Raw genomic sequence first — 72,089 nt, 5'->3', positions numbered from 1 at the left:
ATTTGGTTTGCCAAATTTTGTGACGGAAAGATCCGTCACAATTTCGTCACTAATTGATTGGTGTAGCAGAATATTCCCTCACAAAATCAAACTTTTTTAATTAAAATTTGTCTTGTTAAAAAAAAATTGTGACGGAATCACAAGTCTGTGACAAAATTGTAACAAAATCTTACTTTCGTCCTAAATTTGTGATAAAATTGTGGTTCTGTCACAAATTTGTAAGTGAATTGTGACAGATCATCATGGCCGTCACATATTCTGTTCACATTGATGAATTCTGTAATAAAGTTGTCACAAATCCGTCACGAAATTGTGATAAACTTGACCATCACAATTTTGTATTTTTCTTGTAGTGTTAAAAGTGTTTTGAGGATGAAATTTAAGTAGAAAACAATACTTTTTTAAACGTATGATCTTGAACTTACCATGAGATTTATTTGGCCATAAAATCATGTAATTAAGGTTAAAATAGGAAGTTTAGTCTTAAATTTATATAAAAAGATGCTATTCATTTTGAACAGACTAAAAAGAAAAGTGTTTCACATAAAATGGATGAGAGTTATATTTGTTTTGATAATTAGCAAATGAAATGTAGTTGTGAGGTAACCAGGTGTGCTGAGGTAACCAGGTGTGCTATGTGTTTCATTACCCTGGCAATTTTGGTAGTTTTTTATTGGCTTTGTGATATCCAGAAGAATTCTAGTTTTAATCAAACATGGACTGATGATTTTGTTTCCATCATGTGGAAGAATTTGATTTCTACTAGAATTAATATTGGAAAAATGGTCTGTTCGCTTTTAGTAATATGGAGTCGGTAGGTTCTCATTATTGAAAAAGACCTTTTGTGATTTATTTCCTTGTTGGCTTTGCACTAAAAATACTACTAATGTGACCTAACACAGATACAAATCATTTTCATTGAGACAGCCTATACATTTCCATTGGTTTTAATCTGACAGAAATATGTGAGAAGTCATTGTTGAGTGTTTCTGAGAGTAACGTGCAAACGAACAATTGTTCCTTGCTAAAGTTGTTAAGTTGTTCAAGTTTAGTTTACTTCCATTATTTTCGGAATTGATTAGTTGTAACCTTATTCTGCTTGTTCTGGAAGCACTTTTTAAGGAATCTTTTTGAAAAACAATTGGCTTCAAGCTAGAGTTAAATTGCAGGGGTTCGCAATAGTTGAGTAGTTGTTGAGGTGAGACGATTAGAGTTAATCTCTTACGATTACTGAATTGTAATTTAAATTTGGCTTGTTTTGTGTTAGTGGAGTTTAGTCGGGTGGTTTTCCATGTAAAAGCTTGTGTGCGCTATACTTTATACCGCATTGTTTTACTCATAGCGACTAGTTAGAAACGTATAAAGAACCAAATTTATCAACTACTCTATGTAAGTATAGACAAACTTTAAGAACTCCTGAAAATGAAAACGACCAATTCACCCCCTCTTATGTCTTATAGGTGCATAAAACACCAGATAAAATATCCTTGCACATGAAATTCTCATGTCAAAGGTGGTTATATTAGTATGTTGCCTTTAGATTGGACCCAAGGAGTATAGAGTATGTTGCACCGTAGTAGTCTTTATCGTACTAGCTATACAAATGTACAAAATGTCGATGCACATGGTGTAATCTTTATACAAAACATTGTTCTAAGAGTACTCTTTTGGTCTTATCAATGGTCATTTTGAAGCATGGGGTCATGGCTCCGTTTTGCTATTTGTTTCTATGCATGAACTTGTTATCATGTACTCTCTCTGTCTCAAAAAGATTGTTTTAGTTTGACCTATTACGAAAGTTTAAGAAATAAACGAAACTTTTTGAAATGTATGTCGTCAAAATAAGTCTTAGATATTTGTGTGGGCGTAAAGAATCATCTCAGTAGATTAAATTGTTTAAATATAAAAATGTATCAATCTTTTTGAGACAAACTAATAAAGAAAGTAAGATAATCTTTTTTGGGAGGAGGGAATACTTTTTATTGTAAAAAAAAAGTGAGATCATCTGAACTGATAAAGATTTGAATATAATCTAAAACATGGAATAATAGTAGTACTCCTTAAAGGTTCTTTTTAACTTATATACACTGACAATATGTATAAGTAAAATTCTTTTAGGTTACTAATTTCATTTATCACGGTTCATGGGCAATTACGACGTAGTTACTTTTTACATAACCTAAGTATTATATTCTATTAACACAGTCTCATGTATATAAGTTAAAGTCCAATAATTAAAAAGTTCAAAGTTTGCACAATATAATGTCAAAATGGTCTTAAAATGTACAAGGAGCCATCAACATGAGACTTGCCTTTGGATTCTTTAGACATTCGTAGTGTGGGTGTTCAACAGCAAAATCCAGTTTTAACTTTTAAATAGTACTTATCCTAAATTAGCAAAATTTCAAGCAATTAGTTAAATTCCAACTACTTAGGTGAGGTGAGGGGACCAAGACATAGTTGTTTTGTTGATGTTGCGAATCTCTGGTTTAGTCGCTGTTCACACAGACACACAACGTTGCTCTTCACGTTTCTAAAACGGCATATGGTTTGTCCAAAGTGCAAGATTCATCGCATTGATATGACTAATTCTTTAGCTTCCGTATGAACAAAAAAGAGTTGTGCTGAAGAATATTACCTCATATATTCTGATTGGACGATTTTACATGATAACAAAAGGCAGAATACATCGGTAGCTCCTTAAATTTGTCATTGAATTTCATTTAAACACTCGAACTACAGTTTGTTTCAATTGACCATCTGAATACATGATAAAGTCTTCCTATTTGACACTTATGGCTCAAATTTTAGATTTTTTTTTTTTTTTTGTGTGTGTGTGTGTGCGCGCGTGTTCTGAAGTGCACATTACACGTCAATAAGTGAACCACATAATATATGTCACCTCCTTTACTTATACGCATTAGGCTTAGTAAACTGTAAAACTTCAGACTTGTTCCAATTGAGACGGATGTGCAGAATTAAAGAAGATTGCGTATTTTATATGGTTAACTTATCTACGTAATAAACGTTTGAGAACAAACGCAGAAACTTTTCCCAAATTTGAGTCGAAAGTATTTAATAGGAAAACTTTATCATGTGTTCAAGTGTTCAAGTATTCAACTGGAATAGACTGTAATTCAAATGTATGAATCAAATTAACTAGCAAGTATAAGGGGTTGTCAATGAAAATGCCTAAACAGAACTACAAAACACTTGCAAGATTCTTAGTAGGGGAGGGGACCAATGATTCATTCAATTTAGCTTGCTAAAGTCACATCAGCTTTAAGCTTAATAATTAGTACGTACCCCATAAATATCGTTGCAATAATGATGAAGACAAAACTTTCAGCTCCTCAAGCCTCATGTTATTCCAAAAGCCTTGTTAAGTAACAGTCCAGCAATGAAAACGAAACTGAATTCATTACACTTCATGTGACTAGAAGTTAGAACGATATATGTTTCTAGTAAATGTAATGTTAATATCGTATGGTCATCCACTTTTTGTAATGGGAAGGCTTAATACATAGGAGTAATTTGCTTTCCCTTTGACACATCTTACTTCACGGGAAAAATCTTACACACCAAGTTTTTCTTCAATGATGTCTAATAAATTCACACCACTTTGATGCTTGATTACTTTTTCCAAACAAGTATATGTCACGCACCAATAAGGTGATTACACGTGTCATTAGTTTTGTTAGCGGAATGTAAAAGAAAGAACACAAGATTTAACGTGGTTCGGATCAAAATGATCCTACATTCACCAGAGAACAGTTGCCTTTATATTATTATGAAAGGAAGGGAGATTTACTCGATTACAATTTAAAAGCCTGCTCGCGGGGCGGCCGTTACGAGCCGACGCGCCTGAACCTACAAAGAAGGTGTGAAGGGGTGGGGTGGTGGGATTTATTGACAGTGGGGCTAAAATAACAACGTGGACAACCCTACCCGGCCCAAAAAGGTAGCTCGGGTGATGGCCCACTGGCACCCCTGCCAAATTGGGCCCTTCAAATTAAAAAAAAAAGAAAAAAAAAAGAGATAAGTACTACATTTATTACTAATAATAAATATTTTAAAAACATTGTATTCCAATAAATTAGGATTCTCTTTTTACGGAGCACTTTGGTTTTCTTTAAAATTGTATTTTAAAGCTAGACAATCTTGTTTTCTCAACAAATATACCTTTGATACATTTTCAGTATATAGTATATCTTAGATTATGGTAGTTTTATATAAAATTAAAATTCCATTAGCATGTCATAGATACTGTGGATACGTAGATTATATCAAATATAATACTCCCTCCATTTCAATTTACGTGAACCTATTTCTTTATTAGTCTGTGCTAAAAAGAATGACCCATTTCTATATTTGAAAACAATTTACCTTTATGAAATGATTTATAGCCACACAAAATATATGTGACTCATTTAACACAAGTTTGAAAGTCTTCTCTTCTTTCTTAAACTTCTTGTCCTGTCAAATAGACATATCAACATCTACATAAATAATTTAAAATAAAACTTAAATTGATAACATTGCAAATTCAAAACATACAAACTTGAATGGCGAAATATTGCAAATCAAAAGTTCAAAACATACAAATTAAACGGCTAACATCGATGGACAAATTTAAAGAAGATAAACTTCAAAGTTCAATTTCGTACCTTTTCACAAGTGCCTACGCACCACGCGACTCCCCCCTCCAATATAGGCTAATACCCGTGTAACACCTCGTATTTAACGTAAGCTTTAACCACGATCCTAGACTTAGAAAATCAGATAAAGAATGTAAACAAGAAATTATCATTCTAAAACTAGGGTTTTCAAGAACACCAAGGTAAGTCCATTCTAATTATTCCAACTCCATTCTAACATATATCCTTGTAATCTAAACAAGAAATTATCATTCTAAAACTAGGGTTTTCAAGAAAACGCATCTCAAGATGAAGAATTCAAGGTTTTGGAAATCTCTTCAAGCTCGAGTATTTAATTCAAGCTTTGGAGCAACTAAGGTATGTGAGTTACTATCTACGTGTGGAACATCATTGTTCTTCCCACGCCTCAAAATCCATAAAATTATGATTCTATAATAAAACTAGGGTTTACATACCATGCTCGCATGATAACCCTAGGTCCGTGTCCATGATTATATTATGTATGAATTGTTATAATTCCATCATTGTGTTCTTAATATTTCTTTATGATTATTGAGAATCCGTCCGTATCTATGAAAACCCATATCTTGTATTCCATGGGTTCTTGTATGCATGTTTTTTGACTAAGAATGATTGTTTCATGAATATCCTACATATCTACAAGTTTTCATGCAAATGTATTACATAATTACGTTCGTGCTATGATACGAGATACATACTCTATAAATACAAGTTATTTCGTGACACCACGTTTACAAGTTATTTCATGATATCCATGTACAAGCAAGTTATATTCATGAAAACCATGGGCAGCGAAGTGCCACTTATTTTACATGTTCATGTTTTTGGGAGTTGCATTAATTACCGAGAAGACTTCAAACGACAAAAACTACGCGGCCCACCGTAGGATGAGGATTGTTCCACCCATGCTTAGGACGATCTCTCATAATGATCGATCCTTTCATAATATTATTAAATCTCATGTCCCTGGCAAGGTATGAGTGTTCTGCTGGTAGGACGCAAGTACCCGGACCATGTTGTCGGTTATATTTTCGCTTTCTCCCTACTCACGATACTTTACACATGTTATATATGTATATGTACTCGTACTCGGATCGTGTTTCGGCTCGGTCTCGTTATGTTATTATCATGTCCCATGTTATATCTTTCGGTTGCTTTACATACCAAGTACATTCACGTGTCTTTGACGTCCCCTTTATGCCGGGGCTGCGTTTCACGATGCGAGTACGGATTTACGAGACGACGCCTGCCTTTCGGTAGGATGCACGTACCGGCTTATTGGTGAGCCCCGTCTCGTTCGGGGTTTAGACATTGTCATTCTTTAATTAGTTTTGCATCTAAAGGTATCTTTGGGGGGCCTTGTCCTTCAGTATGTTTTCCATCAAGATTCACGATTAGAGGTTTCATAGACTAGTCGATTAGTTATGTTAGATACGCGAGGTATTTAGCCATCTTTACAACTCAACTCGTTATTTCCGCATTCATGATTTAAACAAGTATTTCATTAAATTATTATGACATCTCATGTTTTATAAAATCTCATCACGTTCATGTATATTTCCGCCCCGTATGCCTCGTGATGATTCAAATAGGTTGTGGTTCGCTCGGTCACGTACGCATGGCACCGAGTGCCGTGTTTCGCCTGAGCCATGGTTCGGGCGTGACAAAACTTGGTATCGAGCCTAGGTTCAAGTATCTTTAGGAGTCGTGAAACCGTGTCCGGTGGGGTCGACTTTTATATGTGTGAAGGCCCCATACATATAAATAGTTGATCAACAAGACATTCGAGATTGTCTCACTTCTTTCATATTACTAGATCGTGCGGTTAGAGCAAGTACTTTTAGGATATCTTTCTAATTCGTGCGTGTACGTATTTTCGAAAATACTGCGAAAAGGAAGTACACCGGAAAGGCTACAGCTACCGGCCAAGGGGCTGCTAGCGGAAGCAACTCGCGAAGAGACCGTTCCGACTCGGACAACGATCCCAATGCTCTGCGACTACACCTCCTCTGTGCTTCGGACATGGACGTTAGAGGAGCCATCCGGTGCCCTCGGATTGTTGCCAACCAGGCGCGAGCGACAAGAATCGGCCCCTAGCTCGGAGTACGTGGCTGGCCAAGCTTGCTCGAGAACTCGGGAATTCCTCGCTACGATGAAACCTCCAACTTTCACGGGGACGAAGGTGAGGAGGATCGCGAACTATATTGATGGACTACGAAAAGTGTTTCGTATTATGCATGTCATCGCGAGACGAGACAGAGTTTGGTGCTTTTCGGCTCAGGATGTTGCTCATATTTGGTATGAGACATGGGAACAATCTCGAGGGGAGGATGCGTCATCGCTGCTTGGGACGAGTTCGTTGACGCTTTCCTTGGCCACTTCATGCCTATCGAGGTCGGGAAAGCGAAAGCTATGGAATTTGAGAGGTTGAGGCGGGGTAACTTGGCCGTTCAAGAGTACTACCTCAAATTTATTTCGTTATCCGGATATGCTCCTCACATGGTTCACGACATGAGGGCAACGGTTAGAAGATTTGTCTTGGGGTTGAAACCCGAATTGTATAGAGATGCCAAGGCTACACTCAAAATGATAAGATGACTATCTCTAAGATCTTGGCATTTGTGCAAGGTAATGAAGCTGAACGGAAGGAAGAGGAAGCTCTGCAGAAACAAAAGGACAAGGAATTCAACAAGAGGGCTAAATCTTGAGGTAACTTTAGTCAGGGAGGAGGTAGGCAGTTCTTTAAGAACGGTCGACGGGGACCCGCTCCATCTACGGCTAGTGCCCCGGTCCACAAGTTCCAAAATGACAGAAGCGAGAACTTGGACCATCGAGTTCTTATTCTCGGGCTAGTGTGGGTCGGTCGGCCTATACTATTCCGGCTTGCGACAAGTGTAGCAAGAGACACTTGGGTGAGTGTCGTATGGGTACGGATGCGTGCTATGGTTGCGGCCGGAAGGGCCACATTCGAAACATTGTCGTCAAATAGGCAGGTCTTGGGAGGTAACGTGGCACGATCCACAAATCGGCGGCTCCTCGTCACAATCAGGCCCAGCAGGGGCGTGGCACGACAAGGTCTGGCAATACAGGCGGTGGTCAGAACCGTTTGTATGCATTGACGGGTCGTCAGGATACAGAGGCTAGAGCCGATGTTGTCACAGGTACACTCACAGTTTTCACTTTCGAAGTTTATGCCCTTATTGACCCAGGATCCACCTTATCTTATGTAACCCCTTTTGTTGCTAAAAAGTTTGGTATTGAACCTGAAAAATTGTATGAACCCTTTGAGGTGTCCACCCCAGTTGGGGAATCGATCATAGCTAGACGTATTTATAGGGGTTGCCCGAGTTTAGTCTATCACGCGAGAACCATAGGCCGATTTAGCGGAATTAGAAATGGTAGACTTTGATGTGATCATGGGTATGGGTTTGGTTAGCTTCATATTATGCCACGGTATGTTGTAGAACTAAAGTTGTAAGATTCGAGTTTCCTAATGAGCCGGTCATAGAATGGGAGGGTAATTCGGTAGTACCCGAGTAGATTTGTTTCTTATCTAAAAGCCGGAAAAATGATTTCCAAGGGTTATATCTATCACCTAGTTCGAGTCAAGGATTCGGATGCCCCCGGACTCCCGGCTCTCCAATCTGTCCCAGTAAATGAATTTTCGGAGGTCTTTCCGAAGATCTTCCGGAGTCCCTCTGACGGGGAGATTGAATTTGGAATTGATCTACGCTTCCCGATACTCGGCCCGATATCTATTCCGCCATACGAATGGCTCCAGCGAGTTAAAAGAGTTAAAAGCCCGGTTGAAAGATCTTCGACAAGGGGTTTATTAGGCCCGATGTTTCGCCTTGGGGTGCGCCGGTTTTATTTGTCCGAAGGATGGTTCCTTACGTATGTGTATAGACTACCGTCAGTTGAACAAGGTCACCATTAAGAACAGGTACCCTCTTCCTAGAATAGATGACTTATTTGACCAACTTCAGGGCGCCCAATATTATTCCAAGATTGACCTCAGATCAGGCTATCATCAATTAAAGGTTAAGGAAGTTGATATTCCAAAGACCGCTTTCAGAACCCGTTATGGCCATTTTGAATTTCTTGTTATGTCATTTGGGTTGACAAATGCGCCAGCTGCTTTTATGGATCTTATGAACAGGGTCTTCAAGCCTTATCTCGACTTATTCGTCATTGTCTTCATTGATGATATTTTGGTGTATTCTCGTAATGAGGCTGATCATGCAGAACATCTCAGAATAGTGTTGCAGACTCTTAAAGATCGCGAACTTTTTGCAAAATTCTCAAAGTGTGAGTTTTGGCTTAAGTCAGTGGCATTCTTAGGCCATGTGATCTCAGGAGAAGGTGTTAAAGTTGATTCTCAGAAGATTGATGCGGTAAGGAGTTGGCCCAGACCCGACCGGTTTACGATATAAGGAGTTTCTTGGGTCTGCAAGTATTATAGACGTTTCGTTGAAGGATTTTCCTCTATTTCTGCTCCGTTGACTAAGTTGACCCAGAAGAAGGTTAAGTTCCAATGGTCAGATGCTTGTGAGCGAAGCTTTGAAGAGTTGAAGAAGAGATTGACTTCTGCTCCAGTTTTGACGCTACCAGAAGGAACAGAAGGGTTCGTGGTTTATTGTGATGCTTCGGGAGTTGGTCTCGGATGTGTCTTAATGCAGCATGGTAAGGTTGTAGCTTATGCATCTCGTCGACTCAAGGTTCACGAAAAGAATTATCCGACTCATGACCTAGAGTTGGCGAAATTTGTAGTTTTTGCACTTAAGATATGGCGTCATTATTTGTATGGAGTGCATGTTGATATTTTCACGAGATCATAAAAGCTGCGCAAAGATATCTTCAAGCAAAGGGAGTGAATCTTAGGCAAAGGAGATGGCTCGAATTGCTTAAGGATTACGATGTGGATATTCTTTATCATCCGGGAAAGCGAATGTTGTAGGCGATGCTCTTAGTCGGCGTTCCGTGGGAAGTTTAGCCCACGTGGACGTAGATAAGAGAGTTATGACAAAGGAAGTTCATCGTTTGGCCAATCTTAGAGTTCGACTTTTGGACTCGAGGATGGTGGTGTGGTTGTTCGAGAATAGAGCTCTTTCCTCTTTAGTCGTTGAAGTCAAGGAGAAACAGTTTAATGATCCCTACTTGTTGCAGCTGAAAGAGGGGATTCACAAGCACAAGACGACGGCTTTCGAACAAGAGGGAGATGATGGTACCTTGAGGTACCGAGGTAGATTGTGTGTTCCAGATGTAGATGGGCTCAGAGAGCGAATCATGTCAGAAGCTCACAATTCCAGGTATTCCATTCACCCAGGTTCTACTAAGATGTACCATGATCTTAAGGAGATTTATTGGTGGAATGATATGAAGAAGAATGTAGCAGACTTTGTAGCTAAGTGTCCGAATTGTCAGCAAGTGAAAGCTGAACACCAGAGGCCTGGTGGCTTGGCTCAAAATATCGATATTCCGGTCTGGAAATGGGAAATGATCAATATGGACTTTGTATCAGGTCTACCTCGTTCAGCTAGGAGGCATGACTCTATTTGGATAATCGTTGACTGAATCACTAAGTCGGCACAATTTTTTCCAATCAAGACCACAGATTCAGGAGAAGATTATGCCCAATTATATGTTAATAAAGTTGTCAGATTGCATGGGACATCAGTGTCCATTATTTCAGATCGTGGTGCTCAGTTCACAGTGAACTTCTGGAAATCCTTTCAGAAAGGATTGGGTACCAAGGTGAACCTTAGCACAGCTTTTCATCCGCAAACAGATGGACAGGCAGAGCGTACTATTCAGACTCTGGAAGACATGTTGAGAGCATGCGTCTTGGATTTCAAAGGTAATTGGGATGATCACTTGCCTCTCATCGAGTTTTCCTATAATAACAGCTATCATGCTAGTATTGGGATGGCACCGTTTGAAGCTCTGTATGGGCGAAGGTGTAGGTCACCAATTGGTTGGTTCGAAGTTGGTGAAGCAGAGTTGTTAGGACCAGGTTGGTTTTCCAAGCTATGGAGAAAGTCAAGTTAATACGGGAGCGTTTGAAAACGGCTCGGAGCGCGCCGAAGTCTTACACGGATGTGAGGCGAAGGGACTTAGAATTTTCGATTGATGATTGGGTGTTCCTTAAAAGTCTCACCCATGAAGGGTGTTATGAGATTTGGCAAGAAAGGCAAACTCGGTCCCGGATATATTGGACCTTATGAATTGCGAAAGGTCGGTCTAGTAGCCTATGAACTTGAGTTGCCGCAAGATTTGGCCGTACATCCCGTGTTTCATGTGTCCATGTTGAGGAAGTGTGTGGGGACCCGTCGTTGGTTGTTCTTGTTGATACCATATCGATTAAGGATGGTTTGACTTATGAGGAGATCCCCGTAGCCATTCTTGACCGTCGGAGTTCGCAAGTTGAGAACTAAGGAAGTGGCCTCGGTGAAAGTCTTGTGGAGGAGCCGAGAAAGTTGAGGAAGCTACATGGGAAGCCGAGGAGGATATGAAATCCAAGTACCCATTTTTGTTTGAAGAGCAAGCAGAGAACTCGCAAGGTAACTTCCCATAGCCCATGTCATGTCATGTCATGTCATGTTTCATGTTTCACGCTCATGTCATGTACCCAGCGCTTATGTTTCATGTCTCATGCTTCAGTATTCATGTTTCCATGTAATCACGTCCTTTCATATCTCATGTTTCGTGTTATGTTTTCTTCATTCATGTATTCAAGCCATGCTCAACCATATTCTTAACTATGACCCATCATTCGAGGACGAATGATCCTAAGAGAGGTATTGTAACACCTCGTACTTTAACCTAAGCTTTGACCATGATCTAGACTTAGAAAATCGGATAAAGAATGTGGAATTGAGATTTTTCCGGTTTACGGCTTGTGATATGGTGGTTTACACCCATGAACGATCAGGTCGTATTCCAATTTACGCCCATGAACACAAGTATTTCATATCCGTATTTCAAAGAAACCAAGAATTTCTGAACATTCTGGAATTTGACATTTTGAGGTCATATGGTTAAATACGGACCGTATTTCACTTTACGGCCCGTATTTCAAAACGTGTTGGGAATTTGAGAAAACTTCCTTGATGAAAGTTGTAGAGCATTGAAATACCTTTCCAACGGTATCTTACAAGGGTCAAACGACATCCAGGTGCAAAAAGTTATGGCCATTTTATGAAGAGAGGCAAGCAGTCCATAAATCAAAATACGGACCGTAAATCAATTTACGGCCCGTAAACCGAATTACGACCAGCATTTAACTAGGTCGTAATTTGCAATTTTTCACCGGACGATAATATATTCATCCATATCAGTTCAACTCATTATTTTTCACTCCTCAAGCCCTAGAACGACTTCCTACCTCTCCCTTCATCAAGAACACCAAGGTAAGCCATTCTAATTATTCCAACTCCATTCTAACATATATCCTTGTAATCTAAACAAGAAATTATCATTCTAAAACTAGGGTTTTCAAGAAAACCCATCTCAAGGATCAAGAATTCAAGGTTTTGGAAATCTCCTTCAAAGCTCAAGTATTTAATTCAAGTTTTGGAGCAACTAAGGTATGTAGAGTTACTATCTACGTGTGGGAACATCATTGTTCTTCCCCACGCCTCAAAATCCATAAAATTATGATTCTATAATAAAACTAGGGTTTCTATACCATGCTCATGATAACCCTAGGTCCATGTCCATGATTATATTATGTATGAATTGTTATAATTCCATCATTGTGTTCTTAATATTTCTTTATGATTATTGAGAATCCGTCCGTATCTATGAAAACCCATATCTTGTATTCCATGGGTTCTTGCATGCATGTTTTTGACTAAGAATGATTGTTTCATGAATATCCTACATATCTACAAGTTTTCATGCAAATGTATTACATAATTACGTTCATGCTATGATACAAGATACATACTCTATAAATACAAGTTATTTCATGAAACCACGTTTACAAGTTATTTCATGATATCCATGTACAAGCAAGTTATATTCATGAAAACCATGGGCAGCAAGTGCCACTTATTTTACATGTTCATGTTTTTGGGAGTTGCATTAATTACCGAAAGGCTTCAAACGACTCGAAACTACGTAGCCACCGTAGGATGAGGATTGTTCCACCCATGCTTAGGACGATCTCTCATAATGACCGGATCCTTTCATAATATTATTAAATCTCATGTCCCCGGCAAGGTATGAGTGTTCTGCCGTAGGACGCAAGTACCGTACCATGTTGTCGGTTATATTCTTGCTCTCCTACTCACGATACTTTACACATGTTATATATGTATATGTACTCATGCTCGTATCATGTTTCAGCTCGCCTACGTTATGTTATTATCATGTCCCATGTTATATCTTTCGATTGCTTTACATACCAGTACATTCAATGTGGCCGACGTCCCCTTTTATTGCCGGGGGCGCATTTCACGATGTACGGATTTACAGGACGACGCCTCGCTCGCAGATCCGCACGTACTGGGCCTATTGCGAGCCCCATCTCATTCGCCATTGTCATTCTTTAATTAGTTTCGTATCGGTATGTCAGTCTTGTCCAGCAAGTATATTTTCCAGTCAAGATTTACAATTAGAGGTTTCATATTGGTTATGTTAGCCCCATCTTTGGCTCAACTCGGGGTTATTTCCGCATTCATGATTTAAACAAGTATTTCATTAAATTATTATGACATCTCATGTTTTATAAAAGCATCTAAATGCTATATTTCCGTCCATGTGTGCCTCATAATGATTCAAGTATGGTTCGCTTCACGATCGAGACCGAGTGCCGTGTTTCGCCGACAATTGGCGGACAACTTTCATAGATATATGTCACCACAATGTTGACATTTAACATGTTCCTCATTTACTCGCTCAAAATGCATCCACACCGCACTTGAAGTTGATCTTCAAACTCGAGGAGAAGAATGAAGTTTGAAAAAATATGATCAAAGTGTAGTTATTCATAAATTTAGGGGTTCAAATAAAATTGGCAACGACTAGTTTTTTAAATTTACATGACATCTTTTGAATTTACAACGACTAAACTTTTTTTTAGTTTATTTTATCATTAGATGTAAATGTTAATTTTATTATTATTAGACATGTAAAATGTCTTTTTTGTATTAGAACTTAAAAAAAAAAAAAGGCCCGACCAGATTTTATCAAAGATTAAATGTTAATTTTATTATTACTTGTGGAGATATATGTCACCGATTTTGTTTAAAAAAAAAAGCCCATTAAATTATGCCCACACCGGCAAACTCGGGGCAAAGATGTAGTTATTCATAAATTTAGGGTTAAAATAAAATTGGCCGGACACCCTTTTCCCTCCCCAAGCCCGACCCCTTAACTACGGCCCGGCCCCCATGTGGCCCACGTTTAAATGGCCCGGCGTAGCCCGGCCCACTTGACAAGCTTAATCACACCTAAGAGAATTACTCTTTCAACTCTCTACTCACTACAATGTATTGTATGATATTTTAGAATGCTGAACAAAGAAGAATTGCCTCTCATTTTATAGGCATAAAATGACTTGGGCTCCAAGTGTGCTACATGAGCTCTTCAATTCTCCTCCACATCTTAGCATTCTTTGGCTCCAAGCAATGCATCTTTTGGCTACAAGTAATTGAGTATTCTTTGGCTCCAAGTAATTAAGAATCCTTTGGCTCCAAGTAATAGAAAATCATCCAACACATGAGTTTTTCTATCATATAACAAAAACCAACTCTTTCAATCTCCACCTTGGTTTGCCTTCCGAGCATGCGTATGAACAACTCTGGCTATTCTAAGCTTACTGGGCAACCCCGTTATAAGAAACAATAAGAATCAAACCATTGTTGAACATACCACCTCCACCTAACAACTATTCTCTCGGAGTTGCATCAGTTGATGCGTACTCCCGCTAAGTCCTTGTAGTGTGCAAACTTAGCGAGCGGGACTATCTTGGTCAACATGTCTGTGGCATTATCATCTGTGATAACCTTCACGACCTTGATAGTTCCCTCTTCAACAACATCTCGAATAAAATGAAATCTGATAACAATATGTTTAATGCGCTCATGAAATCTCTGATTTTTCATTAGATGAATAGCACTCTGACTATCACATCTAAGGGTTGATTCTTGCTGAACCAAACTCAATTCCACCACCAAACCTTTCAACCAGATAGCTTCTTTCACCGCCTCCATCACAACGCTGCCATGTATTCTACTTTTGTCGTAGACAAAGCGACAATCGACTGCACAGTTGATTTCCAACTAACGGCACTACCAACAAGAGTAAAGATATATCCAGCTGTGGACCTCCTTCTGTCAAGATCCCCGGCATAGTCAGAATCCACATAATCGAGAATTGAAATACCTCTACCACTTTTTTGAAAGGTCAGACCAACATCAGAAGCTCCCTTGAGATATCTCAATATCCACTTGACAACTTCCCAATGCCTCTTTCCTGGGTTAAACATGTATCTACTTACCACACTTACAGATTGAGCAATATCTGGACGTCTACGTACCATAGCATACATAATGCTACCAACTGCGCTGGCATAAGTAACATTCGACATATGCTCCACCTCATCTTCGGACTGAGGCATTTGTAACTCTGAAAGTTTAAAATGAGGAGCTAACGGTGTACTTACAGGCTTGCACATATGCATATTGAATCTCTCAAGAACCCTTTCAATGTACCTCTTCTGAGAAAGATGTACAACAGTTGATAATCATTGAGTTACCAGAAATCTTCTTGTGATACATACAGCTATCAAATGCGCTCCTTGAGAATTCATGTGTAGTCATGAATACATCAAACCTTTTGTACCACTGTCTAGGGGATTGTTTCAAACCATACAAAGACTTCTTCAGTTGGCATACATGATCTTCTTTTCCCTCAGCTAGGAAACCTTTAGGCTGATCCATATAGATTGTCTCTTCTAGATCACCATGTAAGAAAGCAGTTTTGACATCAAGCTATTGAAGCTCCAAGACAATTGTGCAACCAATGCTAGTAGCACGCGAATTGAGCTATGCTTCATGACTGGAGAGAAAATCTCTTTGTAGTCAATTCCCTCCATCTGACTGAAACCCTTTGCAACCAATCTCGCCTTGAACCAAGCCTTTTCCACTTCTGGAATTCCCTTTTTCTTTCTCAGAGACCCATCTGCATCCAACTGTCCTCTTCCCCTTTTGCTTTTTTACTAAGACCCATGTATGATTCTTGTAAAGAGACTCCACCTCTTCAATAATGGCTAGCCGCCATTGTGCAGCATCTTTGCAAGAAGTTGCTTAAACATAAGAGGAGGGCTACAGATCCTTAATCTCTTCTTCTGCAGCTACGAACGCATATGCAATCAGGTTTGCTTGATCTATAAGGCGTTTCGGTCTTCGTATCTGCCTCTTCTCCCTTCCCTTCGCAATTGCGTATGGTTCATTGATAGCAAGTTCTTTAACATCTACATATTTTGACTTATCTTTAACCTGAGTCTCTTGATCCTTTTCCTTGGTAAGCTCCACCGGAAGCTCGTTGTTCTAGTTTCCTGAAAACTCCACGGAAACTTTATGGGAATCAAGTATAGAGGATTCATCAAAGGTAACATATCTACTAACTATAAATTTGAGAAGAGACAAACACCAAAGTTTGTACCCTTTTACTCCATCCACATACCCTATGAATATAGCCTTCTTAGCCCTTAGTTCAAGCTTTCCTTTATTAACATGATAATAAATTGGACACCCCAATAGTCATAAGTATGCATAGTTATAGGGTTCACCTGACCATACCTCATTCGGAGTCTTAAAATCAATCGCTGATGTTGGAGATCGATTGACAATGCGAGCAGCAGTGTGAACTGCTTCAGCCCAAAATATTTTGGACATTTTGTCTTGTAGGAGCATACAACGAGCCTTTTCAAGAAGAGTTCTGTTCGTTCTCTCAGCAACTCCATTCTGCTGTGGGGTGTGCCTGACAGTCCTATGTCATGAGAATCCATGAACCTTGCAGAAATCATTAAACTCTTCACTGCAAAACTCCAAGCTATTGTCTGTGCGAAAATATTTGATTTTTCGCTCTATTTGATTCTCAACCAAAATCTTCCACTCTTTAAATGCTTCAAAAGCATCACTTTTTTCCTTCAAAAAATGCACCCAAACCTTTCGTGGGAAATCATCAATAAAAGTGAGAAGACACCTCTTCCGCCCTTCGATGGAAGTTTAGAGAGACCCCATAAGTCTGAATGGATGTAATCTAGCACCCCTCCCATCTTGTGCTTGCCGATCTTTGACCTTCACTTCACTACTGAACGCGGTGCTACGCAAAATTCAAGTGTCTTGATTTTCTCTACTTTCAAAAGGTTACGGTTGTTAATATCTTCGGTCCGTGCACTCACATGACCCACGTCTCATGTGACTTAATCTTGCCTTGTCATCATTAGATAAGCACTTGTAGATGCATTTGCGAGACAACGTATGCTTAGCTAATGTGTAAGACGATATACAGCTTGCGCACCCCAGCGTGACTAAAGAACCTTTAGTCACCTTCCGGAGTTCCTCCTTCACTCGTATGTACTTGTAGCCTTGTTCATCCGGAGTACCTAGGGAGATCAAATTCTTTTTCGGATCGAAACATGACGGATTTGTGTAATAGTCCTCACGGTTCCATCATGGCGGCGAACCCGGGGCGAACGATGCCGACGACTATTGCACAAGTTGCATTATTTCCCATTACTATGGTTCCTCCACTTTTCTCATGCCAAGTGCTAAGCTTCGGTCTGCGGAAAATGATGTGCGAGTACAAGCAAAGTCTAACAACCATTTGTTTCCATAACTTCCATTATTGATTGATGTTGTAAGTACATAATCATTATCGGAATCATGTACTTTCAATTGTGGATGCACTCGCTTTTTCCTTGGACTTTGACATTGGGCAATCTCATTCAAAGTGCCCTTCTTCTTAGTGACCCAAACAATCTACATTTTTCTTTCACATGAGACTTTGATACGTGCTTTGATTTGCTCCTTCCACTATTGGCTAGTCCGGCCTCTCCCACTTGCACGATCTCTGTCTTCTTGAAAATGCCTCCTCACATCACTAGAGTTAAGTGCTTGCCGCACTTGCTCAAGGTTGATAGGCTCCTTGCTATACATCATTAAATTCTCAATATCACGATATCCTTAAGTCAATGAAAATAGCAAAGCATGTGCAAGCGTCTCCTCGTCCTTTTTAATTCCTGCAATATATAAGTCTATGACAAGTTTATTGAACGTATCTAAATGATCTTGTAACGAAGTACCTGACCCCATCTTAAATATCTGAAGACGTCATTGTAACAACATCCTTGCTGTCACCGATCAGTCCTGGTAAACACTACTAAAAAATCCTAATTTACCTAGGGAATTTACCAAGGGACGTCCATCGATAACTAGGATTTACCGAGGGACACCATCGGTACTAGGCTTGTAGGTAATTTGACCCTTGGTAAATAATACCGAGGGACACTCTCGGCAAATACCGATGGAAACCCTCACTCATCCCTCGGTACTTCCCTTCCCTCATATTCAAGCAAAATTAAATATACCGAGGGACGACCCTCGATACTTAAAAAAATATATATAATATTGGTATATTATTCTTGAGGGACAGCAATCGGTATATTAATGTTAATCAAATTAAATTTTTAAATACACCAAGGGACAACCCTCGATAAATATAAATATTTAACAATTATATTTTTTCATTTTATCGAGGAATGTCCATCGGTAAAGCTAAATGAAAAGCACTTTGATATTTGAAAAATAACGAGGGACGCCACCGATGCTGAAAATGCGAGATTTACAATTACACATGTTACCGAGGGACTGTATCGGTAAGTCCCTCAATATTTCTGGTAATATTTTGGCGGGCTAGCAGAAAATCAAAGTTTCTCAGAAGCCTGGTCTAAAATTCCTGAAAAATTAGCTTTTTATGATTACATCGGCAATAATCCGGCAAAAGGAGGATTATTCAAGCATTGCCTATTTTTTAATGTACCACCTATTGTAAAAAAGATTTCAATAGCTGATTCAATAAGAAACAGAAACACAACCAATAATAGCCATCAAAACAATAATAAAAATACTTCGAAATAATTCAAACATTAAAATTAAGCCAACAAACAACGTACGAATCCAACCAACTTCAACGTTATCCAAACATATACCAAAAGCATCCCACTAGACTTCAAACAATCCAAAATAACATAAGTTAGAACAAAAATAACAACGGACACCTAATACTCCATTTCGACCTCTCCGTACTCCCCGATCTCCTCATCCCTCTACATCCTCACCATCATCATGATCGGGGCTCGGGGGCGTAGAGCGGGGCAACTTGATGAGGTTACACACACAAGGTTCTTGAGTTGTTTCACATCGACTCAAATTTATCCTACGTCGCTCCTCCTCGACCTTTTATACGTTCTCATAATTCCTATCAAGTTCTCGAAGTTCGTGCCGCGTCTCCTCAAGCTCGGCATTTTGACACGGTCGCGAGCTTTCTATACCTTGCAATCCCACCTGTGGAGGCGGTGAAAGTTCTTCTCGGAGCAAAGCCGTCTGCTTTTCCTTATTCACGCCGGCCGACCGTATCCAACCAACGGGAGATATAGTTTGCTCCTCCGATGGCATGATTGTATTGCCTTGATCATCGATCGACTGACTCTTAATGAGCTCCTCCATCGCTTGATTATACCGATTCTACATAAAAAGTAAACTTTAGTATATAAACAAACAGTACAAAAAAAATTCTGAAAAGGCAAAAAAATACAAGATAAGATTCACACCAATACCAACTGCCTGAATCTTCCTCGTTAATCAAATGGAAAATGCTCTTGCATAGTACATGTTAAGCTACCGAAGATAAAGTTTTACAACTCTTCTTGGCCAATAATAGGTAAGATTAACCTCTACTTTTCTCTGTTACAGCTCTAGCAACAACAAAAAACTACTGTATAACATTACAGCAGTAGACAGATATCAGTAAAAATACTCAAATTTCCTTGTATCTAACTGCTAATATATGAGACTTCTAAGGAAGTTCTGATTTTATAAGCCTGAATGCAATGATCTCCATTTTGTGTCCATAGAATAAACCAAAGTGGAAAACAAGTAAACTACTGCTACTAACTAATGAGACATAAAATGCTTACGACTATCTTTCTAAACTAAACTATACTTCCAACAAAAATAACTAATAGAAAGCTCTACCATATTTTACATTACTTATATATTTTAGTGTATTTGACAGAAGAGTAAGCTTTGTCGATGATATCAGGCATTAAATTCTTTTCTTAACTTACATACTGACATTGACAGAAGCCACAAATGTATTATTCTTAGTAAAATTTTCCTGTTAAGAAAAACTTGCATCACTAAAAATTAAAATGGATTCACACGTAGCTATTTCTTCTTTTTCTAATTGTTCTTCCTATAGCTCTATTCCATATTCTACATATCCACAAAGACAAGTAAAGAAAAACAAAACATTACCCTCATATCACTCCTCACTTCATGGAGTTTGAAGGCTCCCAGCAAAACCAATGACCAAACAACCAATTGCCCTAGTGCCACCAACACCTCCTAAAATTTATAAAGTCGAGCCTGTTAATTTTAAGGAAGTTGTCCAAATTCTCACTTCAGCTCCCAAGTTTCAATCCATATCCATTACCATATCCATTAATTCTATCTCTAGTGTTAGTGATAATCCATAGTGCAGTGATCTCCTTTTGTGTACTTATAATTTTCAAATTTGTTTTAGAACTTATACAGAGCATTTTTAAGTGTTATAGGATTTTGAAGAGCAGAACTTTTTCAATCTCAGTATCAATGCATCAGTTTGTATTCTGTAACATACTATACTATGTTGTATGAAAACAAAGAGTGCTTTCGACTGGGTTATTCCTTGATATGGCCCAACTGTCTACATTCTACTAGAATTATTTTGGAAAAAGTTAAATATAGCAATGACCCAATTCAGGAATACTATCAAATAAGTGTTCATTTATAGTGTCACACCAAGGGCCACATTAGACTTTCTTAAAAGCTAGATGTCTTTAGATCTCAAAGTAAAATGTCACACTGATATGCAAGTCTTGAACCAAATCAAACATTTTAAAGTGTAACAAAAACAGCTAAGATTTCATCCAATTAGTTCATGGCACATATATGAATTACTAACTTCAATTATGTTATGTTCTAAGCTAAATTCAAATAAATTTCTGCAGGTTATATCTGTCACGATCCGACTAGGGCCATGACGGGTACCCGGGGCTAACCTTCGAGCACCGCTCATTCTATTACTCATTCATACACATCGAGCATTCATTCATTAATCTTATATTCAAATCATAAGAAAACCATTTTTCACTTGAAACATATTTACCTTTATATACATAAGCCTTTCGGCTATCAAAATAATATATACATACGATGAGAAACTGTGAGACCATACTACCCACACATATGCGTCTACGAGCCTCTACTAGAGTGCTAGACATAGGGACGGGACAGGACCCCGTCGTGCCCAAAACATATATATATATATATATATATATACACACACACACACACAAAAGAATAATCAATGGCACCTCCGGAATAATGGAGTGCTCTCAAGTCAGCTAATAGCTCGTACGAGTCTGGATCACCTCCTGTCTACAATAGGCATGAACACAACGTCCAAAGAAAACGGACGTCGATGCGAACATTGTATTGAGTATGTAAGGCATGAATGAAATGAACATAATAGAGAAATCATAAGGCATAGGATGAAGATATAACCTGCGTACTTTTTAAGTGTGGATACATTTCGTACATATATCATACATAAGCATATCATATGTATTACCATAGCGTATACATCATCATATTATCTATACATCATCATCGTTAACCGCGTCGGGTAACCATCATATGCTTGCCATTTACTGGTGATCATGTCAGGCCTTCTAGGCGCGGTGGAATCATAAGTAGCCCGACTTAGCGGTGACATATCCGGCCATTTAGGCACGGTGGAATCACAAGCAGCCCGCCTTCGGGGTGACATGTCCGGCCATTTGGGCGCGGTGGAATTATATCATCGTGCATATCATAGACTTATCATTACTATTCATCTCATAGGCATATCATGACTTTATCATAACTTAGTATCATTATACATTTATCACCAAAACATACATTAGAACTTGAAGGCAACTATAGCTATGTCGGGGTGACATAAGGTTATAAACCCCCGATTACATTATGGAGTGATCATAATCGTTATATCTCACCTTGGAGGGACTAACGTTTTAAGGTGAGTGCACATAAGGAAAATATCAATGGAACTATATTTAGGGTCATTAGATTGTGGAAACATCATATCGTATTCATAGCAAGAACTTTATTGAATTAACATATCATGGACTTTATAACTTTTAGGCTCAACTCATAGTCATCATCATCATGCTCACATCGTATCTCTTTTCTTTATCTTATGAAAAGCTCTTTATAACCATAGACTCATAATTTCCGATGCGTGGGAAAGTCATGGAAATGTAGGAAAATTCATGCCACGGAGTCATGCCATAGAAAGAAGGGACTAGCCTTACATACCTTTTTCGTTTAACTATTCTATCGCTTGCTCGTTCTCCTTCAATGCCCACGATTCTACCTTCAAGAGAATTCATATTAACATTAGCTAAACGATTATAAGAATGTGCTTACTAAAGCTAGAGAAAATTGGGCAGCATTTGTTGACACCCAATTTTGTCCCTCCGTTATTCCAATTTATTTCCTTGGGCTTTTAAATCTATTAACGAGCTAAATACTTTGTTTTCACTACTATTTTATTACTATTAACCTCGTTACTTTCGTTACTTTATCACAAATTTCAAATAGTTCGCCATTGTTTCATTTTTGGGATTTGTACTCGTTAAATTAATCTTACTTTATTAAATCCTTTAATTTCTACTAATTACTATTTACTTTCACATAATATATATTGTACTAGATATTAAGTTAAAAAGCCCAAGAATAATTAAAATGAAGGAGGAATGACCACGAAGTTAATTCCAATGCGGCCATCAAATGGCCCAAATTTTCGGCCAAAAACAACAGCCTAATTAATTCCCAATGCTCAGCCAAACAAACAAGGGCCCAAACGAAATTCATAGCGGCCCAATTTTTTTCGGCCAACTCAATTGCCCAATGAACCCGATCCGAATTGAGATCAGTCCAATGGAACAAATAACCCTTCAATTTTCCCTAAACCTAAATCGTCTCCTTCAGAGCCACATCACCATCTTCTCCCTTCCCTTCCATTTTCAGAAAACAACGAACCTTTACTAGCCATGGGCAGATCTTGTCACTGCCATTTTTATGCAATTTCCTTACATCCATCTCAGCTTATCACGAGATTCATATAAAGCCAAATAGGTAGCAGGTCAGTACTAGAAAAGATCTCACCACTTTAGGTAAGATCTGAACCAAAGCATGTGAAAAAGCCTCAACGTTCTGATTGAGAACAGGCTGGACCCAATTTTGAATTTTTTATTTCAAATTCCCGCTTCGGAATCTGTAGAAAAATATAAAAAAAAAAACCTAGTTTTCTACTCCTATAAATACATCTCAAACTTCTTTAGCCGGCAGGAACAAAAGAATACACTATCATCTTCCAAAAATCTGCTTCCTTTGTTTTGGTGAACTTTAGCCGTGATAAGGTTCTTACTCTATCTCTGTTGGCTTCGAGCCATACCAGAGGTTTTCCATTATCATTCGTTACGAGAATAGATTCGTGGCCTAAATCTCAGTTCACTTTTACCGCGAAGGTAAAAAATTCTGATTCCATTCCGATTTGTTTTCTCTAGTTTCAGATTCTGTGTTCGCATAAAGAGAAATCGTGGGTTGAGGTCCTCTGCTATTTGGATCTATTTTCAGAATAACCCGCTTGATTAATTATTATTTTGAATTGGTAAAATACGTGGTGTCTGAAAATAATAGTTGATATATCCCCGGCGAGGTTAAAATATCCATATGGTGCTAGAAATCGTGTCTTTAGGCGTTATGTCGTGGTCATGCAATGTTCAATCAAATGCTTGTATGGAAATAGTGTCATGAAGGTTATATGGGCTGTTTTGCTTCATTAGAACTTTTTTTGTTTTATGAGAAGCTTGGTCATGTTTCTCTTTCGTAAAGATTCCGGTGTGTAAAGTTGAAATCATGTTTTAAGAACTTTCATAACAAACTTTGCAGCTCCCTCTCATTTAGAAGTCATGAACTTGGTTTTTTTTTTGACATGGTAAAATGAAACATTCTTTTATTAGTATGAATTTACAGGGACATTGCTACATGTATAGCCCATTAGCATGTGTTAAGAAATCCTGGTGGTGTACGAAAAGTGCATATCTATGTAAAGTTGTAAGAATCATGCCTATAAAATATCCACATGTAAATATACTCTATTCCATCTCTCGGGTTAATAACGCCCCCACATCGCTTAGGAACAGCACGTAGATGCGGACTTGATCTCCTTTCCTTCCATAATATATGTGCTTTGTGAGTTAAGAATGATGCATTAGACTAACCATATCTCGTACGCTAAGTTTGCTTTGGATTTATTCATTTAGATATCCTGCATAGGTTGTGCCCCAAACATGAATGGGAGGTTAGAAACCACATTTAAGTGTTCAGGCAGTGTCCTTATACAATAGGTGTATGAGTGTATTACCTTGGGTGTTTAAATACTGTTGACCAAGCATGCGTGATTATAGTACACTTTCTCTAAATTTCTGATGTTTGTTGTTCCCAGTTTTGATTTGTGTTTTGTAGTTGATGTAGAATGCTATGAAAAAAAAAATATGAGTGAAAACTCTCCTTGCTTCAACGTTTCCTCTATTTTATTTTACTGCTAATGTGAATGTATTAGGCTTCATCTCTATGACGTTGGTTTAGATACCAGGGGGCAAGACTTTTACATATATTTCATAGGAATTGATTTATGAGACTCCATACTTGTGTTGTGTATAGATGCTAAGATTTGCATTCTCTAGGACATTAGAACTTTGGTCGACTGTTTCACATCTGCCATGACCATTAGAAAACATATTCCCTAGTTTTCAAATTAAAGTAAAAGGAGGCCTCTTTAATCTAATTAATACAAATATCATCATGCTTAGGTCTTGTTTTTTCTTTCATTACGTGAAATATGTTAGTTTACAGATTATGGGTGATTTAAATGGTAGAGTGATTCCATTAATTTGTAATGTCCTCCATACTTGATGTAAGAATTAGATTTCCTCCATTCTCACTGTTACTTTTCTTTATTTGACATGTATACCGGAGCCGAAGAGTTTCACTTCGAGACTCAACGATACCGCCATTGCAAGGAGTCCGCACATCCTCACTCTTCCTCGCCTTTGCACCGCTCGAACAGTGAATTATATAAGATATTTCGTCCTCCCGTTAAAGCCGAACATGGCTGTTGACTATCCCGCTTCTTTCCGCCTGTTTTGTCTACTTGTGTTGGCGTGGCTAACTATTTATTTCTCAATTATATGTTTCTTTGTTAGAGGAGGTTTATGCGTTTACTTCAATGTTGAAGTTGGTTAATATTTAGCAGATGCATTCGTCATGTCTAATTTCATATAGGTTTAAACAAGTACAAAATGGTCCCCGTAGATGTAAATACAATTGCTCTGTCTAAAGGTTAATAATTAGCACATAACGAACCCAACTTGTTTAGCTTTAATCTAGGTTAGAAGATAATTTTCCTACATTTAAGTTTCTAAATATGAATAAGGGAAGGCTTGCATAATATTTTTAAAACAAAGAAGGCTTGTCTTACATGCCAAACCTTGAAGTACATCGGTTAAATTTCTCATCCTTTTTTTTTAACTTATATAATTTAATTAAGCCATCATAAGTTATAGAATTTTATTAACGTATCATACGTAAATATCCTAGTAATATATGTATATAACAATTAAAGTTCTTTCCTCAAAATTAAATGTGCATTCTAAACGTTAAGTTATATCAATTTTACACTGTACATTATATTTATAACATAACGTAAATCTCCTCTACAAGTGTTATTTTAGATAGCACTATTATACTTTCGTTTAAAGCTTTGACAATGTTTATAAGTCATACTGTCAAAATAACGTTGGAAGTATTCTTTTATAGAAATTGTTATTCTCTACAAATCCTATTTTAAATAGCATTCTTATATCTATCTATCTATAACTTTAGCAATATTTATAAAGCTATTTTCTTTTATATAATATTACCCTTACACTTAGCCTAATTAAATTTGAGTCCGGTCGGATTAACCATTATTAATGAAATTTAGAGGATGCCTAATACCTTCCCTCTAGATTAGTAGAACCCTTACCTAGAATTTTGGTTTTGGTAGATTTTAAAATAAAATCAACTTTAGATAATTACTTTAATTAACTTTAGGTGCCCTAATTCACCATAAATAATTAGGTGGCGACTCCTGTACTTTAATTAACCCCGAAATTACCGAAATGTTGTAAACTATTTTGACTCCGGTTAAAATGGGGTATAACAGCTTGGCGACTCTGCTGGGGAAATCTTAGGTTCTAACCATAACGGACTTAATTTAAATAGACTTTATATGTTTACTTTAATTACTTTATTTGTTATTGACTGTTTTTACGTGTTATTAACTGTTTGTTTGATATAGACTGTTTAAATGTTACTGCTTTGATAAACTGTCATTCCGTTTCATTTTCCTCCACTCCTGGAAAATTCACACATATTCACACACTTAAAGCGGTTTCGCGGTTCGCGGCCGTGCACTACTAAAACACCTTTTAGTCGGATTGATCTTGTGGATTTAGTCGATCGGCGGTGCAGTCGACAGCCACGGACTTTCCACTCCCGAGTTGTCCACTTGGGGGAACCTTGTGTCATAGGCAACCAACTTTTAGTCAGCCTAAGATAGAGCTAAACCAACACCCGTTATTAGGAGCATACATTTCATAACCTAGGAGATTTAATACCCTTGGTGTATTAAACCCATTAGATTACTTTACCCAAACGTCCAAGTGGGTTCACGACCCCAAGTGACACTAAATCATACTTATGTGCATGTTTGAAGGTAACTGTGCCTAAATATTGACTATTTGCTTTAATTAATTAAACTTTAGGAGGGAGGGAATGACTAACGTTTCTGTGACAGGTATGAATCTACATTGGAGTATGTCCGTGATCCACAATCGACGAAGACCAAGGACACCACAAAATGGAGCGGTACATTCAGACATTGGAAATTTTATTTACTTTACTTAGATTAGGAAATACTTTATGTTGCACTCATTTGATATGTAATAATGTTACATTGATCTTTGTACTCTATTTTGGGAAATATAATTTGTTTAATTAATCAAAGCAATGGGATGACATATTATGGCACACTTTACCCCTTCAAACAAACGTTAGGCCTACCTACGCACAAAGAGGTCACATGCATATTAGGGCGCGTTATTGTTTGATATATTCGTGTGATGACTTGTTTGCTACATAACTTGCTTGACTTTATGTGATCATAAAACTAATATCATTTGCATTGTTCATGTTTCCTTTTCTTTATTTTATTTTTATTCCCAAAAGAGAGTTGATTCGTGTTGACACTCGAGCTGGCCGACCACCCTTACCTCACAAGGTCGAAGACGTCATCACTACCTCGACGTACCTGGGTTGTGCAAGGAAAAGAAATTGTCATGACTGATCCAGCCGCATCCGTTTCAAGCGGTTTGGAAAACATTGTAATCTCTAACGATCCTCCCGAGACTTCTGAACATAGAAATACTATGCAACATGACGAACATATCGCCCGCCTGACTCAAGAGATTGAGGATCTACGTGGCGAACTAAGTCGGGTTAGGGACCTGACCAACTTATCCGTTACACTCCAAAGTCCACCTCCTGAACCCAGAACCGTCGCACCAAATCCACCTCATTTTCCATCACTTGAATCTCCAGTCCCTGAACACTTTCCTCCACAAAATAATGCACCCACCAATAACAACTTTCCTCCACCAAATCCATCATCCGTCTATACTCCTCCACAAAATCAACCACCTACCTACAATACCTACGCTACTCCTAATCCACCACCCGCCAACCTACCAAATCAACCACAAGTTCACACTCCTTATATTCCGTTACCTACCAACACTAATCCACCACCTACAACCACTCCTCTAAACCCACTAAACCAACTACCTACAAACGCCGCTTATAACACACCACCTCCAGTCCAAAACACTCCCACTGTCCAAACTTATCCAACCCAAAGATATACAAGGGGCACATTTTGCCACTCCTAACACGCAATATGTTCCTCCGGTATATGCAGCGAAAACACAAGCCTATACCAACCCAGTAACGGTCAGGTTCCAACCCGAGGTAGATCAATACGAGGAAATGGAAAAGGATGCAAAAGCAGGGGCAGACAACATATTGCTAAAAGAGATCCACAGTCTCAAAGAAGCAATGAGAAACGTTCAAGTTGCTAGGGGTAGTAAAAGTGTAGAATATAAAGATCTCTGCGTTCAGCCTGACGTCAATTTGCCCGTAGGCTACAAACCGCCTAAATTTGATACCTTCAATGGAACAGGCGACCCTCATATACACTTAAGTGCTTATTGTGACAAACTGGTCGGAGTAGGTAGGGACCAGAATATCAGGATGAAACTATTCATAAGGAGCTTATCTGGTGAGGCTCTTACTTGGTACACACAACAGGACGTCCGAAAATGGCGTGGTTGGAGTGACATGGCCCAAGACTTTATGGACCGATTCAGTTTCAACACCGATATCACACCAGATAGAGTCTACATGACCAAGTTAACCAAGAAGTAAACTGAGTCATTCCGTGAGTATCTTGTTGCGTTGGAGGTCGAAAGCGACCGTGGTTCAACCCCGATGAATGACAGAGAAAATGACTGCTACTTTCATTGAATGCCAGGCTGGCATATTTTATGAGAAAATGATAGGTATGATGGGACAGAAATTCACAGAAGTTGTCCGAATGGGAGAAGCCTTAGAAGAGGGCATCAAATCAGGAAAAATTTAGGATCTTACTGCTTTGCAAGCAGTAAACAAGGCTATTCAATCTGGTTCTATCAGTGGGACCAAAAAGAAGAAAGAAGACGTTGCCGCAGTCATGAATGTCCAAGGACATAAGCCAAGCCAAGCCATCACATACTTTAACCATCTACAACAACCTTTCTACCCTTACCACTACCTTGAACCCTACCAAGCTCCACTATCTCCTTACCCTGTCTACAACACCCAAGCAAATTACTACCAACCCGGGCACCTCCACATCAAAACCCGCGTCCATATCAACCTGTTCAAGCTCCCACTTACCAAAATCAACCACACACCGCACCTAAGGCCCGTCCAAACACTGACATCAAAAATACCCGTAATTACACTCGGTTCACTGAACCCTTGGCTCAATTGTTCGAAAGATTGAAAGCAGCAGGCGTGATACAACCGATTGAAGAGAAAATTCCCGATCCTATTCCAAGATGGTTTGATGGTTCCAAGCACTGTGCTTACCATTCTGGAGTCGCTGGGCATGACACTGAGGATTGCTATGGGCTCAAAAACAAAATCGAAGCCTTGATTAAGGAAGGAGCAATCCAACTTACTGGAGCTCGGCCCAATGTGGACAATAACCCTTTACCTACTCATGAAAATGCCAACGTGAACATGATCACTGTTGAGAAAGATGGAGATGTGAAAGCCATCATGCCATCAACCTTTGTCGCTCCCGTGGGAACAATCCAAAAACGAGCACCAACAAAGATTGCTACTACAACTACTCACAACACCGAGACACTGACCATCTGGGGTGCCGAACCAGGAGAAACTCTGAAGAATTGGACTTGTACTCCGTCCCTGGCTCGCCAGGAGTCTTGGTAGATAAATATGTAGTAAACTTTTTGTGATAGCACGATTTTAAAATTGAGGCTTAAATTATGCCACAAAGCTTTTGTTTCTTTGCCTCATCTTTTGGAAGCTAAAATTGCACAATCTATGAATGCATTTCTGATTTTCCCTAACTGTCTATTTATTATTTTCTACTTTATTTATCAAATCTGCCAACTGCACGATTGTGACGTAAAATGAACGAATGAACCAAGTACACCCGAGAGAATAATGAAGAAATTAGAGGATAAGACAGATTCCACTTGGAAGAAATTGAAATAGCCGATAGGTAATGACATAAGCATAAAGGCTATCAATTCAAGAAGAAAAATCAAAAGACGACATTAAGTTAGACAGCCTAGTTTGCAACCTTTCCTTTAACAATCGTACGAACTACGCTGAACTGATTCCCGTGGTGGGATACGTAGGCAGCCCACATAGGGTTCGGTTGCATTATAGCGGAAAATCCAAAATCCTTATACAAGGAGAACTACACACGGCCTGATTCCCTCGGCGGGATTCGTAGACTATCAACATACAGGTCAAACATATTTAGGTAGAAAGCCAACAAACTTTTACCATTTATATAACAGAACTACGTCGACCTGATTCCCTTGGTGGGATACGTAGGCAATCCTCATCGGGTTCGGTCCCTCTGTTAAAAATTTCAAATCATTTTACATACCGTACGAACTACGTTCTGACCTGATTCCTTCGGCGGGATACGTAGGCAACCTATATAAGGTTCGGTCACATCACGACATAAATTCAGTATACCCTTATGAGCCCAAAAATGGGGCATATTTTGAAAATTAGACAAGAGAAGAGTTAGACATCGACAAGATTAAGGCTATCAGACAGGAGTATTATAGACAAATGACTTTTCAATTGTTTCAGAAGTGTCACAATCTAAAGTTGGCAGAAATATTTTACAACTTACATACATATATATCTTTCCTTACATACATACATTTACATATATATATTTCACAACTTATACACATATAGTTACATTTCCTTATACATATACTTGCATACCTACCTTTCAAATGAAATATTTTCTTTCAATTGTTCCACTACTATTCATCTACCGAGGCTTAAACGGAGATCACAAGATCCAAGCGAACAAGACAAATGGAGCGCCAACAACGTCAAGCTTCGGGTCAACACGAATCAGCTTCCCCTTCCCAAACTAAGAATTTTTCTTTGAGTGCAGGAATTAAAAGACCACGAGACCAACGGTCAAGTCCATCAATCATGGCCAAAAAGCATCGTTTGGCTCATTATGGGCTCGCGTCAAAAGCCAAACAGCTTTATTTCCAACTTTATCTTTAATTTCATTTTTATCACAATAACTGTTTGACTTTATTAACGAGTATACCTGTTTTTGTAGGATTGTCGAGGTCGAGGGCGAGTTAAATCAAGATTACATCGAAGACGTCATTAATTGGGCTTATCACGATCTCATCAACATCAGTGGCCAACGGCTACACTATCACTTTCCCCTCTCTACTTTATCATTTACTTTACCAATTTTAATGACTTTATCCTGAACTTTACAGGAATCTGCATTCTTATCATTCACTTTACCTACTTTAACCACTTCACCCTGAACTTTACAGGAATCAACATTAAGTCTCCGAAGACAATCGGAGGCATCATTCGGCTATTCAGCCTCTTCTGCATTAGCCGAACGGCTACACTATCACTTTACTTTACCAATTACTTTATCATTTACTTTACCAATTTTAACGGCTTTATCCTGAACTTTACAGGGATTATCATTAAGTCTCCGAAGACAACCGGGGGCATCATTCGGCTATACAGCCTCATATGCATAAGCCAGACGGCTACACTATGACTTTACTCTCTACTTTATCGTTCACTTTACCAACTTTAACGACTTTACCCTGAACTTTACAGGAATTATCATTAAGCCTCCGAAGACAACCGGAGACATCATCCACTTTAAGACTTTACCCCGAACTTTACGGGAATCCTCATCAAATCCCCGAAGACAACCGGGATATCATATGCCAGACGGCTGCATTCTTACTTCACTTTCTACTTCATCAATTACTTTATCATTTACTTTACCAACTTTAACGACTTTACCCTGAACTTTACAGGAATTATCATTAAGTCTCCGAGGGCAATCGGAGACGTCATCGACTTTACGACTTTACCCGAACTTTACGGGAATTTTTATCAAGTCCCCGAAGACAACCGGAGACATCATATGGCTACACAGCCTCGTTTTCATAAGCCAAACGGCTATCCACTTACTTTACTCTCTACTTTATTACTTTACTTTACCATCCACTTTACCTACTCTAACGACTTTACCTTAAAATCCGCAGACATCATTTATCATCGAGTCCCGGAAGACAGCCGGAGACTTTATTATTATCATTGAAGCCGCCAAATACAACTAGAGATATTGTTACATCTTCAGCATAAACGTCACGCATTCATTCAAATCCCTGAAGACAACCAGAGGCAACATTTGGACACACGACCTCATTATAAGCCACACGGCTTCATCTTCATTCTCACACTCATATTTACTTTACATTTTTAACTTTACCCTGGATTATTACTGGTTTTGACATGAATTTCAGTTTTGACAGAAAATACAATCTACCTACAGAGACACAGCACAACGTGGAACTTTATCTTACGCAGTGAACTGGGGCAAATTTGCTGAAGAGGAATAGCAAACTCACAAGCAAAGGTCACGGATCTACTCTCGAACTCAGCTCCTCCTACGTAATACGTAGGGTATCTAAATTTTCTTTCATATCCACCGCTAAGACTCTATTCACTCAACTCTTTTCCTTATCCTGTATCCCTTTTTATATCCCAGCGTCCCCATAACTTAACACTGGGGCAATTTTTGAGAATCTGCATCGTGCCTAGTAGAGTCCTACTTATGGGTGTGTTGCGTGCCACATTTATAATTAAGAGGCTATAAACATACGTTCCTTTCTCGAACATTCTTATCATCTATCTTTACTCCTCGAGTACTCAAATCACAACTCATCCAATATCTTTTCAAATTCATAATTTTCCAACATTCCTTCTATCCCATAATTTTCCAACATTCCTTCTACCCCCGTAATCTTTTCCACCATCTATTCTGACCCATATTTTCTCAAGTTCTTCCGAGTTCATATTTGTTGGTCGAAACAAAATTGGCTACTACGTCAACTTCTTCGCCCGAAAACTCTTACATCGTCTCCGGTCGAAGAGGGGCATCTGTTGACACCCAATTTTGTCCCTCCGTTATTCCAATTTATTTCCTTGGGCTTTTAAATTTATTAACGAGCTAAATACTTTGTTTTCACTACTATTTTATTACTATTAAACTCGTTACTTTCGTTACTTTATCACAAATTTCAAATAGTTCGTCATTGTTTCATTTTTGGGATTTGTACTCGTTAAATTAATCTTACTTTATTAAATCCTTTAATTTCTACTAATTACTATTTACTTTCACATAATATATATTGTACTAGATATTAAGTTAAAAGCCCAAGAATAATTAAAATGAAGGAGGAATGACCACAAGTTAATTCCAATGCAGCCATCAAATGGCCCAAATTTTCAGCCAAAAACAACAGCCTAATTAATTCCCAATGCTCAGCCAAACAAACAAGGGCCCAAACAAAATTCATAGCGGCCCAATTTTTTTCGGCCAACTCAATTGCCCAATGAACCCGATCCGAATTGAGATCAGCCCAATGGAACAAATAACCCTTCAATTTTCCCTAAACCTAAATCGTCTCCTTCAGAGCCGCATTACCATCTTCTCCCTTCCCTTCCATTTTCAGAAAACGACGAACCTTTATCAGCCATGGGCAGACCTTGTCACTGCCGTTTTTATGCAATTTCCTTACATCCATCTCAGCTGATCACGAGATTCATATAAAGCCAAATAAGTAGCAGGTCAGTACTAGAAAAGATCTCACCACTTTAGGTAAGATCTGAACCAAAGCATGTGAAAAAGCCTCAACGTTCTGATTGAGAACAGGCTGGACCCAATTTTGAATTTTTTATTTCAAATTCCCGCTTCGGAATCTGTAGAAAAAAAAAAAAACCTAGTTTTCTACTCCTATAAATACATCTCAAACTTCTTTAGCCAGCAGGAACAAAAGAATACACTATCATCTTCCAAAAATCTATTCCTTTGTTTTGGTGAACTTTAGCCGTGATAAGGTTCTTACTCTATCTCTGTTGGCTTCGAGCCATAGCAGAGGTTTTCCATTATCATTCGTTACGAGAATAGATTCGTGGCCTAAATCTCAGTTCACTGCACCCACAAGAGGTAAAAAATTCTGATTCCATTCCGATTTGTTTTCTCTAGTTTCAGATTCTGTGTTCGCATAAAGAGAAATCGTGGGTTGAGGTCCTCTGCTATTCGGATCTATTTTCAGAATAACCCGCTTGATTAATTATTATTTTGAATTGGTAAAATACGTGGTGTCTGAAAATAATAGTTGATATATCCCTGACTGAGGTTAAAATATCCATATGGTGCTAGAAATCGTGTCTTTAGGCGTTATGTCGTGGTCATGCAATGTTCAATCAAATGCTTGTATGGAAATAGTGTCATGAAGGTTATATGGGCTGTTTTGCTTCATTAGAACTTTTTTTGTTTTATGAGAACTGGTCATGTTTCTGCTTTCGTAAAGATTCCAGTGTGTAAAGTTGAAATCATGTTTTAAGAACTTTCATAACAAACTTTGCAGCTCCCTCTCATTTAGAAGTCATGAACTTGGTTTTTTTTTTTGAGATGGTAAAATGAAACATTCTTTTATTAGTATGAATTTACAGGGACATTGCTACATGTACAGCCCATTAGCATGTGTTAAGAAATTCCTGGTGGTGTCTGAAAATTCTGCCTCTATGTAAAGTTGTAAGAATCATGCCTATAAAATATCCACATGTAAATATACTCTATTCCATCTCTCGGGTTAATAACGCCCCCCTGTCGCTTAGGAACAGCACGTAGATCTTGACTTGATCTCCTTTCCTTCCATAATATATGTGCTTTGTGAGTTAAGAATGATGCATTAGACTAACCAGATCTCATCTGCTAAGTTTGCTTGGGATTTATTCATTTAGATATTCTGCATAGGTTGTGCCCCAAACATGAATGGGAGGTTAGAAACCACATTTAAGTGTTCAGGCAGTGTCCTTATATAATAGGTGTATGAGTGTATTACCTTGGGTGTTTAAATACTGTTGACCAAGCATGCGTGATTATAGTACACTTTCTCTAAATTTCTGATGTTTGTTGTTCCCCAGATTTTGATTTGTGTTTTGTAGTTGATGTAGAATGCTATGACAAAAAAAAAAATATGAGTGAAAACTCTCCTTGCTTCAACGTTTCCTCTATTTTATTTTACTGCTAATGTGAATGTATTAGGCTTCATCTCTATGACGTTGGTTTAGATACCAGGGTGCAAGACTTTTACATATATTTCGTAGGAACTGATTTATGAGACTCCATACTTGTGTTGTGTATAGATGCTAAGATTTGCATTCTCTAGGACATTAGAACTTTGGTCGACTGTTTCACATCTGCCATGACCATTAGAAAACATATTCCCTGGTTTTCAAATTAAAGTAAAAGGAGGCCTCTTTAATCTAATTAATACAAATATCATCATGCTTAGGTCTTGTTTTTTCTTTCATTACGTGAAATATGTTAGTTTACAGAATATGGGTGATTTAAATGGTAGAGTGATTCCATTAATTTGTAATGTCCTCCATACTTGATGTAAGAATCAGATTTCCTCCATTCTCACTGTTACTTTTCTTTATTTGACATGTATACCGGAGCCGAAGAGTTTCACTTCGAGACTCAACGATACCGCCATTGCAAGGAGTCCGCACATCCTCACTCTTCCTCGCCTTTGCACTGCTCGAACAGTGAATTATATAAGATATTTCGTCCTCCCGTTAAAGCCGAACATGGCTGTTGACTATCCCGCTTCTTTCCGCCTGTTTTGTCTACTTGTGTTGGCGTGGCTAACTATTTATTTCTCAATTATATGTTTGCTGTTAGAGGAGGTTTATGCGTTTACTTCAATGTTGAAGTTGGTTAATATTTAGCAGATGCATTCGTCATGTCTAATTTCATATAGGTTTAAACAAGTACAAAATGGTCCCCGTAGATGTAAATACAATTGCTCTATCTAAAGGTTAACAATTAGCACATAACGAACCCAACTTGTTTAGCTTTAATCTAGGTTAGAAGATAATTTTCCTACATTTAAGTTTCTAAATATGAATAAGGGAAGGCTTGCATAATATTTTTAAAACAAAGAAGGCTTGTCTTACATGCCAAACCTTGAAGACTGTCAGTTAAATTTCTCATCCTTTTTTTTTAACTTATATAATTTAATTAAGCCATCATAAGTTATAGAATTTTATTAACGTATCATACGTAAATATCCTAGTAATATATGTACATAACAATTAAAGTTCTTTCCTCAAAATTAAATGTGCATTCTAAACGTTAAGTTACATCAATTTTACACTGTACATTATATTTATAACATAACTTCAATCTCCTCTACAAGTGTTATTTTAGATAGCACTATTATACTTTCGTTTAAAGCTTTGACAACGTTTATAAGTCATATTGTTAAAATAACGTTGGAAGTATTCTTTTATACAAATTGTTATTCTCTACAAGTCCTATTTTAAACAGCATTCTTATATATATCTATCTATAACTTTAGCAATATTTATAAAGCTATTTTCTTTTATATAATATTACCCTTACACTTAACCTAATTAAATTTGAGTCCGGTCGGATTAACCATTATTAATGGAATTTAGAGGATGCCTAATACCTTTCCTCTAGATTAGTAGAACCCTTACCTAGAATTTTGGTTTTGGTAGACTTTAAAATAAAATCAACTTTAGATAATTACTTTAATTAACTTTAGGTGCCCTAATTCACCATAAATAATTAGGTGGCGACTCCTGTACTTTAATTAACCCCGGAATTACCGGGATGTTGTAAACTATTTTGACTCCGGTTAAAATGGGGTATAACAGCATTTCCTTTGTTTATACATCTTTCCCCATATTCCATATCAACTCCCAAACATCCATAACATCATGCACAGTATTATAGGCAACAATCATCATTCATCTACATTATCCACATTTCTCAATTTCGCTTCAATTTCTCCATAATCATGGTCATAGTTCACTATTTCATTTTCTCACATAGAATACTTATCCCATGTTCTAAATGTCATTCATAACCTACTTACAATCATATCATATCAATATTCATGATTCACTTCAAACTACTCCTAAAAAATGACACTATTCCCACATTCATGACCCATTTTCTATATCCTTCTACAATCCAAGTGTTTCAACTTATCAATACCTTAAACAACATGAAAATACCATAAAACTTACCTTAGTGTAGGAACAAGCCTTGAGTGGAAATACTCTTCTTGCACCAAAGCCCTAGTTCACTTCCAATGGGATTTCTTGACTTGGATGAACTCTAATGAATTTCATACACTTGGTTTTGTTGGTTTGATGAAGTTGATCATCAAGTTCTAGAGGGTTCTTGAGTTGTGGAGAAGAGAAATGAAATGAATTAAATGAGAGAGAGGTCCTTATATCATTTTAGAATCTGACCCGACACGATCATACGGACCAACATACAGTTCGTATATTTTATACTGACCGTATGTCTGGACCGTATGTTTGGTCCAGTGAATACCCTCATTCTGGGTAGAACATACGGTTGGACATACGGTCCATATGTTTTATACGGCCAGTATGTTTGGCCGTATAATGCCCAGCTTTCCGAAGTTCGTTCTCGTCGACTCGTTTGATCTCCAATCCTTATGGAACCTTCTTAACACTTGTTTAACACCTCGATACCAATCTAAGGGTCGTTATCACTCTTCCCCAAAATCTCATTAAGCCATCATTAACTTGACACTCGTAAATCTTTCCCGACACACAATACATCCCTTGCTTTCATTAACAACTTCCTTCCCCTACCTCAAATGTCTTTGAAATCTCGATTAGAATCATCAAATGCTATTTCTTACTTATCAAACATTGTATCAGTCGTGCCCTTCGTTAGTCTATTCACTGTACGTTAACAGAAAATTTCCAAGGCGTAACAATATCTTACCAGTAACCATAAAAACAATATTACTAGTCAAATATATTCCATGTAAGTTTAGAGCTTACACAGGTATCCTCTGCCTGTGGCTCGACCCAAACTTCTTTCCATCTTCGATTTTTGTATGTGTCTTTTTCCATACCTCATGACGATTAGGTGGTCTACCAAGAGTAACTTGTTGCAAATGAAATAAACAAAGCTAATGTTGTTTTAGTCATTATTTGTAATTGTATTTGCTACCATCTCAATGTTTAAACAATTACCAATTTCCTCCTAGCAGTCCCCATGGACACTGAACCACAAGTGTGCAATGAGCCACCCTTCTCAGACTTTCGAGCTGCCTTTGTCTGGGCGCTCTTCTTTTGAAACTCCGGTGTAGCCCAGTATTGATTAAGCTCCTCCCGATGTCATCCTAAGCCGACCGGAGTTTTTGACCTTTTTTTCGAGCTTCAGAAAAAATGTTTGACGATCGAGAACTCGCCTTCTTTGTAAAATTACTTCTAATAACATTATCCTCGGTAGGGTTCCATGTATACTTTTTCTGCAAACAAATATGTAACAAACATCAGAGAAACAGACGTCCTGAAGTGCCTACACTAAGAAGACATCTTCCATGGAATTTGAAGTGCCAAAACCAATATACATGCTCTCTGCGGTAAAATGAGTTCATCACAAAGTTTAAGCTAGATAACGTTTTACAGCAACTAGTTGGATGAATAAAATGGAGTCAGGTTCATGCTTTCGTTTTAACTATAAATAATTTTAGCACTGTTTCAATTTTGTCTTCAGTTTTATAAATAATTTCCTTGTATGTTTTCTTGATTTGGGTATTTCAAGAACTTAGTAAAGATGATGACTTTAGCTGATTTTTATCATTGTTACGACTGATGTTGTACCACTTTATTGCTACTAATAATCCATACAAAATAAACTTAAGGTTTATTGCTGCTGATACTGTGCAAAAACTTATTGTTCTTGGTGCTCTTGCTGTTTGGGCTAATTTAAGCAAAAGGGGTAGTTTGGAATGGAGTATAACACTTTTTTCTTTATCAACTCTACCAAATACATACCATAAACTCATTAAGGATCGCCTGCTGCGTATGACATGGCACTTCACCCCACGTCGCTAAGGCACCACTATAAAGTTTTTGTATTGCTGCTCAGATTGCATTTGCAGCTGGCCTAGAAGGATAAAACCTGCAAGACAACAATTTTAAAACATTTAAAATTGCTAACTCAATAATTAGAAAATAATAGAGGAATTAGAATGTAATAAAAGAATAAACTTACCCTTCTCCATCAGCGATGATGCGCATCCTCCGTAGATGATCTAACTTTCCAGGTGATAGAAGATTTAGACCATCAACTGAAGACGGAGTCGAAGAACGGGTAGGAGATGCCTCAGAATTTCTCGATCCAATATTTAGCCTAGAAAGGTGTGGACTGGCTGATCGAGTGGCCTCTGACGAAGGAGTCTCTGGAGATGGACATCGTTCCATGGCAGCGAGGTAAGCGGAATGCATTCCAGGTGGAGGTATATAAGAGGGAGGCATCGAGGAACAACCTGGGGGAGGCATATTGTACAAAAAGGGCAGTAGGTGAAATCACAGAATAGCCCTGTGGAGGCATCAGACTATATCCCGGGGGAGGCATTGAGCTATAGCCCAGGGAAGGCATAGTACCATAAAAAGAATGTGAAAATGATGACGGCCCCTGTGAAGGAGGATGCAATGGTGGAATGGAAGAAAGAGATGGACTCGGTGTAGACACAGTTGATTTCTCTTTACTCTTTGATTACGGGCCATGTGAAGGAGGATGCAATGGTGGAATAGAAGAATGAGATGCCCTCGATGTAGACACGATTGATTTTCCTTGACTCTTAGTAGTACTCTTCCCACCCTTACTCTTAGTAGTACTCTTCCCACGCGAACTATTACTCCGATGTCGCTCATTTTTATCACTTAATGCCATCTGCAAACTGAGATTGTTAGAACATAATAAATTATCTAATTACTACATAATGAGATTGTTAAAACTAATATGTTGAGGATTAAGTTTGTTTTTTTTGGACTGTACATTTCATCTCCTCCCATAATGCACAAAAAGAGTAGAGAAGAGTAATATTCATATGCATCATTTGTATGTTAGTGCACGACTATGCATCACTATATGTTAGGGAAGAGTAATATTCATATAGCATCACTGTAATTAGCTAATTACTGCATAATGAGATTGAAGTTTATTCCATTGAAAAAAAAACTAAGAGAATCCAACACCAATACTAGTCTGCATGCAGCAAATTACTAAACAACTTTTACTAAAAAAAAAGTCAAAGACTACCTAATTTTTCTCTAACATCTCAAAAATAATTTACTAATTACCAACACTTGGTGGCATCTTAAAAAAAAAAAGCAACAAGAACAATAATCAGAATACCAAAACAAATAACTGGCATTGAAAAAGAAGTTGAAGCTACTGCTACTGCTACTGGTGCTACTGGAAAAACATCCATTTTATCATAAGCACAAACAAAAACAAGAACCTGAACCCGAACCTGCAAACGAAAAACAAGCTTTCATCCATGTCCAAAGAACATTTAGGGTTGAGAGTTTAGGGCTCGGGACTAAGAAGAAGAATATTGAACAGTGTGTGCATTTAGGAGTTAAATAAATGTTTAATATAAAGAAATAGCACTAAAAAGGAACGAATGAATTAATCCTCCTTGCTTATTTCAGTCTCAACAGGTAATTCTTCCTCCTCGCTTATTTCATTTTCAACAGGTAATTCTTCCTCTTCACTTGTGTCGCTACTGTCTGTTGAATCTTCCTCATAAGAAGAGTACTCATCGTCAACAGATAGTTCTTCCTCTTCATTTGCCATGGAAGTTCCTTCCCCGAGATCAATTTCTTCATATATGCGGTCAGGATGCTCCAATTCATTTTCTAACTCTCTGTCCACTGTTTCTTGAACACTCGATATGTCATTTTGTATGCAACATTCAAAGTATTCTCGACTTCCACACGACCCACAGGCTTTGTTTTAATAACAACCCACCAATTCGATTTATCCCTACGCAAAGGATAAGGAGCATAATACACTTGCTTGACATTTTGTGCAATGACAAAAGGATCATAGCTTCCATACTGCCTTGTATGCTTAAATTCAACAATTTTGTAATGTGGGTCTATCCTTGTACCAGTTTTTGGTGTTGGGTCAAACCACTTACAACGAAAAAGTATCAACTTTTTGTATGGCCAACTAGGATACTCTAGTTCTAAAATCTCTTAGAGCACACCATAATAATCAATATCTCCATCCTGATTGTTAGTGTCCCCTTTAACCCAGACTTTGCTATTATTGCTTTTATAATTCTTGGAGCTTTCTTCAGTACGGAATTTGTAACCATTGACATTGTATTTTTTCATCGTTTTGACATAAGGGTCTGGTCCCCAAGCTATATCTTTCAGAAATTGGTTAGCTATGCCATTATTTGGATCATGGATCTAGTGGTAAAAAAAAAAAAAGTTAGCGAATATTTATAGCTTATAAAAAATAAAATATGGTTGAATTTTATAACTTCACACTTACATAACATTTGAACCACTCGCTAAACTCGGAATAAATAGGAGCATAGCCATACATACCCACGAACAAACTATCCAACACATTTAACGCTTGTCAGTGACATATTAGTATGAATTATTTTGAAAAACTCATTTATTGAAACCTGCTTATAATATGGTTGAACTTCCAGGCAATTCAACAATACATGTGTTGTGGCTGATTTTTTCTCCATATCAGTTAGGAGTCTCTTTTTAATAGTTTTAGAACCCCGGCCTGGTCGATTGAATATGGATTTTAGCGGGGCCAAAGGATCATTCTCACCTTCATCGTTTTGAGTTAGCCTATTTCTCAAACACGGAACGTGTTTCTCAAATAATAAGAACAGAAATGAGAGGTTTCCGCAGCGAGATAGGCCTCACATATAGATCCCTCAATCCTATTCTTCTGTTTCACAAACCGTTTACATTTGCCAATTTTCCTGTATAACTTCAAGTTAGATAGGAACTACAAGAATTATTCAATATTCAAAAATTAAATAATAATTTATAATAGTTACCTCTCCCAAGGGTACATCCATCTATATTGAACCGGGCCTCTGAGTAGTGCCTCTTGTACAAGGTGGACCGGAAGATGTTCCATCACATCAAAGAAACCACATGGAAGAGATTTCTCCAGCTTACATGAGGTTACACGAATGTTCTGATTCATCAAAAGTAGAGTATCTTCCCTCAATGTGTTGGAACATAACTCTTTGAAGAACAAACTAATCTCTCGTAATTGGTTTCCATATTCTTTCGGGTAAGCCATGAAATGCAATAGGAACTAAAGTTTCCATGAAAACATGGCAATCATGACTTTTCATACCCACCAACTTTCCTTCTACCACATCTGCACGCTTACCCAAGTTGGACGCATACCCCTCGGGCATCCTCAAACTCTTTATCCACTCACAAATCTTTCGTTTATCCTCCAAAGTGAATGTATAACTGGCCTTTGGCTTGACGATCTTATTTTTGTTTTTTGATTGTTCGGTGCAATTCTGGTCACCTAAAATATTTCATTAAGTCCTTCCTGGCCTTTATGTTATCTTTTGTCTTATCCCTAACATCCATCACTGTATTAAACAGATTATTAAAATAATTCTTTTCAATATGCATGACATCAAGATTATGTCGGAGAAGATTATGCTTCCAATAAGGTAACTCCCAGAATATGCTATGTTTCGTCCAATTATGCTCAACCCCATATCCATTTAATCTAGAAGGTGGAGTTTCTGTCACCTTAGGCAAGTCCCTAAACCTTTCCCAAATTTTCTCCCCTGACAATGTTGGCGGTGGTAAGTCATGTTCAGTTTTATTCTTCCTGAATGCATTTCTCATACTCCTAAACTCATGATCCACTGGTAAGAACTGACGATGACAACCAAACCATGAATTCTTGCCCCCGTGTTTTAAAGTGAACGATTTAGTGTTTTCCTTACAACAAGGACAAGCTAATTTGCCAGAATCATCCACCCTGACAACATTCCATAGGCAGGGAAATCATTAATAGTCCACATAAGAGCAGCACGCATGTTGAAGTTTTGTTTGGTTGATATGTCGTATGTTAAAACACCTTCGTGCCACAAAGTCTGTAACTCGTGAATCAAAGGCTGCAAATATACATCAATCAAACTTTTTGGATTATATGGACCCGGGACAATGCAAGTTAGGAACAAATATGGACTTGTCATACACATCTCAGGCGGAAGATTATACAACGTGACAAAGACTGGCCAACATGAATATTGTGCAGCTGAGACAGAAAATGGTGTGAATCCATCAGCACACAAACCTAATCGAATATTCCTTGGTTCATTAGCAAAATCCGGAAACGTTCTATAAAAATGCTTCTATGCTTCTCCATCTGATGGATGACACAAAACATCGGGTGGCCTTCTATTTTCATAGTGCCATCTCATATGAGGAGCGGAACTCAGTGATGCATACAACCTCTTTAACCTTGGTATAAGAGGTAAATAATGCATCGCCTTAATCGCGACCCTCTTACCGCATTGGTAAGTTTTTAAAACGAGATATTCCACAAACTTTGTAATTCTCTAAATCTGCATCATCCCTATAATACAACATGCAACCTTTTTCACAACAATCAATTTTTATAGACGAGAGACCTAATTTGGAAACCAATTTTTTTGCTTTATAGTAATCATCGGGTATGTCTAAGTTTGGATTAAGCTCTTTCATAAGCCCAATCATAGCGTTCATGCCCGCTATAGAAATATTCACATCCAATTTAATACTTAGCAGTCTAATGGCAATAGACAACGCAGAGTGCGACATGCCTTCGCAAAAGGGATGACTAGCAGACTCTGATTGTGCATAAAAACGTTGTGCCTCTTCATTGGGAGGTTGATCAACAAGTTGTTGGTTGTTACCCTCATTGTACATCCCAAGAGCATCCATAACCATTTCATGCAATCTAGGATCTTGACTACTTTCACCAACAACAAAATTATGATTGCAAATATTACTGGCACTACCCTCAATTTCTCCATGACTAGTCCAAACATAATAGTCGTCCATAAAACCCTTACTACAAAGATCAGCCCCAACATCCTCAGGCTTTAACCACTTTATACAATTGCAATACGCACAAGGACACCTAATTGTCCCATCCTTTTGACAAAATAAATTTGCACGATTAATAAACCCCTCAATGCCTTGCTTAAATTCATCCCTCAACCCCCGTCGATTAGGTAACACCCTATCATACATCCATCTATGATGTTCATTTTCCATCTACATGTACAAATAACAAATCCACATCAATAGTTTAAGATGCATAGAGTAATTCTACATCTAGTACACAGCTTTAGTGATCTAGTAAATAAACCAAATTCGATATACAATTTCATGCATAGTTAATATTTAAAAGATTACACGATGAAGAGTTGACATCTTTTGTTTTCAAAATAGATAATCCTTCCGTTTCAAAATAAATAGTGTTTTAGGCTTTTCATTTTGTTTAAAAATTAGTTGTTCTTTAGCATTTCAAAGAGGAAATTAATCTTATTCTTCCAAATTAAAAACAAGGGGCTTGGGGGAAGATCTCATAGAAAAGCTTCTAAATACCACGGACACAAACAACAACTATGCTTCAATCAAAACTAGTCCGATAAATAATATGAATCCTCCCTATCCTTTTCCCTCTATTTGGACCTTCTAGAAAGAAAACTAAACCCTATGGCAATTTAAAGCTGAGCCAAAAAAAAAAAAAAAGAGCCAGCAAACCTAAAAATACTCTCACAAAAAAATCCCAAATCAAAATTCATTTAGCATAAGCCTAAAATGTTTAAAAATTATATCTTTGCACATAAAAAAGAGGAAATTTAAGCAGCAGATGCAATCAAGATTCTTCCTATTAAAATCCATAAATATGACAAATTTTAAGCTGAGAATACTTCAAATTCCTTCAAAATAATTGCAGTAATTAATGACTTCAAATAATAAACTTTACCTCTTCAAGAATATAGAAAAAACCCTAACTTTGTCTCCACTTTGAAATTGCAAAGCTCAATTTTTTTGCTTTGTGTTCATTGTTGCTTCCAATTCCACAAATTGGGTATCTTCATTCTGTATTCTCAAACTAGTTCATGTCTCTTAGCTTCCCTTCGTGATTGAAGTGGCGCCGTTGATACAAGATTGGACTTAAGAGAAGAGAGGAGCACATAAAACAAGATGGTACAAGAAGCATATACAGAGGATAAATGAGAAGTTTGCCTGTGATTGTTTGACATATTCTATGTAGTTCTCTTGTTTGGACATATTCTCTGTAGTCCTCCGAATGAATGACCCATATGTTGATTTAGTGGAAATGGAATGGTTAGTTTACAAATTGAACAAAACCTAGTTAAAAGTTCTCTATCGTTCTTTTGGCTAAAATATATGGCGCCTAAGTTTCCCGCTGTTGTTCTTTTTGCTTTTAAGTTTTTTTTTTTTTCAACTTTTTTTAGCTCCACTTATGTTCTGGCGCCTAAGTTTCTTTTATTCTGGCCTTAGTGTTTTTTTTTTTTTTTTTTTTTTTTAACACAAATGGTGATGGGTAATGGAATGTATATACTCTCTCCGTTTCAATTTATGTGAATCCATTTGACTTTGCACGGAGTTTAAGAAAGTAGAGAAGACTTTTAAATTTGTGGTGTTAAATGAGTCACATATATTTTGTGTGGCTATAAATCATTGCATAAAGGTAATTTGTTTCCAAATATACAAAGAGGTCATTCTTTTTGACACGGACTAATAAGGAAATAGGTTCACATAAATTGAAACGGAGGGAGTATTAAACTATTTATAATCTTTGAGATAATAAGTAAATAAAATATTAAATTTAGATAATAACTATCAAATTCTGTAGAAAACTTGCAAAACAATTCACTTTAAAAAATTGATAACTTAAATTAGCCTATTTTAAATCGAATCACCAGTTCTATAAGTTTAGTGATTCTTATTTTGTTTGGAGATAATTTGTTTGGGAATGTCAAATCAAATTATCTCCAAACAAAATAAGAATCACTAAACTTATACAATTTTTTTCATAATATTGTTTTCTCAAAATAACTAAGGCCTCATTTGTTTTTATTAAGATTAAGACGTCAAAATCTAAACGCATATTTGAATATTTAAGATATGCATTAAGAATTATATGTCTGAATCTAAATACACATATGAATACTAAGATATTGTGTTAAGGTCGGAATACTACATTATTAAGAGTTAAGCCAGTTTGTTTTACAATATCTGAATGTGTAAAATATGTCTTTATTTTAAAAAAAATTGTATGAAATTTAATACAATACAAAATTAATCTAATATATTATCAATAAAATATTTTTTAAAATATTATATGAAGGTTGGTGGTAGCAATTACTAGAGGTGGTCTTGTAGGTGTCAATTGATGATGGTGTCGGCTAATGGTGGTATTGTAGGTAGTAGCTAGTGGTAATGAATGCTGGTAGTAGTTGGTGGTGGCGATTGATAGTGATAGCTAATAATTTTGGTAAATGATGACGGTAATTGATGATATATAGTGGTGAATGATGACGGTGATTGACGATATATAGTGGTGACTGATTGTGGTGATTGCAGGTAGTCATGAACGATGGTTGTTGTAAAAATGGTGGTTGGTGGTGATGATTGTAAATAGTGACTAGTGGCATTGTACGTTGATTATAGTAATTGATAATGGCAGTGGTTGTGAGTAGTGACAGTTAATAATGGTGGGCGGTGACAATAATTGATAATGATGGGGGATGTCGTAGTGGTAACGATAATTAAATGGAGGAAGCGATGAGCTGCCATCTTTATAGAATTTTTTTAATCGACATTTTAATGATATTAAGACTTTGTTACAGATCTTTACTAATCATTCCGACTCATTAAGTAGTTGTAACATAATAGAATATCACAAATACAATTTCACGTACTGTAATTATTGACGTATAGGCTAATCAATCAATAATATTTCTTAAAGATACCACTAATGCACTACTGCTTAGTGTAATTATCAATTTATAAGTTAATCAATCAGTAATATTACTTAAGAATACCACTAATATACTTCTACTTACTAGAATTATTATGTAATAGACTTATCAATCACTAACATTACTAAACAATACCTCTAATACAATGCACTTTAACCATTGTCAATTTATAAGCTAAACGATCATTAACTTTTATTAAGGATGCCACTAAAAACACTTCTATTTATACTGTCACTTTTTAAACTTATCACTTATAACATTCTTTAGAGTGCTATCACTATACACTTTTACTCGGTACAATAAATAAGTGGTACTAGTAAATCTTCTTATGATAAGTCTAGAAATGTAATATAACTGGAAAAAAAAAAAAAAAAAACTTTAAACAATTACTGAAGGACTTACCAATTGACACCATCGCTATTTTTTGTTTAAAAAATATAAAATAATTATTTATTAAATACTCAATTTTACATATTTAATTTACCAAGAGACGTCCCTCAGTAACTTCAAAAAGAAAACTCAAAATAATTATATCTACTCTATCGAGAGACTCCCTCGGTACATTTTATTTAATTTTCATTTATTTTTTATTAACATACTGATGGTGTCCCTCAGTACAGGAAAAATAAATTCAAAATATTTATATTTATATTACCGAGGGTCTTTCTCAGAAATTTTAATTTTTTTTTTTTTATTATGTGCTGATAGAGTCCCTCGGTATAGTTAATTAAATGTTGACTTTAAAAAAGTCAAATAATTTACCGAGGGATGTCCCTCGGTATCTTTAAAAAATAATTAAAAATTAAAATATTTGACTTTTCCGAGGGACGCCGTGGGCAAAGTACCTCGGAATAGTGACATGAAATTTGTCCCTCGGTAACCCGCGTAGGTAAATAGCTTGTTTTTAGTAGTGTATAAAGCCCTTGTAGCTTGTCCCATAACTGTTTGGCCATCTCTTCGGTACTTGTACTCACTTCACAAAGTATGTTAGGATCAATGGGACAGTTGGATTACACTCAATTCATCCCCTTCAATCTTCTCCTTGTTGGAAGCCGATGTACCATCGGGAAACTTTCCGTCAATAGCATGGACTGAACCTTCCCTCCGTAGTAACGCCATCATCTGGATCTTCCAGATATTGAAGTTGTTGCGCCCACAGAATCTATCGATTTCAAACTTCATGGAACTCATCTTTGTTGTTCTTCCTCCTAGGATCTTTAAAGATTCCTAATGCTCTAATACTAATTGTTAGCGGAAACGTAAAAGAAAGAACACGAGATTTAACGTGATTCGGATCAAAATGATCCTACATCCACCAGAGAACAGTTGCCTTTATATTATTAACAAAGGAAGGGGAGATTTCTCAATTACACCTAAGAGAATTGCTCTCTCAACTCTCTACTCACTACAATGTATTGTATGATATTTTGGGATGCTAAACAAAGAAGAATCGCCTCTCATTTTATAGGCATAAAATGACTTGGGCTCCAAGTGTGCTACAGGAGCTCTTCAATTCTCCTCCACATCTTAGCATTCTTTGGCTCCAAGCAATGCATCCTTTTGCTCCAAGTAATTGAGCATCCTTTGGCTCCAAGTAATAGAAAATCATCCAACACATGAGTTTTTCTATCACATAACAAAAACCAACTCTTTCAAGTTTTTTCTTTTAAAAAATAAAACACTTACATTTACAATTGTAGACCCATCTTATTCGTCTTCTCCATCACTATGGCTGCCACAACCCTACTCTTATTACGGGGGTAAACTTTTGTTCACTGAGGTTTGCCACAATGTCGTATTTAAGCCCGACAATTAACTTAGTTTTTCCAACACTTCAGAATAATTTTAGGGTCTTTCGGAATTGGTTAATTTTAGGCAGTGAAGTGAGTAAAGAAAAATAACATTGGGCACAATATACAGGAAATCACTTTCCCAAATTACGAGCCTACACTAAGACCAATACAAATATCAACCTAGATCAATGCCTCCAAGTTTTTCCTACCAAAGGAATATATACTTCGGGCAAACAATAAGGGTTGGTAGCACTTATAAATCGGGCAACCATGCCCTATTACACACGTCAAGTATTTGTTAACCCTATCCAAATATTAGGACATTTAAATTAATTCAAACACCTAGCCAAATAAACAGCCATGATTTTATAAGATTAAGGAGTAACCACCCAACTTCAATACCATATGCTCGGCATGCTTTGACAACCGCCCATTATGCACATGTGCGTGCCTAAGGCCTATTTGGAGCCAAGATTTTCCAACAAGTCCCAATTCTGCAATATTGCTGTCATGCCCCAAGCACACGCTCATGCTACATAGCTGACGCACATGCCAAGTCGCATGCCTGCAACACATGACTTTAATTTGCCAATTTTGTCTTGCCTATGGCATTGTCGTGTCACAGCTTCCCTTGGCATCAAGTCACTATATATTGATGCCCTTTTACATACCAAATCACTTGCCCATATGCCAGGTAGTCTTGCCACACAAGTTACCTTTTCTCATCTCATTGGCACCAAGTGCCATGTCTTGGCGTCTGCTGTTGTGAAGTTGTTTTTCACGCCCATGTCATATTTTCTTGCCTCCCTCAAGTCATTGTTGACACTCACTTTGACATGTCCATATTGTGCCTAGATGTCATCATGCACGTCCAAGCCAAGACAACACCAAGCTGCTTATGACAACACCTGCACTATCATAATGCGACACATGCTGCTTTCTGAACCCATAACGGCCTATATGACAAGGAGCAACATGCCAACACCCTTGCCTCGACCATGACTTCCAAGTGAATTGTCTAAGGGGATAACAAACCATCCCTAATAGTTGAATTCGTCATCCCCGCTGAAACTACATCTGCATAACTCAACACCATAAAAGTCACATACTCGTGCAGTCAGTTGTCCTTTTTGCTGCTACTCTTGATCCTTTTCCCTGGCAAGTAATGCATTGATTAACTGTTCCTGTGTAGTCTCTTGCCAAATGTAGGACCGCGCAAATAAAACATTCATCAGGTTTCTCTTTCCAAATGTAGTACCGTACAAATAAAACATTAATTGAGTTTGCTACTCTGCTCCTTGTTCTTTGAAGTTTCAGTTTCATGCTTTCCCTTCTCATTTGCCTCAACATCATTGTCCTTTTCAAATTTCTGCCATTAATTTGCCGTGTCCTTTTTTCATCATTAGACATAGAAATAGAGGAGTTTCCTGAGTCTTCACCCAAATTCATTCATTGTCGCCACAACAATAGGAAGTCTTTGACCATTCTTCTTCGCAACTCTAATTATGCCCAAGGTTGTAGCCTATTCCAAAAGTTGTGTAATTTGTCCTCCTTCTAAGTGTTACTAATTTTCAACATAATAGAGCTAAATTCTTTGACATAGCACAGATCTTGCTTGCCTCAATCTTTTCATCACGGCCCTACTAATCCAAGAGAATTACTATGCAGTAATTTATCCTTAAATTCCTTCTTAATTAACCCGCTCTCATGACTCAATATTGAGTCTGCCGGCATTTTTTATGTTAGTCATGGGTGTGCACCACCAGAGTTTTACTTCACCTGATATGTACATGCTGGTCATTGCGACATTTTCCTCATCTCACACATGAACAACCGGAAAATACTGCTCCATATCCCACAAGTTCTCAATTTCTTTGTCACTATTATCATCACCAGACCTGCTTGTCCAATTTGTGCTCAAAACAATAAACGTTGTTAGTAAAACAATGTTGAAAGCAGAAAATAATATCTCAATAAACTGAGAAAATAAAGTGATGAAAATAGTAAACCAGAAACTGAAAACAATAAAAATATTCAAAAAATAAATATATGAGTCCACAGAATTCACTGTGTGTCCTTAAGGAATTTAATCCCCTCATGTCCCCGAGATTAAGGATTACTTCCTCCCAGGATAAAACGGATAAACCTGTCAAAGATGTAGCGGTACCTCAGACGCCTTTGACTTCACGCGAACTCAAAGATGGCAACGAACCACACAAGACACAGACTCAGTTTTTGTTTTGTAAAAAATATACGAAATGCTTGGAATGCGAATTGGGTTTTTTTGTAAATTACAGAATGTAGAAAAATGAGGGAAGACCCTCTATTTATAGCCAACAAAGGGTAGTGTGAACGAGTGCAATTGTGCCTTATCGGACAAGTCACAACCTATTCAATAGGTTGCATTCTTTCTCCTGGTGTTTTTTCAGGAAAGCACCTCTTCATTTTCCATTCACACGCAAAAAATCCAACAATGCCCCACATGAATGGGGAATGGCTATATGAAAAAAAAAAAAACATGATTGCATGACAAAACTGTGTGATTCGTAAGCAAGGATTAATTGCATCTGGATAAGTAGGTTTACCTTTGAACTTTCTGTAGTGAACATATGTCGGATATACTCGGTCAATCGGTAAATTTGATATCTTTGAACCGTCAAACTTTGGTGTATACCTAGACAACCACATGTCACACAATTAATCCTTTAACGGTCTTTGGTTCTCACTGTTGTGTTTGTTTCAGCCGTGAATATCGCCTGGTTTCATGAGTGCATAGAGCATGGGCCTTTACCTAACATACTTCTTGAAACGGCTTACACTTCACCCCCACATAGGTGATTCCTAAACGTGTTATCCCATAGATAAACTATCTGGTCATACCTGCCAAACTTAGAAACCATTAAAAAGCTTAAGCTTTATTAACTCGTTAAAAAGACTTAATGCTTTATCCTTGTTTCTGAACATTGTCTTCATCATAAGAATAGGTTGAGTTATTTGACAATGTTGGACCGTCATTCATAACTTTGTTTGATCTCTTTGAAGCTAGCTCCTAGGATCTCCAGTCTACTCGGTAAAGTTACCGCTATGATGACTTGTCCTAGTCCTTAAACCCATTCCCCTCGAAGATCTTTCAACCGCCTCTCTAGTTAGGCCTTTTGTAAGTGGATCTGAAACGTTATCTCTTGACTTTACATAGTCAATTGTGATAACTCCACTAGAGAGTAGTTGTCGAACAGTATTGTGTCTTCGTCGTATGTGACGAGATTTACCGTTATACATAACGCTCCCTGCCCTTCCTATTGCTGCTTGACTATCACAATGTATGCATATAGGCGCCACTAGTTTGGGCCAGAAAGGAATATATTCTAAGAAATTCCGGAGCCATTCAGCTTCTTCATTGGCTTTGTCTAGAGCTATGTGTAACGGTTCGCATTTTCGCGGGTGGGGTTAGCTCTTGGAAAAGCTACTTCGAACTCGTTGGTGCTCTTTCGGACTTTGTTCTAAAAGAGTCGCCACCTAATTTTTAGGAAATTAGGAAAATCGATTTTTGTACGGTTTATTCATTCGCCGTGAAAAATCCTTCTTAATCCAAGGCTCTAGGTAAGGGTTCTGGTGATTCCCGAGGGAAGGTGTTAGGCACCCTAGTATTAAGGATCCGTACTAAACGGTTGACCTTCGAATTCCAATGTGCGGGTATTTACATGAACTGTTTGTTTAGTGTAAATTCCCAAAAAAAATCTGTCCTTTTATTACATATCAAGTTCTCTTTGAAAGAATTTGAGTGTAGTTCCCTTATATATGGGCTATTTTTAGGTTGGATCTTTCATATATCAATGAATATATTTCCTCTTATATATGAGGATAAATAATTTTTTGTAAAGAGGGAAATTATTTATGGCAAAGTACATATGTATTTCCAGTTCATGCCTTAATCCACACTTGGTTCGGGTCAATCATATACGCACTCCAAGAACTCCTTACTTATTATTCTACTTCTATTAAAGGATGTTTCGGGACATTTTTCTTAAAAGAAATCATCCTAATTCGGCATTGGGCCACAAAAATAAGGTGAATTTGCAAGGGACAACAGCGGACCATATGTTTTGGAAATAAGAAGTTTTCAAAATCTTATAAGCTTATATTTGTTTTAAAGGAAAAGGAGTTATGATGATTTTTTGATAAAAGAGTTAATGGACTCTGGCCCAAAACGTATTTCTGTTGGTCTTTAAAAAGACGCCTAAGACCGGTTTTGAACTTAAATCTGGGCTTATGGCAATTTGGTGGGCCTTGACCCAAAACTCGGTTTTGTTTGTTGGGTTTTATCCAAAAATCATGTCGATTTTAAAACAAAGTGTAGTGCTTCTTCTGGATCTTTTGAATTCACCATGATACAAAATTTCTCATTTTTTTCTTTTACAATCAGTTTTATTATGAAATAACAAAACAGTGCGTTCCTTTTAATTTTTTGAAATGAAAACCTTTGACAAATAATTCTGGTAAAATGCTCAGATGCTAATACCTATCCGAGTTTCTAATTTATTATTATATTTTTTTTTCTTTTTTAGGAAAACCATCTAATTTGCCTCTTTTAGAAATTCATTTTGAAAAATAAGAAAAATAAGACGGGTTTTGGAAATTCGCGAGGGAGCCTAAAGTCCAACTGAACGGCTTAAGTACTGTTTGCCTAAAGCGTCTAGTTCCAACCATTTGGTTTCCAATAATATTGTGGCTTTACAAATACAAATATGAAGGTAAACGTATCATACAATGGGAATGAAATAACTTGGGGTGTACCAAGCCCCTTAACCATTTTCACCCATGGTTGGGCCTTCATAGATACGCATATTAGCTTCCCTTTCTCGTACTCAGCAGAAATATGAAAGAATTATCCTATTGGGCCTTTGGCCCAATAGGGAGGATGTATCCTCGGCCCAAGTGGCCATGTGAAGAGTAAGAGAGTGGTGGAGGAGGGAGGGGGGGTGCAGAAAAAGAAATTGGTTAGACTGTATCCTATAAAATTCACACAACATACAGAAGATGTTACACCTCGGCCATTTTGTGACGTTGCGTCGTGAATGGACTGACGTCGGTCAAGGTGGACACGAGACCTTCATGACTATAAGAGGGTGATTGGCAGCCTTAGTGTAATGACGATAAGATTTTTGGAGTCATAGGACTTGGTGGAAACTAGATTCGTCAAAAGTAAGTGGAGTACACGTTATGTTTGGGAAAGATTTCATGGTCATTGAACTAACGAGGATTTAGTAAGGTCTTGAGGATGAGTTATAAGGTCCATTAGATCGTTAAGGAAGTGTTATATAAGTACCAAGAAGGTTCCATAAGGATTCGAGATCAAACGAAGAGACAAGAACGGAATCGGGAAAAACTAGGGATTATACGAACCGTATATTTTATACGGCCCGTAGATCTGGCCGTAGAACCCTTCCAGTGAAGGGTGAATTTTTTGGAGATTCTGGAAGGAACATACGGTCCAATATACGGACCGTATAAATTGTACGGACCGTATATTGAACCGTATATTTCGGGTCGGGTCCGAATTCTATTTTTATATATGCACGGTTTTACCTCCTTTTCCTCATTCCTCACTTCTCTAATCTTCCAAAAACCTCTATAACCCTCTCCCTAACACATCAATACATATCCAAGGAGGAAAATTAAGGATCAAATATCGAAAGTTAGTAGAATCAAGGGTGTAAATGCTTCCGAAAGATTGACAGAGGGTGAAAATCTCCTTGGTAGTCAAGTGGAGTTCTTCGCAAGTGGAGTATTTTTATCCAAAGACCATCTCTACATAATCAAGGTGAGTATTACAATTATTTCTGTCACACCCCGACTTTACTTGGGTGTGATGGGCACCCGACCCTTACTTAGGGCCGAGCGAACCCTCTGACTGTCATAGTACTCGTAGTCATAATGGGCCCTAACCAGATCATGAATGCATAATGAAAAATTTCCGACAAATGAACATACTTTATATCTTTTCAAATCAAACAAAACTTGCGACCGTACAAAATCTGTAATATCATGTATAGCAATATGACGGCTTATGGAGCCGTTCACAACGGACATCTTGTACACATGACTCTATCTGCAAGGTCTCTAACATAGAATATGGAACCATATCATAGTGCTCTGTCTCGGCAACACTCCGGAATGAAATGGAGCTCGCCAATCCGCTGGAACGTCTTCTGTAATGGCTACTACTCATCTGGTGTACCTGCGCGGCATGAAACGCAGCGCCCACAAAAAGGGGCGTCAGTACGAGCAATGTACTGAGTATGCAAGGCATGGGTGATAACATAGGAAGAGACGTAATCATGTGCAACAACAGTATGGAGACGTAGAACATATCATGTAAGAGAGAGTATCCTGTACGTATGAGACATATCATGTGTAAGAGAGTACATGTACATATGGATCATATCATATAAAGCTATAACCTATACGTATGGAACATATCATGTAGCGCTGTAACCTGTACATATGGATCATATCATGTCTTAACATATAGTATCGTATCATAACATATCATATCGTGTTGTGTTATATCATATCATATCGTGTCATGTCATATCATAGCGTGTCGTGTCATAGCATATCGTGTCATGTCATATCGTATCGTGTCATGTCATATCATATCGTGTCATGTCATAGCATATCGTGTCATGTCATATCATAGCGTGTCATGTCATAGCATATCGTGTTATGTCATAGCATATCGTGTCATGTCATAGCACCGAACAACGTCGGCTCGCCCACATAGCGCCGAAATACTCCGGCTCGCCCATAAATCCCGCGTCCGGGCATCCCGCGTCCGGGATGATAAGCCAGCTGACCAGGTGGCAATGAAACATGTTTCCCTTCCCATTCCCCACATATACATGTATCCCTTCCCCCACCCCATGTGCATATACATATCTCATATCTGGCGTCATCTTTGTCATCGTAAAATCATGTTCGTCGTTTTAGTCATAAAAGCTTTCAAAATCATCAAACTTGATTTTTGGAGAAAAATGAATATTTTGAAAAACATTTGCAAACTTTTAAGAAGGAAATCATGCTTTAGAACCATTACTTCTAACGTATGAAACCGCATTCATCATGATCGTCATAGAAATATATTCATTAGGATAATTACAACACTTATGAAGGTCCTAGTGTTTCCCGATTTCGTTTAACAGATTATAGATGCTAGTTGCAATTGTTTCACTAAGGTATGAAGAACTTAATTCAATTCTATTGAATGAAGAAGGGTCAATTTCAATTTCGGATTTCTAGGAGTAGGATCGTCCCCGAGGCTCGTATTCAACCCTATTATGTCTAAGACATGCCAAAGGAGGAAGGGTAAAGCCTTACATACCTTTTCCGCTTCTTACACTTCTCCAAATTCAAGTTCCAAATTTGCCAAAATCTACAATTTGGTCACATTTACCCAACATTAATTAGAGCATTTAGAAGTCAAATCTTAAAGTAACACTTGTCTACCGAAATTTCGGCAGCACTTCCCCTATAAGTACACCATCTCCAAAACTCCAACTTAGCAAATTTTAATCAACAACAATCCGGGAATTCAACCCGGCCAATCTATCAACAACAATGCCAGCAACCATCCAGACAAGATTTAAGAATATTCCGAACAATCCACAAAGTATTCAAGACAATTCAAACAATATGCTATGAAACCCGAAACCTCCCAACTTAATGAATACGACAATAATGCGTCTCTTTCTTTCAAATTCTCATACTACGTCAACAATTCCATACATTACCACATTACCTTCATAAATATAAGAAAACATATTAGAATCATATTAACTTCCAAAACAGCCCACAACACTACAACCTCGACATAAGTCATTAAACCTTTATTTTCATCACATAATCTACAACAATCAATAACCAAAATACTATATACAATGAGTTCATTATATTCTACCACAAACAGCCCCCCACACGGCCTATTCTTCAACATGCATAATTCCATGAAGTCCATTCATTTCTACATGCCAAACATACACAAACCATCCATAACAACATCAACCAACACATGCCAAATAGAATTAGTTTTTCACTTCTATGCCATACTACATACACACGGCCATACAACACAACACCATAATTTCATGAACTTTATTCCTTTCTACACATCACAATATGCATAAACACCTATAAAACATTTAAGGAAGATTGAACCTCACCTTTCCTTTCCATTCCTCTTCTCGGCTAGGATTGCTCCTTGCAAAACAAATGGTTTCCTTCTTCCAACAACTACTCCACATGATAGGGGACCTTCCATTTAGTAGAAAACTAGAAGAAAAATAATCTTTCGATGATCAATCTCCAAGGGCAGTTCGGCCAGCCCTTGGCCGTGACTCCCTCTTTTTTTTTTTTCTCCCTCTTTTCTTGAATTTTCTAGAACTAAAATGATGAAGAATGGCCTTTTCTTGGCCATCACATGTGTATATATATGTATAAATGGGGCACATGGCCGGTCATGTGCCCCTTACTTTCCCTCCAATTTTCTACAATTTTCATCACTTTTCTAGATTTTTCTTTAAGTTGGAAGAATAATGAATTGTCTTGTTTTGGCCATAACTTATGCATATATATTTACACTTAGCTCCACAAGTATATGGTATTCACTTGTGCCATTTCATGAAATTATTTCCCCACTTTTAGCCTCCAAATCTTCCTTATTCCAAATTTATCCTTAATTCTTCGTACCAATAAAAGATGAATCCCCAACTTGTACATTCTAAAAAAAGAATTTTATAACCTTATCCTCAACTTCCCGACATTGCCTCGGAATATTCAAATGTACAAAATGCGAGGTATAACAATTTCATATTAGTAAGGGTGCTGAGTAGTTGAAGAACGGGAATTATAAACAAGTATGAAGTTGTATTATAGCTATGGTCATGGGGAATTCCGAAAATGAGTTTTGAGGTTGAATAATGTTTAACTTGAGGGGAAATTTGCGTATTATGGTATTATGGATGTTGTTGTGTTGCTTGGGAGTTGTTTTGTTGTATGCGGAAAGGTTGTCGAAACAAACGAAATGCTACCCAATTTTCGTTAGCCTTATCCGCTTTAGTTTAAACTTAAGTATGCCTTCAACAATCTAACCTTCGTACGAATCTCTTTGTATGTAGAATCGTAAGTCGGAAGGAAAGCTTTTAGTTGACGTCGTTAAGGAGATACAAGGTATGTGAGGCTATCCCTTTTCCTTTCAAAGGCATGACCCTCATATGTTGATTCCATATATGTCAATCCCCATATTTCTATTCCTAGAAATGCCAAGAGTTTATAGTTCCGGAAGAATTTTACAATAACTCCAATTTGAAGGATTTTCGAGCTTAGCATTCCAAATGACTTCATGACGCGACTGAGTGGGCTATAAAGCATATGGCCACTGCTCGTGTCTCAGTGAGCTATATTACATATGGCCCTAGGCTCTAAATCATATGGCTTCAGCTTATGTCTGAGCTATATTACATATGGCCGTAGGTTACGTGATGGATCACCAGACACGATCCAATGATGATGATGACGTCATAATATACTCGAGGTCTATGACCTTACGTCACCCGAAAAGCGCACTTTTATTTGGGCTCTCATGCATGCTACGTATATGATATGTATATATATATATATATATATATATATATATATATATATATATATATATGATATGTATATGTATATAGGGGATATGGGGAAAGGAGAGGCGCTATAGACGCATAGCCCCCTGATCAGCTGGCATACTATGATATTATCCCGGACGGGGGATGCCCGAATGCGGGCTATATGAGTAATGGATCGGGCCGTACGTTCCACGGCGATATATGGATCGGAAGGAAATCATGCACATTCTTCTAACGTAAATATATGATATGATATGCTACGCGTATGCATGCATGGCTCCGCCTTAAGAGGGATCGTCGCGATTCATCTAAGACTATCTTTTCCCTTGTTTTATCTTCTTGTTTTTCTCGTTACCTTGTGATATATGCCTTACATACCCGCACATTATTCGTCCACAAAGTATTCGACATCCTTTTTCTTTGGATGTTGTGCTCATGCCCATACAGACAAGGAGACGACCCGACCTTCCTAGGAGTCGGACCCCATAGACTTGCACCCGAGCACTTCCATAGACCAACCAACACATGCAGGTGCCATCTACCACACGATATATTCTTTTGTGTACATATTTGGATATGATGGGTCACCTTTCGTCCCATCTTCATGATCTCAGAGTTTTAGTTAGAGGCTCATAGATACTGTATGTAGGTAACAGAGGTTACGTGACTCTTGATGTACATTCTACTCATTATTCTTTTGCTTCCGTGAGGGCTTACATATGTGGATATGTGTGCATGTTTTATGGAGCATATATGTGTACAGGTTAAGACGATAGTGGTATGATGTATGGTGCTCGGTAGCTAGTATCGGGTACCCGTCACGGCCCTCTAGGCGGGTCGTGATAGAAGTGGTATCAGAGCAGTTCGTCCTAGGGTGTGTCTACGAGCCGTGTCCAGTAGAGTCTTGTTTATGGGTGTGAAGCGCGCCACACTTATAAATGAGAGGCTGCGGGGCATTTAGGAATAATGACCGTCTTTCTTTCCATAGATCGTGCGATAGAGCCATAATGTAAGGTTTTCTTTATTCTAATTGTGTGTTATGATTTCAGCGATGCCGACAAGAAAGAAGAAAATCCGCACGATATTAGCTGCCGCCGAGGAAGGTACCAGCCGAGAGCCTCCAGTGGAGTTGGGACAGGGCGAGGCACAGAGTGCTACTCCCTCGCATGCCACCCCCACTCCTATTCCTCCAGCGGCAGAAGATCATAAGAGGGCTCCAGCTCCTCCCCCTATTGCTCCGGCACTGCACCTACGGGATGCGTCCTCATTATTCTTTTGCCTGTCGACTCGTGGGTGTGCCGCGCGAGCTCGCCGGCGAGTGTGGGTTCAAGTGATAGGGCGACCAGCCCCCGAGACTGTGACTTTATAAGCTTAAACCCTCCAGAATTCTTCGGGTCGAAACCGGATGAAGACCCGCAGGGTTTTATTGACGAGATATTGAGGACATTGAGGATTATTCATGCTTCTGACACTGAGTCCGTGGAGTTGGCCTCGTATAGACTCCGGGACATAGCTGTGTTATGGTATAATAACTGAATTTCTTCAAGAGGGGAAAATGCACCTCCCCCAAAATGGCAAGAGTTCGTGGATGCGTTTATTCGGCATTATTTGCCACCTGAGGTTCGTCGGGCTCGTGCAGATAGATTCCTGAATCTCAAGCAAGGAAATATGAGCGCCCGGGAATATAGTCTCCGATTCAATTCATTGGCTAGATATGCTCCGGCCATGGTAGTAGATATGGGAGACCGGGTACACCAGTTTGTGAGAGGCTTAGGGCCACACTTATTTAAGGATTGCTTGACAGCCTCATTACTAGAAGGAATGGATATCTCACGCATTCAAGCGCATGCTCAGAACTTGGAAGAACAACAGCAGCCGCCAAGGGGAGATCGAGTTATGGACAGGGGACATGGTAAAAGGACTAGATCGAGGGGCTACCAGCCGGTACGAGAGGGGGCCGGGGCGCAGATTCTAGATATTCGAGCCCGACCTTCTTCTAGTGCACCCCCTCGGTTTGCGGGCCGAAAGTTTGATCGTCCCACTTATTCTGGGCCGAGTCAGGGCTCGGGAGCTTCAGGTTCCCAGTATCGTGGTGATTCTAGCCAGAGGAGATCGCCGGTACCACGATGCAGCCAATGCGGTAAGTTACATCCGGGTCAGTGTCGCCGAGGCTCGGATGCTTGTTATGCCTGTGGTCAGGTTGGCCACATGATGCGTGATTTTCCAGTGAGGAGCGGCCGAGATGAGGTCCAGCCTACAGGTTCGGCAGCAGGTTCTTCGTCGTCGGTGCACCCCGTAGGGCAGGGTTCTCAGGTTCCAGCGGGCCGTGGCAGAGACAGAGGAGGAGCCTCTAGTTCGAGCGGTCCCCAGAACCGTTCCCAAAAGAAAAGTCACCATTTGAAGTCTCAGCAGATGGGGTTCTCAGGTACCAGAACAGGTTATGTGTTCCGAATATTGCGGGACTTCATCGTCAGATTTTGGAAGAAGCCCATTATTCCCGTTATTCGGTCCATCCGGGAGCGACGAAAATGTACCATGATCTTACACTAATGTATTGGTGGGAAGGGATGAAAAGAGATATAGCCGAATTTGTGGCTCAATGCCCGAACTGTCAACAGGTAAAAATTGAGCATCAGAAACCAGCAGGGTTCTTGCAAGAAATGGAAATTCCAACCTGGAAATGGGAGGCGATCAATATGGATTTTGTTGTTGGGTTACCTCGTTCCCGGCATAAGTACGATTCCATTTGGGTGATTGTTGACAGGCTCACAAAATCAGCACATTTTCTACCGGTCAGATCTACATATTCAGCAGAAGACTATGCTAGATTGTATCTCAAAGAGATAGTGCGGCTTCATGGCATTCCTATAGCTATTATTACTGATAGAGGAGTACAATTTACCGCTAAATTCTGGAGATCCTTTCAAGAAGGATTGGGCACTCAAGTGAAATTTAGCACTGCATTCCATCCACAGACCGATGGACAAGCTGAACATACTATTTAGACCTTAGAAGGCATGTTACGAGCTTGTGCATTGGACTTTGGCGGAAATTGGTAGAATCATCTACCACTTATTGAATTTGCCTATAACAACAGTTACCATGCCAGTATTTAGATGGCTCCTTATGAGGCTTTATATGGGAGGAAGTGTAGGTCGCCTATTGGATGGTTTGAAGTGGGAGAGACACGACTAATAGGCCCAGAGCTAATCCAACAAGCGGTTGAGAAGATTAAGCTTATTCAGGACCGGTTGGTGACAGCTCAAAGCCGTCAAAAGTCTTATGCCGATAATCGCCGCAGAAATTTGGAATTTCAGGTTAATGACTGGGTATTTTTGAAAGTATCGCCAATGAAGGGGATACTGAGATTTGGTAAGAAAGGTAAGCTTAGTCCTTGATACATTGGGCCCTACAAGATTGTACGCAAAGTGAGCCAAGTAGCTTACGAGCTGGACTTACCCTCAGAGCTGAATTTAGTCCATCCAGTCTTCCATGTATCAATGCTTCGCAAATGCATTGGGGATCCGATCAAAATAGTACCTGCAAGTGACATTCAAGTCACTGAAAAACTGACCTATGAAGAAGTTCCTGTTGCTATACTAGACAGGCAAGTGCGGAAGCTCAGAAATAAAAAGGTCGCTTCGGTCAAAGTCTTATGGAGGAATAATAACATAGAGGAGATGACTTGGGAAGCAGAAGAAGCTCTGAAGATCAAATATCCGCATCTATTTCTACCCCCAGAGGAGACTCAAGATGAAACATCAGTGCTCTCAGGTATGAAATGTTTTACTTTATTACTTCTGGGTCGTGTGTGGCCACATTTCGTATTGTTGATGTTGTAGCCCTGTGTGGCGATGTTATTTTGGGCTGTTGTGATAGGACGATAGTGCCAAATTACAGGAGAAACTCTAGCGAAATTTTCGTAGGATTCCCGAGAATTTAACATTCGAGGATGAATGTTCTTAAGAGGGGGAGAATGTTACACCTCGGCCATTTTGTGACGTTGCGTCGTGAATGGACTGACGTCGGTCAAGGTGGACACGAGACCTTCATGACTATAAGAGGGCGATTGGCAGCCTTAGTGTATAGACGATAAGATTTTTGGAGTCATAGGACTTGGTGGAAACTAGATTCGTCAAAAGGAAGTGGAGTACACGTTATGTTTGGGAAAGATTTCATGGTCATTGAACTAACGAGTATTTAGTAAGGTCTCGAGGATGAGTTATAAGGTCCATTAGATCGTTAAGGAAGTGTTACATAAGTACCACGAAGGTTCCATAAGGATTCGAGATCAAACGAAGCGACGAGAACGGAATCGGGAAAAACTAGGGATTATACGGCCGTATATGCCGTAGAACCCTTCCAGTGAAGGGTGAATTTTCTGGAGATTCTGGAAGGAACATACGGTCCAATATATGGACCGCATAAATTGTACGGACCGTATATTGAACCGTATATTCCGGGTCGGGTCCGAATTCTATTTTTATATATACACGGTTTTACCTCCTTTTCCTCATTCCTCACTTCTCTAATCTTCCAAAAACCTCTAGAACCCTCTCCCTAACACATCAATACATATCCAAGGAGGAAAATTAAGGATCAAATATCAAAAGTTAGTAGAATCAAGGGTGTAAATGCTTCCGAAAGATTGACAGAGGGTGAAAATCTCCTTGGTAGTCAAGTGGAGTTCTTCGCAAGTGAAGTATTTTTATCCAAAGACCATCTCTACATAATCAAGGTGAGTATTAAAATTATTTCATGTTAGTAAGGGTGCTGAGTAGTTGAAGAATGGGAATTATAAACAAGTATGAAGTTGTATTATAGCTATGGTTATGGGGAATTCCGGAAATGAGTTTTGAGGTTGAATAATGTTTAACTTGAGGGGAAATTTGCGTATTATGGTATTATGGATGTTGTTGTGTTTCTTGGGAGTTATTTTGTTGTATGCGAAAAGGTTGTCGAAACAAACGAAATGCTGCCCAATTTTCGTTAGCCTTATCCGCTTTAGTTTAAACTTAAGTATGCCTTCAACAATCTAACCTTCGTACGAATCTCTTTGTATGTAGAATCGTAAGTCGGAAGGAAAGCTTTTAGTTGACGTCGTTAAGGAGATACAAGGTATGTGAGGCTATCCCTTTTCCTTTCAAAAGCATGACCCTCATATGTTGATTCCATATATGTCACTCCCCATATTTCTATTCCTAGAAATGCCAAGAGTTTATAGTTCCGGAAGAATCTTACAATAACTCCAATTCGAAGGATTTTCGAGCGTAACATTCCAAATGACTTCATGACGCGACTGAGTGGGCTATAAAGCATATGGCCACTGCTCGTGTCTCAGTGAGCTATATTACATATGGCCCTAGGCTATAAAGCATATGGCTTCAGCTTATGTCTGAGCTATATTACATATGGTCGTAGGTTACGTGACGGATCACCAGACACGATCCAATGATGATGATGACGTCATAATGTACTCGGAGGTCTATGACCTTACGTCACTCCGAGAAAGCGCACTTTTATTTGGGCTCTCATGCATGCTACGTATATGATATGTATATATATGTATATATATATATATATATATATATATATATATGATATGTATATGTATATAGGGGATATGGGGAAAGGAGAGGCGCTATAGACGCATAGCCCCTTGATCAGCTGGCATACTATGATATTATCCCGGACGCGGGCTATATGATTAATGGATCGGGCCGTACATTCCACGGCGATATATGGATCGGGCTGCACATTCCGCAGTAATATATGATATGATATGCTACGCGTATGCATGCATGGCTCCGCCTTAAGAGGCAGGCAGTTATCAGCTATCTTTTCCCCTTGTTTTATCTTCCTGTTTTTCTGTTACCTTGTGATATATGCCTTACATACTCAGTACATTGTTTGTACTGACATCCTTTTTCTTTGGATGCTGTGCTCATACCCACAGGTAGACAGGGAGACGGCCCAGCTTCCTAGGAGTCGGACCAGCTTGCACCAGAGCACTTCCATAGACCGAAGGTGCCGTCTCTGATATATTCTTTTGTGTACATATTTGGATATGATGGGGTCCTGTCCCATCTTCATGATCTCAGAGTTTCAGTTAGAGGCTCGTAGATACTTGTATGTGGGTAAGGGAGGTTACATGACTCTTGATGTACATTCTACTCATTATTCTTTTGCTGCCGTGAGGGCTTACATATGTGGATATGTGTGCATGTTTTATGGAGCATATATGTGTACAGGTTAAGACGATAGTGGTATGATGTATGGTGCGCGGTAGCTTGTACCGGGTACCCGTCACAGCCCTCTAGGCTGGTCGTGACAGAAGATATACACGTGTAGTAATAAGAATAATAAGATTAGCCAAACTGTCCTAACACGATATTTTTCCATAGTGTATTTTTTGTGATGTGTGGCAGAGTATTTTGGAATGAGATTGGGGTGGTTGTCACCATCCTTATTCCCAGTGTCACACAAAATTCAAGGGGTTTCATCAAACACCAGACATGGCTGGCACTGGGGGAAGGCTAAACCAACCCCAAATAATCCTCAACATTACCACAATCAAGCACGAGTGAACACTTAAGAGTCTAACATCATTGGACAGTTTGGTCTTCAAGAACACAGAGGAATAGGCAAAAACACAACACCCAAGCAACAAAGGATAATTTTTCTCTATACATTATTACTGCGACTTAATTACTATAAGGGACAGGAACACATTCATTAAAGCTATGCATAATTTTAAGCCAAGAGTGATCTATACAAAATAAGCTTGCCAATCCCTTTATGAAGATATACAATCATAGCCAGATTCCAATACAAAGTTCAATCATAGGCACACGTTGCGTATATAAAAGAAACCAAATAGGCCCTAGTACAAGGACAGTAAATTCCTGGTCATATTTGCAAAGACCAAGTATAGACTGAGCAGACAGATATAACATGAAAAAAAGGGACTAATTTAACTCAAGCTGAACACATAAACATGGCAGGTAGGTGGACTTTCAGATCCCAGTTGGCCTTAACAAGATGAAGACGTCAAGAAAAAGTATGCAGGCGACACACATAGAATAAGAGGATGTATAACACCATTCATGTCTCTTTGGGTGGGACTTCTTGAAAAGAGGGAGGACCTACATGATCTTTAACAGTCTTTAATAGTTCATTTTCAGTTTCAATTCCTCACTTGCTCAAGTTTTCTATTTCTCTTTAAGCTCTGCCCTTTGTATTCCAATTCAGTTATGTACAGATGCTCCTAGGTTCATTATTAAGCTTTTACTAAACCAATTATCAATGCACGCATGATTTTAGCCAAGTCTTTCAGGTTCTAGCAACAAAATTCACATGACTTTGGAAAGATTTAGACAGTCAACATGCACCAACATGGGCTTAGGAAAGTGCCACGGTGCCTTTTATACAAAGGGAAAGTGTGGTGAATCCAACAGTGCCATGATCACCCCTTTTTAGATCCCCTCTCAAGGCACCTTTTGAAAAGACTCTTCCTGGCCATGTGGTTTTTTAGCTTACCTTCAATCTTTTCTAATCACAAATAACATTTGCTACCAAAAATTTACTTACAACCAAGTGTCTTAATCAAGTTCAAATTCATGGACATATAAATGGATAGGGTCATTTAGGTTGGGATTAGGACCATTTCAATAATAAAAGCTAGCAAGATCTATATAAAATCACAACACAAGTCAAGGTATCATCAACAAGTTCTTTAAACTACTTCACAGAACTACCTTAGATCGGCCTAGGAATTCAACAAGTTGTGTCATATCACAAACCTCATCTGGCCAAACCATAGAAAATGTGTATGAGGCAGTTAAGGAAACAAGGATAACTAAAATATCTAGACAAAGCATGAGAGATCAAGCTCAAACACAAATTATTCAAGTAGTGGACAGTAGGTAATTTCCATTTTTTATCGTAAGCTAGTTATATTCCAACAGAAAACCATGTAGGAAATCTCATGATTTAATAGTACAGACTAGATTGTGATCTTGAATATGGGATAATCACTTTCTTTGAAAAAACATTCAGAGCCTCTAAATAGAGCACAAAAGGAACTCAAGCAAACAATTCACCAAATAGCTATGAACCAACGTTCATTTTCAGTAAAAATCCTTCATTACCAAAGCAAGACCGAACCTTTAAGCCTTTGACACAACAAGATTCACAGAAAAGGAAGCCAGAGGGAAGATAGACATTAACTGGCAAATGGAACAAATCCCTGAAACTATCATATAGGTGCAAAGAACAAAATGGCATTTTCATAAACAGATCAAATGGCAAATACTTTAGATTCCTCCTCCAATTCTAAAGGGACTAACTACTTGGCCAAAAGATTGGCTCAATTCCCTTGCCAACCTAGCCTCTAGACAGAGTTCTTCTCATAAATATGCACAAGGTTTAAACTAGTCTAGGCAGTTTCACCCTCCCCCCCCCCCCCCCCCCCCTTCCGTTTTTCCTAGTCATGTTTTAATAGACTGAATTAGCAGAGTAATGTCACTTTTAACAAACTAAGGGGTTCATCATTAGCCTAACCGCTTTTTCCTTCTAACAGTCTTGTTTCAGTACCTTTCTAGGCTTATTCGCATTATGGTTCTATCCCTGATTTGCTTATGCAAACATCTAACTGAATGATGATTAGTTATTGAGACTAAGTCCACTCAGTACCTCCTAATTTTGAACTTACATTGTCAACAACAAGCTGGTTATTTCCATTAGTCAGGCTTAATCAAGAGGTCATAGTCAAATAAGAACTTCAAACCCATTTATTTCCCAACAAAAGCATGTTTAAGCTGTCAATCTTATTTTAACTCAACTTGCTTTCAAAAATGAAATAGTAAGCCAGGATGATCTAAGAAGGGACATGGTGGTTCCTTATTTAATGAAATATTAAATTCTTAATTTGCATGTATCCCTAATCCATTTTTCATCATTTTTTATCAAAGTCAAAATAGTTACTGCACGCTAGAGAATTTGACATGCTAATAAAGAATAAGAACAAATCACTTAGAGGGTCAAATTATGGCATTTAAACAGCAGTGCGGCATCAAACATGGAAGATATAACACATTTGCACCCAGATTCTTAAGGCTCAGCTTTAAGGTGATTCTCACTTAAACATGGTAGAATAGGAGTAAGGCAATCTTACTTTAAAAGGAAAAACATCATAAATCAACTAACAACCATTCTGGACATGTTCAATAATGCAAAAACAAAGGTCCTTAGACAGAACTAGAAAGGTACTTAAGTTATGAATCCCTTTTAGAGATAGGTGTTATCACATTATGATGCAAGCAATACAATGATGACCCTAAAAACATGTCATATGGTCTTCCTAACACAAAATAGTCGTGCCAAAGAGTCATACAATTCAAATTAATACTCCAAACAGTCTTACAGCACCCCATGTATTCTCTGATTAAACTAGACACCTCTTATTTCAATATGTATATATTAATGGTGCACTCCTGACCTTTACCAAAACTCAAGGTCATATAAACCATTTCCAGTTTCCAACAATATCAAACATTCTTGCAAAGGATTAGCACAAATCTAGGACATCCAACTTAAACCAAACAATAAGATATTAGATTAGACACATAAGATACATAAGGCATCATGTTTTGGAGGGGTTCATTCTAAGGCTTATTAGATAAGTACTTAAGTCAGAATCTTACTATAAGACCATCAACCAATAACACTTAATAACACAGACCAATTATCAACTTAGAAATATAATGAAAAATATATAAAAGGGTTGGGGTATTACCTTTTTTCAATGCAGCCTTTTGTCAAGAATGGATTCGAAAGCTCCTTGTGCTTCCACCCTCGAACTCAACCACGAAGAAGGAAAATAAATAAATTTTTTAATGAAGGGACTCAAACCTGACAAAGAGAGTTTTTTGAATCTAAAATTATACTTTTGTTTAAATTTTAAGTTCTTGACTTAAAATTCTAGCCTTCTGATTTTTTTTTACTTTCCCAAACTTGCTTCTATGATGAAGGTCATAGAACCCCGAAATTGTGAAAGAACTTCAAATTAGCGATGTGGGACTAAGGTTTTTCCCACTCAAATGGCCTTTGTAGAAAAATATACTGTTGAAATCAACCAGAACTAAGAACGCATGGTCAGATCTGATTATTGTTCTATACGATCTGGCCCGTTTGTAGTTGACCAATGAAAATCGAACAAATACAACAACATAATCACGAAAATAAAGAACAAATACAGGAAATCGTGTATTAGATTCAAAAATTAAAAGGAAAGTCGAAAGTGAAAACACTTATACCGTGTTTGGAAGGAAGAAGACGAAAACGAGGTTGGATCGTTAATGCTTATCATGCAAAAAGGGTGTACAAAGGTTGCAAAGCCTGGTACTCTCTGCAACTTTGCCATTTCTGGGATGAGAGAGAAGGCACGAAGCCTGGCGGTGCTAGAGTTCACGTATAGGGAAAGGGAAGAGGAAGAGAAAAGGGTTAGGAGTCGTTTGGCTTTGGAAAAATGATAAGTGAAAGGGGGGTTATTCCCTTTACCGGCCACTTTGGGCAGGGTCAGTCCTATTGGGCTTGGACTCGATCCAACTGATTCTTAAGGAATAAAAAATGGGACCTTTTCTTGTGTATACACCAAGTGTATACACATATATCTCAGATATGTGTGTATACTTGGTGTATATGCTGAGTATATTTAATTATTAACCATTTATAATTTAAAATACTATTAAAGAAAATTTAAACCAAGGGGGAAAATTAGGTTGCTATGTATTTTTATAATAATAAAAGGAAAAATAATTTTGAAGGTCGGTTAAGTTTGTTGATGGGCCTGAAACTTGGCCTAATTACTTCAACTATTTAAATTATCCAAATTTCAGAGGTGAAATAAAAGAAAAAAATTTAAAAAAATATTTTAAGTGATTAAACAAGAATTCCTCTTCTTTCTCTCTTTCCTCTTTTAAAATAATTCAACCAAATATCTTGAAAATTATTTATTATTCTCTAAATAAAACATGATGCATGAAAAACCTTGGTACTGATTTAAAAAGAAAAAATATTGATCTGGGCATTTTGTAAAAATCACTTAAGGCTATCAGAAATATTCAGCTTATTCACTTATTACCAAGGGACCCCGAGTGATTACAATAAATTACGAGAGGTCAAAAATTAGGTGTCAACAGCTGCCCCTTTAATGTTCGGGGATCGCAGGACCATCCCTGAGCAATAAAATTTGACTAACCCTAATTTTTTTACCGACCCGGCCTATTGTACCCTTTGTCTCTATGTGATTTCCACATATATGGCCGGACCCTGATTTCTGGGTTTCCTACATATCTCATGTCATATGAGAATTCAGGCCATCTGTAGTTCGACTTAACTTAAAACTTTAAGTGATTCATAAGAAACTTCCCGGGAATCCCAACATAGTGATTAGGTTTCCCAAGGAGTCTTGTTAGGATGTGACCGACTCTCGAGACTTGAGTTTGCCTACATATCCCTGGTTTCTGGGAATCAGGTCACATGTAGTTTGACACACTAGAGGAAAGTAAATCCCTTATGCGGGGGTACTCTTAGACTTCCCGGTGTGTATCCGAGTTGCGATATTTTTTTTTTTGAAACAAAAGAAAAAAAGAAACAAGACAAGTAGTGGCTGAGTCTGAGGTAGGATGGCATCCGAATCCCGATCAGAGAGCTTGACTCTCATGGGCACCCTATCTTGATCGGCTGCGTAAGAAAAAGTTCCACGTTTGCTCTGCAAGTTGTCTGAATCTGACTCAGCAACCAGCTCCTTTTTGGGCGACTGTGCTTCTTTCCTGATTTTGACAATATGCAGATATTCTTGTGGAAATTTGGATGAATGGCCCTCTCGGCTATTTGTATGAATATCCTTCTCAGCTTGTTTGTATGAATGGCCCTTTTGGCTGTTTGTATGAATGGCCCTATTGGCTGTTTATATGAATGGTCGTCTTGGTTATTTGCATGAATGGCCCTCTTGGTTGTTTGTATGAATGGCCCTCTCGGCTGTTTGTATGAATGGCCCTCTTGGCTTGTTTGTATGAATGGCCATCTCGGCTTGTTTGTATGAATGGCCCTCTCAGCTTTTTTGTATGAATGGTCCTCTTAGCTTGTTTGTATGAATGGCCTTTTTGGTTGTTTGTATGAATGGCCCTCTCGACTGTTTGTATGAATGGCCCTCTTGGCAACTTTAAAATAAAGAATTGAAAATAATTAAAAGACGACAGATATGGTCCTTGTGGCTGGATGATCTTTCTTTCGTCCGTAGTGTAGGCTGTGACCCTTGTAGTCAGATATGCCCCTTTATTTTTGCCATGACCCCTTTGGCCGAATATGTCTTTACGCTCATTCATTGTGCCCCTTTCGGCCTGATATGTCTTTGTCATTCACTCCTTGTGACCCTTTTGGTCAAATGCGTGTTTACTACCTGTTTCTGTTGTGATCCTTTCGATCCTTCTCCTCATTTTGGGTTCTTGCCTTTGCTTTGCTGCTGTCCTTTAAAAAGCAAAACCTGCATCCATAGAAAAATTGTGAGTTTCCTAAGAAGCCGATTAACATGGTCGCCTTCCGGCCTGGTGTCTCCTCTTGATACCCCTTTGAATCCTCTTGGGCTCGGTATTTTGAGAGATGTTTTTTGGGATGTACTTATACTAATTTTAAAATTTAAAGTAAAGTTTGTAAAATACGCGTTGTTTTTCCTTGTTAGAAATGTTTTATTTCATTTTGTGTCACGACGTGTGTCTTCTTTGAACGAATTCTGCCGATTCTTCTTGGTAGCATGGTTGCTGACTCAGAATTTTTGAGATCCTTTCTCAAAAATTCTGCCCCGGTTTCAGGACTCGCTCTGGTCGTCCCTTGTGTTGTTTTGTTGAGCGGGAATTTTTGAGCTCCCCTCAAAAATTCTGCCCTAGTGTACTGTTCTACTTTGCCCCTTCTTTTGTTGACCGCCTCTGATAGGAATTTTTGAGGTTCCCAGTGTAGGGTTGGTATCGTCCGATTCTTATACTGACCCTCGCGAGCCCGAGTTCATTGAATTTTTCACTTTATTGTCTCTGAGGTTTCCTAGGGATTTTTGGTTTTTATTTTATGACGACCGAGCTCGAGATCGCCTACGTATCCTGTCACGGGGTCGGAATTCAGGTCGAAAGTAGTTCGGAATAAAGTAACTGAGTTTTGTTTTTACTAATAAAGCGATCGGGTCCAGTATGGACTGCCTACGTATCCCATCGTGGGGAATTCAGGTCATTGCGTAGTTCATTACATAGATGGTTTGTTTTACTCCTATTCTGGTACGATAACAAGCAAAAGGTACAATTACAAAGAAAGCAAAAATGTGAGTACAAGAAAATAGGATTCTAAACGTAGTATCTCTTGAGTGCATCTACATTGATAGCCTTGGGCTGCTCTCGCCCGTCCATTTTGGCTAAGACCACAGCTCCTTCTGAGAGTACTTTCCTGACCATGTATGGTCCCTGCCAATTCGGCGTGAACTTCCCTTTATATTCCTCTTGGTGAGGGATAACTCGCTTGAGCACGAGTTGTCCGATCTGGAAAAGTCGAGTTCTAACACCTTGTTGAAGGCCTTAGACATTCTTTGTCTGTACAGCTGTCTGTGGTAGACTTCCACCATTCG

General features: G+C 38.2%; 2 protein-coding genes and 1 long non-coding RNA gene across 3 annotated transcripts in view; all 3 read right to left on the bottom strand.

Moving 5' to 3' along the window:
• Nucleotides 1-38,125: 38,125 nt before the first annotated feature.
• On the bottom strand, nucleotides 38,126-39,092 carry LOC132054864 (uncharacterized). Its single transcript, XR_009414383.1, has 3 exons — nucleotides 38,927-39,092; nucleotides 38,324-38,397; nucleotides 38,126-38,251 (listed from the first exon to the last, which is right to left on the bottom strand). It is a non-coding gene; the product is annotated as an uncharacterized LOC132054864 (long non-coding RNA).
• Nucleotides 39,093-42,463: 3,371 nt separating this feature from the next.
• On the bottom strand, nucleotides 42,464-48,153 carry LOC132054190 (uncharacterized). The gene is made up of 3 exons (XM_059446240.1): nucleotides 47,977-48,153; nucleotides 43,470-44,218; nucleotides 42,464-42,935 (listed from the first exon to the last, which is right to left on the bottom strand). The coding sequence occupies exons 1-3, from the start codon at nucleotides 48,151-48,153 to the stop codon at nucleotides 42,464-42,466; spliced, it is 1,398 nt and encodes a 465-aa protein (XP_059302223.1).
• Nucleotides 48,154-71,879: 23,726 nt separating this feature from the next.
• LOC132054189 (uncharacterized) overlaps nucleotides 71,880-72,089 on the bottom strand; it is a 498-nt gene continuing 288 nt past the window's right edge. Inside the window, exon 1 of the mRNA XM_059446239.1 lies at nucleotides 71,880-72,089. This exon is cut by the window's right edge and continues 288 nt beyond it. Within this exon, the coding sequence (XP_059302222.1) occupies nucleotides 71,880-72,089 (210 nt within the window).

This window comes from Lycium ferocissimum, chromosome 4, assembly GCF_029784015.1.
Source record: "Lycium ferocissimum isolate CSIRO_LF1 chromosome 4, AGI_CSIRO_Lferr_CH_V1, whole genome shotgun sequence".
Taxonomy (NCBI): Eukaryota; Viridiplantae; Streptophyta; class Magnoliopsida; order Solanales; family Solanaceae; genus Lycium; species Lycium ferocissimum.
This window is presented reverse-complemented; position numbering and strand designations above follow the sequence as displayed.

Bases quoted from the DNA above. Each gene is read 5' to 3' on its own strand.
- LOC132054190 (XM_059446240.1), bottom strand. From the start codon at position 48,153: ATGAGTTCCATGAAGTTTGAAATCGATAGATTCTGTGGGCGCAACAAC. The intron at 44,219-47,976 runs GTAATCCAACTG...TTGTACATGTAG, and splicing joins TTGAAGGGGATGAATTGAGT to ATGGAAAATGAACATCATAG. The intron at 42,936-43,469 runs GTAAGAGGGTCG...GAATGTTGTCAG, and splicing joins TTTAAAAACTTACCAATGCG to GGTGGATGATTCTGGCAAAT.